Below are 72,089 nucleotides of genomic sequence, written 5' to 3'. Positions count from 1 at the left end.
GTTGGGTTACATGCAAATCCATTCCCAAGATACAACAGAGCATTGTGCGAGAACCTGCAACCAGCAAAGTTGAAGAATCTCTGAAGAAACCTTCTGCGAGACTGTAACAGACTGGACTGAGAGAGAGAGAGAGAGAGAGAAAGTGAATTTTGAAATTGTGTGTTTTTGAAATTTAATTCATGCTCCTTAAATAGTTTATGAAGAAGTATGAAGAAAAGGTAGGTGCTGATTTAGAGAAGGCACCTTGAACAGTCACAATTTTAAACATTGTGATTGTTTAAAAAGTAATTAATAGTTAATGACTGTTAACTTTGAATTGTGCCTCTTGATCACACCCAATCGAATCGTGATCGTTGATCTCATCAGTGGTGATTGATGTAGCGCAATCCGGTCACTCCTAGCTAGCACTCACGTGGCTCCTAAGAGGTACCTAAGACGAGAGGAAAGAGGAAGAACTCCCGGGGGGTTTCCCGGTGGGAACGCTCCAATGCTTAAGTTAGTATTGAGTGCAAGAAGCAAAAGGAAAACGAAGGCTAAGAGTGTAGGTTATGCAGGTGATTCGAAGATACCTTGTTCCTTGAGAATAAGCCCCTTATAACTGAATTCCATTGCTTCAGGCCCTCTGACCTCTGACAGGGCAGGTATAACCATCACTGTCAGTCTGCCACAGCCGTTACAGGCAAGGCTAAGGTGGCACGCGCGGGGCCGTTGTGCAGGGTACGTGTCTGTCAGGTGTGGGACGCCTTTCTAAAGGTGGCAGGTGTGGCGAGGGGGACATGCCTGCTGTCCACAGGATTGTCGGGTACGACGGTCAGGCAGAAAGCCCTCCTATGGTATACCGAACTGTTCTCCTGCGAATTACCCTGAACTGGGTTGTCCTTTGAGTGACGGGCTGCCTGTAGCCGGTTATGCCGAGCTAGCCGTTCCGAGGTCTTTGTGCCTCGGGGCGTCCGGAGAAGAATCGGTGCGTTCTTGCTTGGGAGTGGCCCGAGGTCCATTGGGAGGAGCACGGGCCTCAAAAGGGGTCAGGGTGCCCCGAACTCGGGACCCCCCGAAGTGCCTTAACCCTAGGGAGGAGGTGCGGGCAAGGCGGCTTTCAGCGAGTAGTTTGCCCTCCGAGTTGCCGTGCTGATCTCAGCGGGATTTTCCCTCCGAGTTGTGCTCACGTCCGTTGCGCTGTCATGCTGAGTCACTGTTTGAGTAAGGTCACACCCACGTGTACTTGAACTACAAGGTCGGGCCAAATCACCCTCCATCAATTGCCCCCCACTCCCTACGTTGGCGACGGTGACCCAGTGCGGGGAGGTCATGACACACTGGGTGGATTTGGCGTCGGTATTTAAGCTGCGTTGTCGCGCATTCCGTCTAGTTGTACCCGTCTAGCGCCCGACTCGACCGAAAAGAGATTCGAGTCGCATCCAGATTACACGCGGATTTCACGCGACTTGGACTTCGTGGACATAAAAAATGCGCTAAATCATTTTCACCTCGAAGGACCCGCGGTCGCGGCTATAAATAGGGGGTCCCTTGGCCATTTTCTTCACCACAAAGCTTTCATCGTTAGTGTTTGAGCTCGCACCAGGGGTCTCATAGCTCGGGTCCTCCAGTTCGTTTTGTTCTTCCAGTCCAGTTGCGTTTCTTTGGTGAGTCCTCCCAAGCTTCCTTTTCCCTTCTAGTTTGTTTCTTTCTTTTAGTTCAGTATGTCGTCTAGTGTGGAAAGTCTCATCAACGAGCCCGAGGTAGGTACCTCTACTTGAGGTGTCTCCCCTGCTGCCCAGCCATTCGAAGTGCGGGTGGCTTCAGATCATCTAGCATCCACCTCCCACCGAGGTCGGGAACCAGATCAGTTTGGGCCTTCCATAATGACCTCGGAGAGGCTTCAAGACCTCATACAGAGGTTCCGCCTCCCTAACGAGTACTCGTATAGTCTTCCCACCGACAACTTCCCATGGGAGCAAGGTCCCAACGAGATCGTGATCTTCAGGGAGCAACTGATAGTCGGGCTCAGATTTCCACTTCACCCTTTGATCGTTGAGGTGTTGGTACACTTTAACATCACCTTGGACCAACTCCACCCGAACTCCATACGAAATGTGGTGGGGTCCATTTCTCTTTGCTTTGACCGTTCCCTCTCCATAGATTTAGATGTTCTCATTACAATTTTGGCTAAAAAGAAGAGTGCTTCGGGCGCTCTCCCCGGGCATAGGCGGTCCTACTACCTGTCCCCTCGCCCGGGTTTCAAACTCATGCACAAGCTCCCGAGCAAAGTCTCAGCTTGGAAGTGGGACTACTTCGTAGTCCGGAGCAATACGGGGTGGCCCTTCCACATCGATTGGAGGATAGACGTTCAAGACCCTGGTGTCATCCTAGACGGGAAGAACAAGAAGGAGCTCCAGTCACTGGCTTAGCTCGGGTTGCATTATAAAGACTTCACTTCGGAGGAGAAGCTTGTCTGAGTGGTCTTGAGTCCGGGTAGGTTTTCCCCACTTCGGCTTTCCGCTCATATATTTTCTTCGGGTTGTCAATGTCGTGTTTCACTACAAGTCCCATGGAGGCGGAGAAAATAGACAATCAGAAGCTCTTCCACCAGATGAAGAGGAAGAAACGCATGGCAAAGAAGGCGCGCGTTGGGTCCCCGCAAGCTTCAGTCGAGCCTCGACTTCCGTAGACTTCTGCCTCGGGGCCCGAGGTGGCAGCCGCGCCCGTCATTGACTTGGAAGAGGGGGTTGTGCCTAAGGGGCCCGAGGTGATGGCGGAACCTACCATTAAGACCCCCGAGCCTACTGTCGAGCCCACCAGACTTGCCGAAGAAAGCGTTGTCGAGGCCAACGCTGCTGCTGTCTGGGCTCATCATGTCAAAGTTGCTGCCGAGGTCTCCGAGAGCTCTACTAATGATGTGGAGATGACGACTTCCAGCTCGGAGGGTCAGGGGAGCCAAACCGTCCTGAACCCCAAGTGCAGCTTGAAGAAAAGTACGCTGGCTGCATACCTGGGGGAGGTCAGCGAGTGGGCCGAACTCACTCCTGGTCAGCTCGGCATCCGAGCTGCCACTCATACTATGGTGGTGAGTCTCTCTTCTTTTTCTCTTTTTCTTCCCCCCCCCCCTTTTTTGACTGGTTTCCCTTTCGCAGGTGAACACCGCCATTCGCACCTTGACCCTCCAATCAGATCGGCACTTAAGACGGTCTCTAGAGGCTGAGAAATGGTCTCGCGCAGCCCATACTGAGTTGAGGGCAGCTCGCTGTTAGGTTCACCGCCTGGAGAGTGATGCCTCGACTCAAAAGAGCTTCATTGGGGTGTTAATGGCAGAGAAGGGGGAGCTGGCCCGCAACAAGGACAAGTTGAGGGCCGAGGTGAACCACCTTAAGGTCGGTCAGGAGGCCTTAGGGCTCGAGGTAAGTAGCCTCAAGGTTGAGTGGGATGCCTTGAAACTCGAGGTGCAAGGCCTCAAGGAGGCGAAGGGGAAGCTGGAGCATGAAGTGGGGTACCTCTAGGAGGACATAAGGGAGAAGACTGCAATCTTCGAGGGTGCTCTTGAGGAGGCCAAGACTCAGGCCGTCATTGACTACGTCAACTCTTCCAAATTCGACGACGTGATGACGGAGGCCTGCCATAAGGGCTTCAAGCTTAGTCGGTGGCTGATCAGGTACCTCTACCCCGAGCTGGACACGAGCGCCATCACTACTTCGCAGATTACTGACGACATCATGCGTCAGTCAAAAGATGACCCCGATTCTGAAGATGAGGGCGTCGAAGATGAAGTAGAGGATGCTGGTCCAGATACTATCCCCGAGGGGGTCCCTGATAGAGGCGGCGAGCCCCCAAAGTAGTTTGCTCTTTATATTTGTAACTTAGTCTTTTCCCTTTCTGAACTGTGAATGTACTTATCCTGAGCCTTTGAGCTCGGGTAAAAATTCTTGTACCTGAACTCTCTTTTTAATGAAATATAGTTTCTTTCGAGTATCTCTTAGTGCAAAAATACTTCTAAGCGTGAGTGGACTCCGGGCTGGTCAATTTAATGTATAGGTTACCTGAGTTGCGTGAGAGCAGCAGGGGTGTAGACGCCGTAGGGTTCATACCCGAGCTATTAGAGCTGCATACCTGAAGTGAGTGACAAAGTAGAGTACATGCCTGACCTGTTTACGCTTGAGTTAAGTTGACATCGGTTGTCCTTAACGGGTTTGACTCGTTGCATGCCAGGGCGGGCTATTCGTTACAAGGTTCGTGCCCGAACTGCTTGCACCTTGGATGTTGTAAGTACTTAGTTCATGCTGATGAGGCCACTAAGTCCTGTACGCTGCCGAGGTCTTTTCATTAGCTCGGCGTTTTAGCCTTTAGGCTGGAGGAGTGGCTCGTGGCCCACTCTTGGGGTCTGCCCATGCCATAGAGGTGATTGGGTCCTATTGTGCCGAGGTCACGTTAGCTCGGTATTCTGACCCTAAGGCTTGGGGAGTGACTCGTGGCCTACTCAATTCTTACAGATAATATTGCCTTAGGTTGACAATATTCCATGCTCGAGGTACTTGTTTTCCTTCGAGGGTCTCGAGCTTGTATGTTACTTCCCCGAGCACTTGTTTCACTCGGTAAGGACCTTCCCAGTTGGACCCGAGCTTGCCAGCGCCGGGCTCAGGTACCATAACTTTACGAAGGGCCAGGTCGCCAATGCGGAGATTCCGCTTCTTGACCCTAGCGTTATAGTACCTAGCTACTCTCTGCTGGTAGGCTACGGTCCTAATGTATGCGAGGTCCCATACTTCGTCGAGCAGATTGAGGTTTAGTTCATCTTCGTTTGTCTGATCACTGTATGTTTCTACCCGCAATGTAGGTACTTCAATCTTTGCAGGGATCACTGCTTTGGTGACGTAGGTGAGATTGAAGGGTGTTTCTCCCGTGGCGGTCTTCTCCGTGGTCCGGTAGGCCCATAGGACACTGGGTAGTTCATCTGCCCACAGTCCTTTAGCTCGGTCCAGCCGTGCCTTTAGTCCACGGAGGATGGCTCTGTTCATGACTTCTGCCTGACCGTTTGCTTGAGGGTGCGTGACTGAAGTAAAATTCTGTTGGATCCCCATGTCTCGGCACCAGTCTTGAAATTTGTTGTCCTCGAACTGCTTGCCGTTGTCAGAGATCAATACCCTAGGTAATCCGAAGCGGCACACTGCCCTGTTGGTTTGAGGAGCCATCTACGTGAAGGATCCATGGCTCCTCATCCCAACTCGCGATTGGCCGAGCTAGGAGAGATGCCACACTGGCTGCTACTTCATAGGGTTCCGACTGGATCGGCCTGGGAGCTTCGGGCTCATCCGAGCTGGGAGCCTCGTGCTCAACCGACCTGGGAACTTCGGATCTGAATGTACATTCGGCTATAAAATCTGCTAAAGCTTGGGTCTTAATGGCAGTTCACCACTTGTACTAGAGGTCGTACTCGCTGAGCTCAACGGCCCACTTCATCAACTGACCAGAGACCTTGGGTTTAAGCAACACTTGCCTCAGAGGTTTGTTAGTGAGGACGATAATAGTATAAGCTTGGAAGTACGGGCAGAGCTTCCGAGCTACAATTATCAGTGCATATGCTAGCTTTTCCATCTCTGAGTATCCCATTTCTACTCCCTGCAATACTTTACTAACATAATAGATGGGCCGTTGGACCCGACCTACTTCCTTTATTAGTACTGAATTGACCATTTTGTCGCTCGTCGAGAGGTACAGTTCTAAAACATCACCCTCCTCAGGCCGGGTTAAGGTCGACACACAAGCGAGGTATTTCTTTACCTCGTCGAATGCGAGCAGGCAGTCTTGGGTCCATTCGAACCCTTTGCTCTTAATTGCCTTAAAGAACGATAGACAGCGGTCCACCGATTTAGACATAAAGCGGCTCAGGGCGGCTATGCGGCCATTCAACCTCTGAACCTCCTTTAGCTTTCGGGGTGGTCTCATATCTATAATGGCCTTAATCTTATCTGGGTTGGCTTCGATGTCGTGCCGGTTAACGATGTATCCTAGGAACTTGCCCGAGGTCACACCAAACACACACTTATTTGGGTTCAGTCTCATATTAAACTTACGCAGAATTTCAAAAACAGAATGCAAATCTTGTATTAATTCATGTGAGAACTGAGTTTTGACGACCATGTCGTCTACATAGCATTCTACTTTTCTACCGATCAATGGTGCAAACAACTTATTTACAAGCCTTTGAAAGGTTTCCCCTGCATTTTTCAACCCGAAGGGCATAACCTTGTAACAGTATAGGCCGAATTCCGTGATGAAGGCAGCCTTTTCTTCGTCCGCCGGGTCAATCTTGATTTGGTTATAGCTCGAATAGGCGTCCAAGAAACTTAGCAACTCATGCACCGAGGTTGCATTCACCAAGCGGTCGATTCTAGGGAGCGGGAAGCAGTCTTTTGGGCAAGCCCGATTCAGGTCGGTGTAGTCGACGCACATTCGCCACTTGCTGTTGGCCTTCTTTACTAGGACGGGGTTGGCTACCCAGCTTGGGTAGTGGACTTCTCTTATGAAGTCAGCTGTGAGGAGCTTTTCGACCTCCTCGTTGACCGCTTTCCACCGCTCCAGGGCTAGGTTGCGTTTCTTCTGTCTAACAGGCCTAACTACAAGATCAGTGTTCAACTTGTGAGTTATGAGTTCGGGGTCTATACTAGGCATCTTTGCCGCAGACCATGCAAAAATATCTAAATTTTGAAGTAAGAAACTTATCAGTTATGATCGTAAAGGTTCCTGGATGGAAGCGCCGATCTGAAGCGTTCGAGCTGGGTCCGCTGCTGAGGTTAGAACTGTGACTGTTTCTTCTATTGGCGCGGCTTGTTCTTCGCCTTGCTCCATAGGCCACTCCAGATCGAGGTCATCGGCTACCTTGGTTTTTCCCTTTAGGGCGGCGACATAGCACTTATGGGACTCGAGCTGGTCGCCTCGCGCTACTCCCACATCGAAGTCGGTTGGGAACTTCATAGCCAAATGGTAAGTGGAGGCCACCGCCCATAGGACATGGGTGATCGGTCGACCTACTATGGCATTGTAGGGGGAGGGGGTCACGACCACCAAGAAGTCGTGCTTGAATCTGACCACACAAGGCCACGTGCCAACTTCCACAGGTACTATTATTTTCCCAAGGGGCCAAACTTCTTCTCCGTTGAAGCCTACCAAAGGAGTGTCTGTGGGCTTCAGGTCGCTTCTCTACAACTGGAGCTGGTCAAATGCAGCTTTGAAGAGGATGTCGGCTGAGCTGCCTGAGTCGACGAGTACATGCCTGACCTCGAAGTCGTTGATTCTTAGCTTTATTACGAGCATGTCGTCGTGGGGGTAGTGGACTCCTCACGCATCATCTTCTGTGAAGAAAATTGACTCTTCTGTCCTTGGCTGCTTTGGGGGGTTCTGCTCCTCCCGGGTGGCTTCACGAACCGAAGTCTAAACTGTTGCTGAAGTGCAACCCGCGACGATAGAACCTCCCACTGTCATGTGGATGGTTCCCCGGACTGGCCTCTCCTCCGGAGGCTGCCTCTGTGGCTGTTCGGCCGGCCTGCTGCTGGACTCGGGAGCATCCTTACCGTGCTCCCCTTGCCGACCTGTTTTATTACTATTATTATTATTATTCTGCACAAAGTTTCTTAGATATCTGTGACAGATGAGCTCCTCTATCTCGTCGCAGAGGTTCTTACAACTTTCGATACTATAACCGTGATCTTTGTGAAAAATGCAATACAAATTCTTATTCCTATCATTGGGATTCCCCCTCAGACGGGGTGGCCACTTCACGTACGGGGCGTCCTTGATTGCCATCAAGATTTCAGCCCACTTTACGTTCGGTGGTGTTTAATTGGCTCGATCCGCTACAAGAGGTTAGAATAATTGACCTGGCCTTGCCCCCCGAGCTGTGTCCTTTTTCTTTCGGCTGTCTCCTTGACTGGAGAGCTCTCATTCCCTCTTTCTTTTTTCGGGCGCGCCCTTGCCCTTTTGGTTGATCTCCTCTTCGGTGGCTATGAACCTGTCTGTAAGCCTCAAGAACTCGGTTATGGTCACTGGTTGGTTGACAACCATGTGCCATTTAAACTCTTTATGCGCCACGCCCTTCTTAGCTACTGCAAGGCGTACGACAGGGTCCAGGCGTGATATCTGACAGGGCAGGTATAACCGGTCACTCCTAGTTGGCGCTTGCGTGGCTCCTGAAAGCTACCTAAGATGAGAGGAAAGAGAAAGAACTCTCGGGGGGTTTCCCGGTGGGAACGCTCCGATGCTTAAGTTAGTATTGAGTGCAAGAAGTGAAAGGAGAATGAAGGCTAAGAGTGCAGGTTACGCAGGTGATTCGAAGATACCTTGTTCCTTGAGAATAAGCCCCTTATAACTGAATTCCATTGCTTCAGGCCCTCTGACCTCTGATAGGGAAGGTATAACCGCCACTGTCAGTTTGCCATAGCCGTTACAAGCAGGGTTGAGGTGGCACGCATGGGGCCGTCGTGCAGGGTATGTGTCTGTCAGGTGTGGGACGCCTTTCTAAAGGTGGTAGGTGCGGTGAGGGGGACATGCCTGTTGTCCACAGGTTTGTCGGGTACGGCGGTCGGGCAGGAAGCCCTCCTATGGTATACCAAATTGTTCTCCTGCGAATTACCCTAAACTGGGCTGTCCTTTGAGTGACGGGCTGCCTGTAGCCGGTTATGCCGAGCTAGCCATCCCGAGGTCTTTGTGCCCTGGGCCGTCCAAAGAAGAATCGGTGCGTTCTTGCTTGGGAGTGGCCCGAGGTCCATTGGGAGGAGCTCGGGCCTCAAAAGGGGTCAGGGTGCCCCGAACTCGGGACCCCTCGAAGTGCCTTAACCCCGGGGAGGAGGTGCGGGCAAGGCAGCTTTCGATGAGTAGTTTGCCTGCCGAGTTGCCGTGCTCATCTCGGTGGGATTTTCCCTCCGAGTTGTGCTCACGTCCGTTGCGCTGTCATGCTGAGTCACTGTTTGAGTAAGGTCGGGCCAAATCACCCTCCATCAGTGATCAACAGTCAGCATCACACCAAAACCAAAGCCGCCCTTCGCGAACCACGTAAGTGCGAGCAAAGTGCGCCTCTAAAGCGCCTGATTGCGCCGCACACACTCGTGCACGCGCATTGCGCGGTATCAAACCCCCATACTCTCTACCATTTTTAAGGAGTATAAATTAGCTCTTACTAAAAACAAAGCTTATAATTTTCTAATGTGGGAGAAGTTGTGATGGAGGGTGATTTGGCCCGACCTCGCAGCACGGGTACACGTGGGCGTGACCTTGCTCAAACAGTGACTCAGCATGACAGTGCAACGAGCGTGAGCACAACTCGGAGAGAAAGTCCCACCGAGTTTAGCTCGGAAACTCGATAGGTAAACTACTCGCCGGAAGCCGCCTTACCCGCACCTGCTCCCTGGGGTTAAGGCACTTCGAGGCATCTCGAGTTTGGGGCGCCCTGACCTCTCTTAAGGCCAGAGCTCTTCCCTATGGACCTCGGGCCACTCCCAGGCAAGAATGCACCAATCCATCTCTGGACACCCCGAGGCATAGACACCTCGTGTCAGCTAGCTCGGATAACTGGCTACAAGCAGCCCGTCACTCAAAGGACAGCCCGGCTCAGGGTAACTCGCGGGAGGGTAGTTTGGTATACCACAGGAGGGCTTCCTGCTCGACTGCCGTACCCGGCAAATCTGTGGATAGCAGACATGTCCCTCATCAGATTGCGCCGCATCTGCCACCTTTAGTAAGGTGTCCCGCACCTGACAGGCACGTACCCTGCAACGACGACTCCGCGCATACCACCTCAGCCTCGCCTGTAACGGCTGTGGCAGACTGACAGTGGCGGTTATACCTGCCCTATCAGAATTCAGAGGGCCTGAAGCAACGGAATTCAGTTTTAAGGGGCTTATTCTCAAGGAACAAGGTATCTTCGAATCACCTGCGCAATCTGCACTCTTAGCCTCCGTTTTCCCTTTGCTTCTTGTACACAATGCTGACTTAAGCATCGGAGCGTTCCCACCAGGAAACCCGTCAGGAGTTCCTCCTCTTTCCTCTCGTCTCAGGTACCATTCAGGAGCCACGCGAGTGCCAGCTAGGAGTGACCGGATCGCGCTACATCATTTGGTGTCATCTATGGGAAACGCTTCAAAAGGCCTTTCTTTCTAAACTTTCGCAGTTCCTCTCTTCCTTGAAACAATCCAACGTTCATGGCTTCCTCTAGAAACATCAGACGAAGCACGGAAATGGATAACTCCAGGGAGCATCCCCAGCTTCTTACTGTCTGTATCGGACAGTTCACCGTCCCCTTCTCAGGGGACGAAATCCCTAGCTTGAAGGTGCCTCTCACAGTAGCACCTATCATTGCCCCACTCCCTGCTACAGTCGGAGCGACGTTCAACGAACCTTCGATCATGCCCTCAGTGGCTAGCCCGAACCAACTAGAGGAATTGATGCAGTGCATGCGGGCCATGCAGGCCCAAATGCAGCAGTTCCAGCAATTTCAGCTCTATCAACAACACGTACTGCACCAGGTCTCCTAGTATCAGTATCAATAGCAGTTCCCCCAACTGCCTCAATCTCAACTTCAACAGCCGCAATTCCGGCCTCAGCACCCAGCCTCGCAGCAAGCTAAGTCTCGCCACCAGGACGAACGCCCTTCTGGCCAAGGAGAGGCCTCCCAAAACGTCCCAAAAAACCAGGCCTCCCCCGTGGCAAACGGGAGAGACCGGCTACCCCGATCTCGCCACAGGCGGACAGGTCGGGAGGACCCCAGCTCGCTAGGTCTACATCACCTCGGCAGTCGAAGTTTGAAACCCCGCTCCTTGAGAACCGGTTCGAGATCCTGGCAATAGACTCCAAACAGGATCCCTTTGTCCGCAGCCATCGCCAGCAGACCGGGCTACTTCCTGCAAAAACCATTCTGGACAGCACAGAGGTGAGCAGCACGAACACCAAGCCCACCAGGAAGCAGAGACGCCGCCGCCGAGCTCGCCGATCTATCACCTGCAATTTTCCCGAGCTCATGGGCAAAGAAGAGGTAAGCTCGGCCGAAGTCAAAGCTCCCCTCCTCTTGGTTCCATCGCCCTGTCTTCTGAACTCCTGGCAGTCCCAATGCCCAAAGACTTCTAGCTCCCCCCTCTTGACAAGTATGACGGGTCGTTTGACCCAAATGATCACGTAGATGCCTTCTAGTCACAAATGCACCTGGTGAGAGCCAGTGAGTCGTGCATGTGCGTGGCCTTCTCCACTACTTTTAGGGGAGCAGCCTGCACGTGGTACCAGAACTTGGCACCTAGGTCGATAAGAAGTTGGGCGCAGTTCGCACAAGCCTTCACGTCCCACTTCGTCACCAGCAAACGGTGCCCACGAACTGAAGAAAGCCTCCTCAGCATAGTGCAAAGAGAGGGAGAGTCCATCTAGGGCTATATCAAGTGGTTCAACGATGCTTATATGCAGATACCGTGCCTACACCCCACCGTATGCTTTGCAGTAGCCAAGAAAGGCGTGACACACAAAGAGTTCAAATGGCACATGGTCGTCAACCAGCCAGTGACCATAATCGAGTTTCTGAAGCTCGCGGACAGGTTCATAGCCACCGAAGAGGAGATCAACCAAAAGGGCGAGGGCGCACCCGAAAAAAGAAAGAGGGAAGGAGAGCTTTCTGGTCAAGGGGACAATCAAAAGAAAAATGATATAGTTCGAGGGCAAAGCCGGGTCAATTGTTCCGAGCTCCTGTAGCGGACCGAGCTGACTACACCCCACTAAACGCGAAGCGGGCCGAAATCCTGATGGTGATCAAGGACGCCCCGTACGTGAAGTGGCCACCCTGTCTGAGGGGGAATTCTAATGAAAGAAATAAGAATCTGTATTGCAGTTTCCACAAAGATCACGGTCACAGTACCGAGAGTTGTAAGAACCTCCGCGACGAGATAGAGGAGCTCATCTGTCGTGGATATTTGAGAAACTTTATACAAAACAATAATAACAGTAGTTATAAAACAGGTCGGCAAGGGGAGCACGGTAGGGATGCTTTCGAGTCTAGCACCAGGCTGGCCGAACAACCGCAGAGGCCACCCCTAGAGGAGAGGCCAGTTCGGGGGACCATCCACATGATAGTGGGAGGTTCGATCATTGCGGGTTGCACGTCAACAACAGCTCGATCGTCAGTTCATGAGGCTACCCGGGAGGAGCAGAACCCCCCAAAGCGGTCGAGGATAGAAGAGTCAATCTTCTTCACAGAAGATGATGCGCGAGGGGTCCACAATCCCCATGATGATGCGCTTGTAATAAAGCTAAGAATCAACGACTTTGAGGTCAAGCGCGTACTCGTCGACTCAGGCAGCTCAGCCGACATCTTCTTCAAAGTTGCGTTTGACCAGCTTCAATTGCAGAGAGGCGACCTGAAGCCTACAGACACTCCTTTGGTGGGCTTCAGCGGAGAAGAAGCCCGACCCCTTGGGAAAGTAACAGTACCTATGGAAGTCGGCACATGGCCTTGTGTGGTCAGATTCAAACACGACTTCCTGGTGGTTGCGACCCCCTCCCCCTACAATGCCATAATAGGTCGACCGATCACCCATGTCCTGCAGGCGATGGTCTCCACCTACCATTTGGATATGAAGTTCCCTACAGACTTCAATGTGGGGGTAGCGCGGGGCGACCAGCTCGAGCCTCGCAAGTGCTATGTCACCGCGCCCATAGAAGAAACTGTCACAATCCCGACCTCAGCGACAGACCCAGCTCGGACGCTTCAAATCGGCGCTTCCGTCTAGGAACCTTTACGATCCGAACTGGTAAGCTTCTTACTTTAAAATTTAGATATTTTTGCATGGTCCGCGGCAGAGATGCCCGGTATAGACCCCAAACTCATAACTCACAAGTTGAATACTGATATTGTAGTTAGGCCCGTTAGACAAAAGTAATGCAACCTAGCCCCAGAGCGATGGAAAGCGATCGACGAAGAGGTCGAGAAGCTCCTCGCAACTGACTTCATAAGAGAAGTCCATTACCTGAGCTGGGTAGCCAACCCTATTCTGGTAAAGAAGGCTAACGGCAAGTGGCGCATGTGCGTCGACTACACCGACCTAAACCGAGCCTGCCCGTAAAACTGCTTCCCCCTCCCCAGAATTGACCTTTGGTGGATGTGACCTCAGGGCACAAGTTGCTGAGTTTCTTAGACGCCTATTCGGGATATAACCAAATCAAGATGGACCCGACGGACGAAGAAAAGACTGCCTTCATCACAGAGTTCGGTCTGTACTATTACAAGGTTATCCCTTCGGGTTGAAAAACGTAGGGGCAACCTTTCAAAGACTTGTAAATAAGTTGTTTGCGCCATTAATTGGCAGAAAAGTAGAATGCTATGTAGACGACATGGTCGTTAAAAATACAAGATTTGCATTATGTTTTTGAAATTTTGTGTAAGTTTAATATGAGACTGAACCCAAACAAGTGTGTGTTCGGGGTGACCTCAGGCAAGTTCCTAGGATACATTGTTTACCGGTGCGGCATCGAGGCCAACCCGGATAAGATTAAGGCCATTTTAGATATGAGACCATCCTGGAAGTTGCAGGAGGTTTAGAGGTTGAATGGCCATGTAGACGCCCTAAGCCGCTTCATGTCTAAATCGACGAACCACTGTCTTCCATTCTTTAAGGCAATTAAGAGCAAAGGGTTCAAATGGACCCAAGACTGCCAGCTCACGTTCGACGAGCTCAAGAAATACCTCGCTAGTGTGCCAACCTTAACCCGACCCGAAGAGGGCGATGTTTTGGAATTGTACCTCTCGGCGAGCGACGAAGTGGTCAGTTCGGTGCTAATAAAGGAAGTAGATCAGGTCCAACAAATCCATCTATTATGTTAGTAAAGTATTGCAAGGAGCAGAGACGAGATACCCAAAGATCGAAAAGCTAACATACGCACTGGTAATTGCAGCTCGGAAGTTCCGCCCGTACTTCCAAGCTCATACTGTTATCGTCCTCACCGACAAACCTCTGAGGCAAGTATTACTTAAGCCTGAGGTCTCTGGTCGGTTGACGAAGTGGGCCATTAAACTCAGTGAGTACGACCTCCAGTACAAGTCGTGAACTGCCATCAAGGCCCAAGCCTTGGCAGATTTTATAGCCGAATGCACATTCAGCTCCAAAGTCCCCAGGCCGGTTGAGCACAAGGCTCCTAGCTCGGGTGAGCCTGAAGCACCCAGGCCGATTGAGTCCAAACCCTGTGAGGTACTAACCAGTGTGGCATCTCTCCTAGCTTGGCCAACCGCGAGCTGGGATGAGGAGCCTTGGATCCTTCACGTAGATGGCTCCTCAAACCAACAAGGCAGCGGAGCTGGAATAGTTCTACACGGTCCAAGCGGCACGAAACTGGAGTATACGCTACGCTTCGAGTTCACGACGTCTAACAATGAAGCAGAGTACGAGGCATTGATAGCTGGATTAGCCCTAGCCAGAGAAGTAAAAGCAAAGCACATTGTTATCTGCAGCAATTCCCAGCTCGTGGTCAACAAGGTCACCGGCGAGTACGAAGCTCGCAAGCCAACCATGATTGCCTACTTGACCAAAGTCAGAGAGGCCCTTCTCAAATTCCAGTCACACTTCATCAGGCAGATACCAAGGTCAGAGAATGATAAGGCCGATGCCCTATCCAGTCTAGCCAGCGCCAGTGACATCACTATGAGGACTGTGTACATAGAGGACTTGCTCTAGCCTAGCATTCTCAGGGGGGGGGGAGCAGAAGAGGTCACTCCCGTCCAAGTACAGCCAAGCTGGATTGACCCTCTCACGAGCTTCCTGCTGCACAGGACCCTCCCTACAGATCGCAATGCAGCTAGAAGGGTGCAGTGCCAGGCAGCCAAATACGTCATGATAGACGAACGATTGTACAAGAGATCCTACACGCTCCCCTATCTGTGTTGCTTGCGGCCTATCGAAGCCGAGCTCGTACTCCGTGACAATCACGAGGGAATATGCGGTGGACACTTGGGGGGCAGGGCCCTCGCCCAGAAGGCACTTCGATAGGGGTATTATTGGCCAACAATGAAAGAAGACGCTATTGAGTTCGTCAAAAAATGTGACAAATGCTAGAGACATGCTAATATTCACCGTCAACCCGTTGCCGACCTCAAGTATCTTACCAGCTCGTGGCCCTTTACATAATGGAGCATCGATCTACTCGGGCCATTCCCACCAACAATGGATGGAAGGAAGTTCTTAGTAGTGGTAGTGGACTACTTTACCAAGTGGGTAGAGGTTGAACCCCTTGTAACGATCACAACCCGAAATGTCCAAAACTTCTTTTGGAAGAACATCGTGTGCCGCTTTGGATTACCTCGGGTATTGATTTCTGACAACGGCAAGCAATTTGAAAATATCAAATTCCAAGACTAGAGCCAGGACATGGAAATCCGACAGAATTTTACTTCAGTTGCACACCCTCAAGCAAATGGCCAAGCAGAAGTTACGAACAGAGCTTTCCTCCGTGGACTCAAAGCACGACTGGACCGAACTAAAGGATTATGGGCAGATGAACTACCCAGTGTTCTATTGGCCTACCGGACCACGGAGAAGACCGCCACGGGAGAAACACCCTTCAATCTCACCTACGGCACCGAAGTGGTGATCCTCGCAGAGATCGAAGTACCTACGCTACGATTAGAAGCATACAATGATCAGACAAACGAAGATGAGCTACGTACCAACCTCGATCTACTCAATGAAGTAAGGGACCTTGCGTACATCAGGACCGCAGCCTACGAGCAAAGAGTAGCTCGGTACTTTGATTGAGTCTTCCATCAGCTATGCTAAGAAGACGATCCGATCTCGTCTCAGTAAATCAGGCTTCTTGGCCGTCACTACATGAGTCCCCCACTCAGTAAATCAACTGCAGGTACGTTGCAGGTCCCTTTGTCCTCAACTTTTTCCAGGAAAACCCAGATATAGTTAACAGAATTGTGAAGGTCGATAGCTGAGATGGTGGTAGTTGTTTGTCTTTCTTTTATAGGCCAGAAATGCATTCCTTCATCCTTGCGATATTAGCTTGACTCATCTAGAACATGGCTTTGATCTGAGATTGAAAGATTAGAGATTAAAATAACCCGTTCCCTTATTGTCGAAGGGTTGTCCTTGGCAGGGTCATTTCAACTTGACTCATCGAGGAAGAGAGAAAATTACCTATGGATATTTCCATCCATTCCATTACATTTAATGGCCATGGTAATTGTTTGAAACAGTAAAGTAGCATAAGACAACAGTTAAATAGTAGGGGTATTTGAAATAGTAAGGGTAGCGTAAGACAATAGTTAAATAGTAGGGGTAATTTAAGGAAATTTCCCTTTTTTATTTTGAATAATTTTTCAAGATCTTATATGTCCCAAGGGCATTATGTGTCTTGCCTTATTATTTTTATAAAAAAAAAACCTTTTTTGGCCCCAAATTGTAATTTTCAATATTTTTATAAAAAAAATTAAATAGAATTAAAAAACATAGATAAATGTAATATAATACCTTTATTACATAATATATATAAAACATAATTATACTATTAATTGATAAAAAATGTATTTTTACACACAACACATAGTATTGACACAAAGCGGTTTGACTCATTTGACTTTGATAGTTGAACTGGTGACTTGTGACCCGAAGGCAAAAGCGGGTTGCTTTTAAAAGATTGTTTATCATACTTTTAATGTTTAATATGTCAAATATATGATGTTAAAAGCGTTCTCACTTTTTTAATTTCTATATTTTTTTGTCTTTTTATATTTTTGAATTTCATTATTTAATTGTGGCAATATGGATTGGCCCATTTGTCCCAAATGGTTTAATTTCTTACCACCACCTAGATGAAAACACTATTTTTTCAAGATAGATTTTAAAAGTATAATCTTTTATGTTATTGAAATTATTAATTTATTATGTTTGTATCTAATTATAAAATCTAATGATGAGAAGAAATAAATAAGCCTTAAATATATGATTCAATGAAAGTGAATGCAAATTAATTACCTTAAATGTTGAATTTAATGAGAGAGAAAATTGAATGCATTGAGTATCTTCAAATTAAATATTTTCAACTCATTTAATATCAAGAACTAATTACTCCATTTGCCCTCATTTTTTATCAATAAATTTAAATAGAAAGGGATAAATTTTGTCATCACAAAATTCTAGAAATATCCTTGAGACTATTTGTACTTTTTAAAGTAGCATAGATGTTTTAGACAAACATATGGATATGGTGTAATAAGTAAGATAAACATGAATACATTAGAGAAACTCATATAAATATGCAATGTATCTGTCACACAAAATTTAAGGCTTAAATGAACATAAAGAAAGTATGAACACATAATAATTTGTTTTTATAAAGTTTTGAAGATATTTTTTTGGAAATATTGATAATTAATTTTGGTAATTTTGATAATTATATGGTAAATTGTTTTTTTGTAATTTTTATAATTTTAAATTAAACATTAATTAAAATGTCATAAAGTATCACTTTTTTATAGTTGTTTGATTAGTAAAATTAATTGAAAATTATTCTTTGGGGTTTTGGAAAATTATAAATTTTGGGGTGGGGACAGGGAAAATATTTTTGCCCCAAATTGGGGATGGGGTTTGCTTATAATTCCCTAAACCCGATGGTAAATTAGTAAAACATTTGTAGATTTAATATTGGTTTTTAAAATATCTATAAGTTTTCCTCATATTCTTATAATCCTAAGATCCCATAATTTCATTTATAAAATACTCCCAAATTCTCATAATCCAATTTCTAAAATACCCCAAATTCCTACAGTCCAATTTGTAAAATATCCATAAATTAAATTGTTTTAGGTGATTGCCTCATGGTGGGGAAAATTTGGGGATTTCCCATCCTCGATGGGGAATGGGTGTTTCACCCCAAACCCACCCCGCCAATGGGATCAAGGTGGGGATGGAGTAGAGTGTCTTTACTTACGGGGGACAAGGGACAAGGTGGGTGCTCCATCCCGTGCATCGCATGGGGGCGCCATTAGTTAATTAATACAAGTAGAACCATTTACAAGCATTAATACAGAATTACAAATATTAATAACATGTACCTACCTATAATAGAAACAATATTGGCAATAGTCAGTTACATTTCAGTTTAAAATATTAATAAAAACTATCATATTTTAAATTTATTCAATAGATAATTTAAAAGTATCATATTTTAAAGTTATCCATTTCATATAAAAACATTCAAATTTTAAAATTATTCAAAAAAAGTTTAAAAGTATTAATAACTTGAAACCGTCTATAATTTGTAACTGCCAAAACCCATTTACACTTACATTCCATTTTAAAAGTTTTAATAAAAATATTCTCATATTAAAATCAATCGATAGAACATGTGAAAGTATTAATGACTTGTAACTGCCAAAGATTTTATAATTAATAAGCTTTCTTCCAGTCCAATATAAAACTAGGACTTCTACTACTTGCCTGTGACAAGATTTCTTTTTAGTTCTCTGTTCCTAGATAGAAATGCTATCCTCCAAGCTTCTGTTTGTAGCATTTTCTTGCCTGGTTTTCTCTGCTCATTGTTTGAGGTCCATTGGTTAGTAATAAGCAATCTCATTAGAGTTTTATCTCTCTCTCTCTCTCTCTCTCACACACACACACACGCACACACACACACAAGTATAATCTATAGCAATTTTATCATTTAATCTATCAATAATTAGAACCTACACCGGTATGGCACATTTTTAATCTTATAGACCATTCTTGTGTTGTTAAGTAATGTTGGATACTTGGATTATTAGGCTAATCATGACCCGTATGGGCATGGGCATGGTAGGTTATTAGGCTAATCACGACCCTCTCTAACTTGCATATTGTTTGAAAGCATATAAACTTTATGTATTAGGTGTTTAATTTAATAATACTTTGAATTTTATGTGAAGTATAATTGATAGTGTGTGATTTTTACATGTCTTAATCAAATAATTAAAAATTTTATTGTTTATTTGTTTATTCGGGTTCTAAACCCAACTTGCCCATATCCTTGAATGTGAGGAGGGTTTTGCATTTTCATGTGTGGGGAGGGTTTTGATTTTCAAAATCCAACCCACTACAAGATTTTGGAAGTAGGTTGGATTAAGCATTTGTGGACTTCGCATAGGTATTACCTAAACACGACAAATTTCTCTGCCTCTAAATTTAAAATTGTTGCCATGCAGGAACTCATGACAATGTGAATATGGTGGAGTCTGAGGATCAAATTGAGTACCCAGACTACTCAGGACCATCCACCTCTCCTCGATGTAACTTCTTAGGGGGATGCAGCAGTACATCGCAGTGCAAAGCCAATTGTAACCAAGCGGGTTATACAGGTGGTCAATGCTTGAGAAATCGTTGTTGTTGTACTGAATGAAGATGATTGTGTTGACCTTGTAGGATATTCCTATCAATAATAAAGAGCCTCTTCTTGTTTTTTCTTCATCGTTATTGTTGATAATGAAATCCATGTTGCAAAATGTGTAATAAGTATATATTTGGTTTGATAGAAATTAAAGAGAGAAACAAGAAGTTTGGGGAAATTTCTTAACAAATTTTGTAAGTTTTCTTAAAAGTGTACCCTCAACTTTTGTTTCTCTCTTATTTTCTATCAAACCAAATACCACTTAAGGGGTCATTTGATAAGAGCTAAAGATGCTAAACTGAAAAGCTTATCACTCTGACTTTTAGCGAATAAGATTTTAAGAAAATTGTGGGCTCTTTAATGGTAGAAGTTGAGAAATTGGGTAGAAAAACTTTAATAAAATACAAAGCAAGAAGCTTTCAGCTTTAGCAGTTATTAAACAGCCCCAAAGTGTCTCTACCTGGCATATGGTAGTCGTGATGAAAAATCAGCCAAAACCTTTGCATACTATGCTTGAAATGTAGCCCCAATCCATCCCTACATGGGCGTGGGGTCGTTGGCTGGACTCCAATGATTCCTGGGCCCGACCAAGCTTGGGAAAAAACATGCCTAGCAATGACAACCAAACCGGCAAGCATGAACAACACCAAAAAAAGACTCCGCATCTCCTACCCATAAGAATCCTTCCCATGAAGATGCTCCTATTGTACAGCTATAATGTCATGTGGGTAGACGTGGGTCGGATTCTTGTGGGCAGGAGACCCGAGCTAGGCAGATCACTCAAGGAAAGAAGATCATAGGAAGGCATAGCAAAGCCATACGAAGTGCTAAATGGCACAAATCCCTAATCAAATGACTAACACAACCCTATATAAGGGCCTCACCTCCAACATCATAATGTACACATGCGATTTAACACTCAATCTCTCTAGCTCTCTCTTGTTTTTTTGCTCTAAAAAAACTCTAGTTCGCTTACTTAAGCATAAGAGTGTCCGTGCCAGGTACAATAGCATGAATAGTCTAATCATCTCTCTTTCTTTATAGCTCGACCAAGCAACCTGCATAGTCTGGCATCCGAGCTATCCTCCAACAGAGATTTTAGATCACACACCATCAAAAAGTATTAATAAAAAAATAGTCACATTTTAAGATTATCTAATAGAAAATTTAAAATTTATCTATGTATATAGCAAAACAGTCCAGCCCCAACCCTACTTTCTACTTGATTCTCTCTCCCTCTCCCTTCTCAACCTACCATTGAATCAATTCATACATTATAAACCACTTGCAATAGGCCACATCATCAATACAAATATGATGTTCTTTCGAAAAATGAAAATCACATTGCTATCCAATAGCCATGTACAAGTTCGTGTAAATGAGGACTTTCAAAAAATCCTTATCATGTTTCCTTCTAAATAATTGAAGATTATATTTCCTTCCAAACATAGGTATGTGTTTCAAGAGGAAACTTAGGCCTCATTTAATATGTCAAATATATGATGTTAAAAGCATTCTCCTTTTTTCAATTTTTATATTTTTTGCATGTTATATATTTTGAATTTTATTTTTTAGTTGTGACAATATGGATTGGCCCATTTGTCCCAAATGGTTTAATTTATTACCACCACCTAGATGAAAACACTATTTTTTCCAGATAGATTTTAAAAGTATAAGTTTTTATGTTATTGAAATTATTAATTTATTATGTTTGTATTTAATTATAAAATTTAATGATGAGAAGAAACAAAGAAGCCTTAAATATATGATTCAATGAAAGTGAATTCAAATTAATTACCTTAAAGTTAGATTTAATGAGAGATAATTGAATGCATCAAATATCTTAAAATTAACTCTTTTCAACTCATTTAATATCAATAACTAATTATCCTATTTGCCATCATTTTTTATCAATAAATTTAAATATAAAGGGGTAAATTTTGTCATCACAAAATTGAAGAAATATTCTTGAGGCTATTCGTACTTTTTAAAGTAGCATAGTTGTTTTGGACATACATATGGATATGCTGTAATAAGATAAACATGAATACATTAGAGAAGCTCATATAAATATGCAAATGCATCTGTAACACAAAATTTAAGACTTAAATGAACTTAAAGAAAGTATGAACACATAATAATTTGTTTTTATAAATTTTTGAAGATATTTTTTTTGGAAATATTGATATTAATTTTGGAAATTTTGATAATTATATGGTAAATTGGTTTTTTGTAATTTTTATAATTTTCAATTTAAACATTAATTAAAATGATAGAAAGTATTACTTTTTATTGTTGTTTGATTGTTAAAATTAATTGAAAAATATTCTTCGGGTTTGGGAAAATTATAAATTTTGGGGTGGGGACAAGGAAAGTATGTTTGCTCCAAATTGGGGATGAGGTTTGCTTATAATTCTTGAACCCGATGATAAATTAGTAAAACATTTGTAGATTTAATATTGATTTTTAAAATATCTCTAAGTTTTCCTCATATTCTTATAATTCTACGATCCCATAACTTCATTTATAAATACTCCAAAATTGTCATAATCTAATTTTTAAAATACTCTAAATTCACATTGTCCTATTTGTAAAATATCCATAAATTAGATTTTTTAGGTGATTGCCTCATGGTGGGGAAAATTTGGGGATTTCCCATACTCGAAGGGGAATGGGTGCCTCGCCCAGAACCCACCTCGCCAATGGGGTCAGGGTGGGGATGGAGTAGAGTGTCTTTACTTACAGAGGGCGAGGGACAAGGGGGGTGCTCCATCCCGTGCATCGCACAGGAACCCACTAGTTAATTAATAGAAGTAGTACCATCTATAAGCATTAATACCGAATTACAGATATTAATAACAAGTACCTACCTATAATAGAAACATTGGCAGTAGGCAATTACATTTTCAATTTAAAATATTAATAAAAATTATCATATTTTAAATTTATTCAATAGATAATTTAAAAGTATTATATTTCAAAATTGTTCATTTTCTTATAAAAATATTCAAATTTTAAAATTATTCAATAAAAAATTTTAAAGTATTAATTACTTGAAACTGTCTACAATTTGTAACTGCCAAAACCCATTTTCATTTACATTCCATTTTAAAAGTTTTAATAAAAATATACTCATTTTAAAATCATTCAATAGAACATGTGAAACCATTAATAACTTGTAACTACCAAAGATTTTATAATTAATAAGCTTTCCTCAAGTCCAATATAAAACTCAAGACTTCTACTACTTGCCTATGAGAGGATTTTTTTTTTTTAGTTCTCTGTTCCCAGATAGAATTGCTATCCTCCTAGCTTCTATTTGTAACATTTTCTTGCCTGGTTTTCCCTGCTCATTGTTTGAGGTCCTTTGGTTAGTAATAAGCAATCTCATTAGAACTCTCTCTCTCTCTCTCTCTCTCTCTCTCTCTCTCTCTCTCTCTCTCTCTCTCGCTCGTACACACACACACAAACAAGTATAATCTATAGAAGTTTTATCATCTATTCTATCAATAATTAAAACCTACACTCATATGGCACATGTTTACTCTTATAGACCATTCCTATGTTGTTAACCAAGCTTGGATACTTGGATTAGGGATGACAATTTCTATCCTACCTAGTGGGTACCCACTCATACCCACCCCAATGGGGCGTTTTTTTTTTTTTTACTTGAAGAGTGGGCTTTGGGGCAAGGTGGGTTTTGGGATTCTACAACCCATATGGGTATGGGTATGGTATGGTATTAGGCTAATCGCGACCCTCTCTTATTTTCTATCAAAACAAACATAACCTAAGGGGTCATTTGATAAGAGTTGAATATGCTAAACTGAAAAGCTTATCACTTTGACTTTTTGTGAATAAGATTTCAAGCATTTTGTGGGCTCTTTAATGGCTGAAGTTGAGTAGTTGGATAGAAAAATTTTACTAAAATACAAAGCAAGAAGCTTTCAACTTCAGCATTTATTAAACAGCCCTATAAGTGTCTCTACCTGGCATATGGTAGTCGTGATGAAAACTCAACCAAAACCTTTAAATAGTGGGCTTGAAATGTAAGTCCAATTCCAGCCCTACATGGACGTGGGTTCGTTGGCTGGACACCAATGATTCCTAGGCCAGGCTAGGCTAGGGAAAAAACATGCCTAGCAATGTCAACCAAACCGACAAGCATGAACCATACAAAAAAAAAAAAAGACTCTAGATCTCCTGTCCACAAGAATCCTTCCCACGAGGATGTTCCCAATGTACAACTATAATGTCATATGGGTAGGCGTGGGTAGGATTCTTGTGGGTAGGAGACCCGAGCTAGGCAGATCACCCAAGGAAAGAACATAGGAAGGCATAGAAACAACCATACGGAGTGCTAAATTGCACAAAGCCCTAATCAAATGAAAAACACAACCCTATATAAGGGCTTCACCTCCAACCTCATAAGGTACACACACGATTTAACACTCAATCTCTCTAGCTCTCTCTTGTTTTTTTGCTCTCAAAAAACTCTAGTTCGCTGACTTAAGCATTAGAGTGCCCATGCCAGGTAAATAGCCCAGGTACTCTAATTCTCTCTCTTTTTTTATAGCTCGACCAAGCGACTTACATAGTCCGGAATCCGAGCTATCCTCCAACAGGGAGTTTCCAGATCGTGCACCATAAAAAAGTATTAATAAAAAATAGTCACATTTTAAGATTATTCAATAGAAAATTTAAAATTTATTTGTGTATATATAGCAAAATAGTCCAGTTCACCATGCCTCTCCTTGCTTAGTTACCCCAACCCTACTCTCTACTTGACTCTCTCTTTCCCTCCCTTCTTAGCTTACCATTAAACCAATTCATACATTGTCAGCCACTTGCAATAGGCCACACCATCAATACAAATATGATGTTCTTTCCCAAATCGAAAATCATGTTACTATCCAATAACCACGTACAAGTTCATGTAAATGAGGACTTTCAAAAATCCTTATCACGTTTCCTTCCAAACATAGGTATGTGTTTCAAGAGGAAACTTAGGCCTCATTTAATATGTCAAATATATGATGTTAAAAGTGTTCTCATTTTTTTAATTTCTATATTTTTTGCATTTTATATATTTTTGAATTTTATTATTTAATTGTGGCAACATGGATTGACCCATTTGACCCAATTGGTTTAATTTTTTAGCACCACTTAGATGAAAACACTATTTTTTTTCAGGTAGATTTTAAAAGTATAAGTTTTTATGTTATTGAAATTATTAACTTAGTATGTTGGTATTTAATTATAAAATTTAATGATGAGAAGAAACAAAGAAGCCTTAAATATATTATTTAATGAAAGTGAATGCAAATTAATTACCTTAAATGTTGGATTTAATGAAAGATGATTGAATGCATTGAATACTTTAACTCTGTTCAACTCATTTAATATCAATAACTAATTACCCTATTTGCCCTCATTTTTATCAATAAATTTAAATATAAAGGGGTAAATTTTGTTATCACAAAATTGAAAAAATATTCTTGAGGCTATTCGTACTTTTTAAAGTAGCATAGATGTTTTGGACACACATATGGATATGGTGTAATAAGTAAGATAAACATGAATACATTAAAGAAGCTCATATCAATATGCAAATGTATCTGTAACACAAACCTTAAGACTTAAATGAACATAAAGAAACTATGAACATATTAAAAACACATAATTTAATTGTTTATTTGGAGTATGAACTATAGGAATACACTTAAGAAATGCTAGGAAATAAAAGAAAGACAATGCATATATTATCCCCTAGGGAACCAATATATGCTTCAAGAAGGGAATTGATCTTTTATGTTGTAATTCAACAAATACGTTTCTTTCTGAAATTTCTTGTCTTTTATTGGTTAAAAATATAGAATTTCTCAAGTAGGAAATCAGTTTTAAGGCACTTTCCATTCTTTCTCATGATTAACTACTACTAACTCTCTTTGCTCTTTTAGATGAACTCCCCTGATTATCTCTCATCATTAATTATGCCGCTCTCCTCCAACAATTCATGCCAATGTCTCTCTCCCATCTTCCTTACTCCATTAAATTGCATAACGTTTCTTAATAGCATCTATATCCATTTCAATATAATTATAGTTGTATATTCAATCTATATACTTTCATTTAATTATAATTATTATTAAAAATAAAAAGTGATGAGAGGTAATTTGATCCTCTAATGATATTGTGATATGTGGCATTGTAGAACAGTAGAATGACACCTTGGCACCACACAAGCAAACCCTAAGAGCACTTCGGGCACTTTACAACTGCATCAGTGACCTCAACACCACCCCGACAGGTTGAACTACGAACAGCTAGGCAAGACCTCAAGTTGGCGTAAGAGATGCCCTGCTTTCACCAATCTAACCTATTTCCGGTTAGTGACCTACCTAATGTGCCAAGCAACCTCTCCATTAAGCGGGGCTATAGCATCTGAATTCCATGGGATCACAATGTCACATAGGAAGAGCGGGTTATCATCCCGCCTGCTTCGGGCAGGATTAGATAGCAATTACTTGCTTAAATAGAGTCCACTTCCAAGTGTGAAACCACCTACGAACCAGATGGGCCGAAGATCCTGGACGCATTTCGTAAGGCTCATGGCAGCTCACATATATAAGGGCCTCATCTCCAACCTTATAAGGTATACATGAGATTTAACACTCAAGCTCTCTAGCTCTCAAAGAAAACTCCACTTCCTTGAATTAAGCATTGGAGTGCCCACGTTGGGTAAAGTAGCTCGGGTACTCTGATCCTCTTTCTTTCATTTTTGCTCGACCAAGCGACCTACATAGTCTGGCGTCCGAGCTGTCCTCTAGCATGGACTTCTAGATCATGCACCATCGAAAAGTATTAATAAAAAATAATCAAATTTTAAGATTATTCAATAGAAAATTTAAAATCTATCTATGTATATATAGCAAAACAGTCTAACTCACCATGCCTCTCCTTGCTCAGTTACCCCAACCCTGCTCTCTCCTTGACTCTCTCTCTCCCTCTCCCTTCTCAACCTACCACTGAACCAACTCATAAATTGTCAGCCACTTGCAATCACATCATCAATACAAATATGATCTTTCCAAAAACGGAAATCACGTTGCTATCCAATAGCCACATACGAGTTCGTGTAAATGAGGACTTTCAAAAAATCCTTAATCAGGGTTCCTTCTAAATAACTGAAGATTATATTTCCTTTCAAACATAGGTACGTCTTTCAAGAGTAAACTTAGGCCCCATTTGGTGTGTTTTTCCGTGCAGTCTGTCAGCTATTTACAAGCTTAACAGACCGTGATTCGGCTTTTTCTCGTTTGGTTTATGGTAGATCTATCTGCCAAAAGCCGACATATCGAAAAGACATGAGAAGCCCAAAATGTGCTATTGTACTATGAACAGACATCAGAGTCCAAAACTTCTTGTACTTGAGTGCCTAACTACCAACCTCAATTCTGAAGATTTATTTTATGAAATTCAGGATAGTGACTTCAAAGTTAGAAGCTCATTCACCTAACTTCAAGTTTATCTCATGAACAAAGATAAAAAATAAATAAAGAGAATCTCATCTCTCTTATTTTATTATTTGATTATGACATCATTTCATTTTTAGATTGATTTTAATTTTTGGCATTCCATTTTCATCATTTACAAAAAATACTTCTTTTGTTTCATACTTATTTTTGTTTACTATAATGAATATACAATATTAATGACATGCCAATTCTTTTTATATTTTTGTATTATATATTTTTTAATTTTATTATTTAATTGTGGAAACAAGGATTGACCCATTTGACCCAAATGGTTTAATTTCATACCACCACCTAGATGAAAATACTATTTTTCCAGGTAGATTTTAAAAGTATAAGTTTTTATATTATTGAAAATATTAATTTATTATGTATGTATTTAATTATAGAATTTAATGATCAGAAAAAACAAAGAAGACTTAAATATATGATTCAATGAAGGTAAATGCAAATCAATACCTTAAATATTTGATTTAATAAGAGATAATTGAATGCATTAAATATCTTAAAGTTAACTCTTTTCAGCTTCTTTACTATCAATAACTAATTACCCTATTTGCCTTCATATTTTATCAATAAGTTTAAATATAGAGGGGTAAATTTTGTCATCACAAAATTCCAGAAATATTCTTAAGGCTATTCGTACTTTTAAAGTAGTATAGACTAATACAGAATTACAGATATTAATAACATGTACCTGCCTATAATAGAAACATTGGCACTAGTCAGTTACATTTCAGTTTAAAAATATTAATAAAAATTATCATATTTTATATTTATTCAATAGGTAATTTAAAAGTACCATATTTTAAAATTATTCATTTCATATAAAAAATATTCAAATTTTAAAATTATTCAACAAAAATTGAAAAGTATTAATTACTTGAAACTGTCTGCAATTTGTAACTGACAAAACCCGTTTACATTTGCATTCCATTTTAAAAGTTTTAATAAAAATATTCACATTTTAAAATCATTCAACAGAACATGTGAAAGTTGTAATAACTTGTAACTGCCAAGATTCTATTATTAATAAGCTTTCTCTGCTCATTAGAATTCTCTCTCTCTCTCTCTCTCTCTCTCTCTCTCTCTCTCTCTCTCACAAACACACACACACACACACAAAAGTATAATCCATAGTAGTTTTATCTTATCTGATATGCATACATCCCTATCCAGCTTTGTATTATCTATTCTATCAATAATTAAAACCTACACTGGTATGACTCATTTTTACTCCTATAGACCATTCCTGTGTTGTTAAGCAAGGTTGGATATTTGGATTAGGGATGGCAATTTCTATCCTACTTAGTGGGTAACCACCCATACCCACCCTAATGGGGCATTTTTTTTTTTTTTCGTTTTTGCTTGAGGAGTGGGTTTTGGGGCAGGGGTGGGCTTTGGGATTCTACAACACGTACGGGTATGAGTATGGTATGGTATTAGGCTAATCCTGACCCTCCCCGACCTACATATTGTTTGAAAGCATATAAACTTTATGTATTAAGTGTTTAATTTAATAATATTTTGAATTTTATATGAAGGATAATTGATAGTTTGTGATTTTTATATGTCTTAATCAAATAATTGAAAATTTTGTTTATTTGTTTATTCGGCTTATAAACCCAATTTAACCATACCAATGAATGTTGGGAGGGTTTTGCATTTTCATGTGCGGGGAGAGTTTGGATTCTCAAAATCCACCACTATAGGTTTTGGGGCGGGTATGGATTGAGAGTTTTTTTGGAGACAAGTAAGATCTACAATTTACAAAACCATCCTCAAACCTGCCCCATTGTCATCCCTAGGTTGGATTAGGCATTTATGGACTTGACATAGGTATTACCTAAACCAGACTCATTTCTCTGCTTCTAAATTTAAAATTGTTGTCATACAGGAACTCATGACAATGTGAATATGGTGGAGTCTGAGGATCAAATTGAATATCCAGACTACTCAGGACCATCCACCTCTCCTCAATGCAACTTCTTAGGGGGATGCAGTAGTACACCGCAGTGCAAAGCCAATTGTAACCAAGCGGGTTATCCTTCGGGTGGTCACTGCTTGAGAAATCGTTGTTGTTGTACTGAATGAAGATGGGTGTGTTGACCTTGTAGGATCTTCCTATTAATGATAAAGAGCCTCTTCTTGTTTTTTCTTCGTTGTTATTGTTGATAATGAAATCCAGGTTGTAGACTGTATAATAAGTTTATGTTTGGTTTGGTAGAAATTAAAGAGAAAAACAAGAAGTTTGGGGATGTTTCTTAACCAATTTTTTAAGTTTTCTTAAAAATGTTCCCTCAACTTTTTGTTTCTCTTATATTTTCTATCAAACCAAATACAACCTAAGGGGTCATTTGATAAGAATTGAATATGCTAAACTGAAAAGCTTATTACTTTGACTTTCAGTGAACAAAATATTGAGGAGTTTGCTCTTTGATGGCTGAAGTTGAGAAGTTGGGTAGAAAAATTTTACTAAAATACAAAGCAAGAAGCTTTCAACTTCAACAGTAATTAAACAGCCCCAAAGTGTCGCTACCTGGCATACGATAGTCGTGATGAAAACTCAGCCAAAATCTTGCTTGCATACTAGGCTTGAAATGTAGGCCCAATTCCAGCTCTACATGGGCCTAGGGTCGTTAGCTGGACACCAATGATTCCGAGGCTAGGCCAGGTTAAGGCAAAAACATGTCTAGCAATGAGAACCACGCCAGCAAACATGAACAACACCAAAAAGAAAAGATTCTAGATCTTTTGCTCACAACAATCCTTCTTATGAAGATGTTCTCAATGTACAACTGTAATGTCATGTGGATAGGTTTCTTGTGGGCAGGAGACCCGTGAACTAGGAATATCACCCAAGGAAATAAGACCATAGGAAGGAATAACAGCAGCCATACGAAGTGCTAAATAACACATAGCCCTAATCAAATGACCAACACAACCCTAAGAAAACCTTAAACGAAACCCTAGCATGCCACGTTCCCAAACCACGACACTAAAACACCTCAAATAATCCTGTGCGTCACATGCCCAAACACAAATCTTTACAAAAAGGCGCACCACTTCTCTGTTGCAAACACCATAAGGGTAGGGCTGTTAGCGGGTCGGGTCTGGGCTGAGACCAGCTAGAACCGGATCCGAACCAGACCCGATAGGATATGTATTTTTCAGACCATCTTAATAGCTTAATACATTTAAGTCTTAGATGAATCTCTGAAGTTATCCAATCTACTGCCCACAAGCCTTCCCGATGTGTGACTGTAGTGTCTTATTGGTACGTGTGGTAGTGTCCTCGTGCGTACCACATCCTTTCTTCCAACCGACTATAAAAAAAAAAATACAATATCTTGCTCTCATTTTCAACACTTGCCCCTCTCCTGTTCTTGTTCAACTTATATAAGGTTGCAAAGAGTATTGATTGTCTGAATTCAAATTTCAAATTCGATAGTAAAAATGTAATTTTGCTTTTTCATTTAATGCTTTTCACTTATATTAAAAATGACAGTTTCACTCTTTAGGTTTACTTAATGATTCAATTTTACCTTTTCACTCTTTACCCCCCCCCCTCTAATTTATTCTTCCTTATTCCATATCTATATACTTATCAACATACCTATACCTATATTGAAAATGACAATTTCATCCATTCCATGTGTGTTTTCATCCATCATTTTCAATTTGATTCCTATCTTCTTTCATTTTTTAAGTAACCACTACTGTTTCATTAATCTACTACTAATAATGTAAGTGATCATTGGCCAATGAGTGGGATCTACACAACTTAGCGAGCATTCTTTTTTTTTTTTTTTTGAATTTTGAGAGGGGAGAAGTTGATCAATGAGATTTTAGTTCCCATTGACCAAAAATCTCATATTCTTTTTTCAGATTTATGTAGGGATTAGGGAAAGTTTATTTTCCTGTGTATCACTCACCTGAGTAAATGATACCCATCTCCTAGGTGGATAAATAACTTTCCCACCTGAGGGGAAAGTTGCTAACACTTGAATGGGACAAAAAAAAACCTTTTTAATAATTAATTTTTATGGCTAAAATGGCCATTGCCTTATTTACATAGAAAATTTAAGAACATGGGTAAATGCACTTACCCACGTAGGAAACACTTGCCCGGGTAAGTGCATTTACCCGGATAGATAACTTACCAAAAAGTGAATGGGGCCCTAGTGTGGCTGCTCAAAAATGGGCCAGATTTGTACTATGAACCTCAATTTTGAAGATTTGTTTTATGAAATTCAGGATAGTGACTTTGAAGTAAGAAGCTCAATCACCTTACTTCAAGTTTATCTCATGAATAAAGATAAAAAATAAATATATAGAACACACTCAACACCAACTCTTATCATCATTAGTCGTCAAAACCAACTTTAACACAAGTTTCGGCATAGATAATATTAATTGTTGGATGGAGAAGAACAAGAAAGGCCATTACCCCACCCAACGTTCCTTGGTTATCTGGTTGAAGATCAATTTAGGATACATTTAGGCTTCGTCCAATCCAAGGTTAAGTCCGGATTTGTCAATCCAAGCTCAAATCAAGCTTAATCCAATACATCTCTAATCAGGAATATATTTGAGTTTGAATTGGGTTGAATCGGACTTAGTTGAGCTTAAACAGATTGGTTAAGTTTATAAAAAAAATTATGAATATATTTTTGTATAGCCATCTTTTGTTGACCTTTATAGTTCAGTTTAGGAATTCAATTGATTAAAAATATGCACAAAGTCCAACCCAAATTTAGATCAGACCCAAGTTTCCTGGCCTAGATATAACCTGCAGCCTAAAAACTCAGCCCCGACCCATGCAAAAATTAGGATTGGGTGAGGTTAGGTCCGCCCAAGTTGCAGAACTAATCGGGACAAAATATAGTTTGATTTGAGTTGAATCAATTAAGTAGAGTGTCTTGACTTACGGGGACGAGGGACAAGGAGAGGTGCTACATCCCATGGATGGCATAAAACCCCACTAGCTAATCAATACAAGTAGAACCATTTACAAGCATTAATACAGAATTACAGATACTAATAACATGTACCTACCTACAATAGAAACATTGGCAGTAGGCAGTTACATTTCAGTGTAAAAATATTAATAAAAATTATCATATTTTATACTTATTCAATAGATAATTTAAAAGTATCATATTTTAAAATTATTCATTTCATATAAAAATATATTCAAATTTAAAATTATTCAATAAAAAATTTAAAAGTATTAATAACTTGAAACCATCTACTATTTGTAACTGCCAAAACGCATTTACATTTGCATTCAATTTTAAAAGTTTTAATAAAAATATTCACATTTAACTGCCAAGGTTCTATAATTAATAAGCTTTCTTTCAAGTCCACTATAAAACTCATGACTTCTACTACTTGCCTATGAGAGGATTTCTTCTAATTTCTCTGTTCCCAGATAGAAATGCTATCTCCAAGCTTATGTTTGTAGCATTTTCTTCCTAGTTTTCTCTGCTCATTGTTTGAGGTCCATTGGTTAGTAATACGCAATCTCATTAAAATCATTTTGTTTGTTGTTAATGTTAAACAGTTATTAGAGTACTGATCGGTTATTCATATCCCATTTCCCATAATTAAAAAGTCATAGTAATTACAAAAACTAATAATTACAAAATTATTGAAGAATTGAAGATTTAATGATGATTAAGAATTGTTGAATAATTAAAAAGGTCCAATTTACTTTAATATAAACCACTGAATGACGTTAATGAATTAGTCGTGTTTATTAAATATTTACAGATTACGTTAATGATTATATTTAATATTTACTGATTTTTATAATTGATAATATTAAATATTATTTTCAGTAATTAAATATTATAATATTATAACTGAAAATTATAATTGTGTTTTAATGTTTTCAGTCATTCAATAATTTTAATGTTTTATATTCAATTTTAATGCTTTTTAAGTCTTAGCTATTAAATTTAGTTGTTTCAGACATTAGTATCTTTGGTAATTATAATACTGAGAATTATAATATTACTGAGTTCTCAAAACAAAAAACAATTATAATTCTGAAATTTCTGATAATTACTAAATTCAACTAAAATTTTCAATTATTATTTTGAAATCTGAAAATTGTGAAAATGATGAAATTAAAACAATTATTGAAAAGAAACAAAATCTAAAAATTCAAAATAGTTATTGAAAATTGGGAGAATTAGTGAGAATAATTAGTAAAATTAATTACTTACGTTAAGTCTGAAAATTAGTGAAATTTCTGAATTAGCGAGTTTTTGTATCCATTTGATATTATTGTTAGATTTTAAAATTCCATTTTATTTATATAATTTACTGAAAATACCATTTGATATTATTTTTAGATTTAGAAATTCTGTTCTATTTATGTAATTAAGTAAAATATCCATTTGTTCTTATTGTTCGATTTTGAAATTCCTTTTTTATTTATGTAATTCAGTGAAATTTCTTTTTGTTTGATTTTGAAATTCCATTTTATTTATATATTTTCTTGCTTATTTTGCTTATTGATATTTAGTGCTTAAATTATGGTCCAATATTATAATTTGTTGGTATTTAGTGTTTCAATTTTTGTTGATAATCTACCTAAAATTAGTGGCTCTATGCGATTACTCGCTTATGACTATAATGGGTCGGGTCTAACTCAAAGTAAACCCTGACCCATCCAGAATTCAAATGCTTTATTCAATTAACCGGGTTAGTGTAGTTTATTGTTATTTAATTAATATATATTCTTATTTACTTTGCTTTTTTCAATTAATATAAATTATTGTTATTTTCATTTGTAGTAATTATTAATTTAGTAGATTTTATTAATTTTATTTTGTTAAATTATCTAATTATAAAAGCTAATTATTTACCAAAAGTTCATTTACAAATAATTAATTTAAGTAAAATTTTTAGGGAAAATAATAATTTGTTTTTATAAAATTTTGAAGATATTGTTTTTTGGAAATATTTATAATTAATTTTGGTAATTTTGATCATTATATGGTAAATTGGTTTTTTGTAACTTTTATAATTTATAAATTAAACATTAATTAAAATGTTAGAAAGTATCACTTTTTTATTGTTATTTGATTGTTAAATTAATTGGAAAATATTTTTTTGGGGTTTTTGAAAATTATAAATTTTGGAGTGGGGACAGGGAAAATATTTTTGCCCCAAATTGGGGATGGGATTTGCATATAATTCCCTAAACCCGGTGGTAAATTATTAAAATATCTATAGATTTAATGTTGATTATTAAAATATCTCTAAGTTTTCCTCATATCCTTATAATCCTAGGATCCCATAATTTCATTTATAAAATACTCCCAAATTGTCATAATTCAATTTCTGAAATACCCACAAATTCCCATAGTCCTATTTGTAAAATATTCATAAATTATATTTTTTTAGGTGGTTGCCTCATGGTAGGGAAATTTTGGGATTTCCCATCCCCAATGGGGAATGGGTACCTCGCCTTGAACCCACCCTGCCACTAAGGTCAAGACGGGGATGGAGTAGAGTGTCTTGACTTACGAGATTGATGAATAAGGCGGGGTGCTCTGTCCCGTGCATTGCACGGGGCCCCACTAGTTAATTTATTCAAGTAGAACCATTTACAAGCATTAATATAGAATTACAGATATTAATAACATGTACCTACCTATAATAGAAAAGTTGGCATTAGGCAGTTATGTTTCTGTTTCAAAATATTAATAAAAGTTATCATATTTTATATTTATTCAATAGATAATTTAAATGTATCATATTTTAAAATTATTCATTTCATATAAAAAATATTCAAATTTTAAAGTTATTCAATGAAAATTTTAAAAGTATTAATTACTTGAAACTGTCTACAATTTGTAACTGCCAAAACCCATTTACATTTATATTCCTTTTTGAAAGTTTTAACAAAAATATTCACATTGTTTTCTCTGCTTCTCTTTCTAGCATTTTCTTGCCTAGTTTTCTCTGCTCATTGTTTGAGGTCCATTGGTTAGTAATAAGCAAGTTTATTAGAATTCTCTCTCTCTCTCTCTCTCTCACTCACACAGACACACAAAAGCATAATCCGTAGTAGTTTTATCTTATCTGATATGCATTCATCCCCATCCAATTTTGTATTATCTATTCTATCAATAATTAAAACCTACACTAGTATGGCACATTTTTACTCCTATAAACCATTCCTGTGTTGTTAAGCAAGATTGGATACATGGATTAGGGATAAAAATCTCTATCTTACTCAGTAGGTACCCACCCTAATGGGCATTTTTTTTTTCTTTTTTGCTTGAAGAGTGGGTTTTGGGGCAGGGTGGGTTTTGAGATTCTACAAGTTGTATGGGTATGGGTGTGGTACAGTATTAGGCTAATTCCAACCCTCCATAACTTGCATATTATATTGTTTGAAAGTATATAAAGTTTATGTATTACGTTTTTAATTTAATAATATTTTGAATTTTATGTGAAGGATAATTGATAGTTTGTGAGTTTTACATGTCTTAATCAAATAATTAAAATTTTTGTTGTTTATTTGTTTATTTGGGTTCTAAACCCAACATGTCCATACCCTTGAATGTGAGGAGGGTTTTGAATTTTGGGGCGGGCATGAATTGAGAGATTTTAGGAAACAGGTAGAATCTGCAATTTGCAATACCGTCCCCAAACCTGCTCCATTGTCATCCCTAGGTTGGATTAGGCATTTGTGGACTTTGACATAGGTCTTACCTAAATCAGACTCATTTCCCTGCTTCTAAATTTAAAATTGTTGTTATGCAGGAATTCATGACAATGTGAATATGGTGGAGTCTAAGGATCAAGTTTAGTACCCAGACTACTCAGGACCATCCACCTTTCTTCAATGTAACTACTTTGTGGGATGCAGCAGTTCACCGCAGTGCAACGCCAATTGTAACCAAGCGGGTTATACTGGTGGTCAATGCTTGGGAAATCGTTGTTGTTGTAATGAATGAAGATAGCAGTGATGACCTTGTAGGATCTTCCTATTAATAATAAGGAGTCTCTTCTTGTTCTTTCTTAATCATTATTGTTGATAATAAAATCCAGGTTGCAGACTGTGTGATAAGTATATGTTTGGTTTGATAGAAATTAAACAGAGAAACAAGATGTTTGGGGAAATTTCTTAACAAATTTTGTAAGTTTCCTTAAAAATGTTCCCTCAACTTTTTGTTTCTCTCCTATTTTCCATCATACCAAATACAATCTAAAAGGCCATTTGATAAGAGTTGAGAAGATGCTAAACTAAAAAGCTTATCACTTTAACTTTTAGTGAATAAGAATTTAAGGAATTTGTGGGCTCTTTAATGTCTGAAATTGAGAAGTTGGATAAAAAAACTCAGCTAAAACTTTGCTTGCATACTGGGCTTGAAATGTAGGTCCAATTCCAGCCCGAAATGGGCCTGGGGTCATTGGCTGGACACCAATGATTCCTGGGCCAAGTCAGGCTAGGGCAATAACATGCCTAGCAATGACAATCAAACTGGCAAGAATGAACAACACACAAGAAAAAAAAAAAAGACTCTAGATCTCCTGCCCACAAGAATCCTTCCCATGAACATGTTCCCAATGTACCGCTGTAATGTCATGTGGGTAGATGTGGATAGGATTCTTGTGGGCTATGTAGATCACCCAAGGAAAGAAGACCATAGGAAGGCATAGCAACAGCCATACGGAGTGCTAAGTGACACAAAGCCCTAATCAAATGACTAACACAACCCTAAGAAATCTTAAAAGAAACCTTAGCATGCACATTCCCAAACCATACATTAAGGCCTCGTTCGTTTTTTGATAAATTATTTATCCATGTAAATGTAATTACCCTTATAAGTTTTTATTGATGTATTTATCCATATTCTTTTATTTTTCATGTAAAAAAGAAAAAATCCATTTTAACCATAATAATCAATATCAATATCAATACAAATCTATTAAGCTGAAACGAGTACAATAGAATGCTTGAGAATGCAAGGAATCTAACAGTGAATTTTACCTTTTTTTCTTTAAAATTACATAAATACCACATTCGGACAAATCTTCCGACTTCCTCCACTCTCTCTCTCTCTCCTTTTCACCAATCTTTCAACCGGTAGCTGGGGTAATTCGGGCTCTTTTCACCAATCTTTTAACCGGTGGTTGGATAGCTCAGCTTAATCTTTTAACCGGTTAATGGCGTTCTCCACACTCTCTCCTTTTCTTTTCTTGTTCCTTGCGTTAAACTTTTAACCGGTTAGTGGCGTTCTCCGCTCTATCTCTCTCCTTACGCATGAAACTAATGTAGAGACTGATGGTTCGCGGGGAGTTCCCACGAAAAGCTCTATTCATTGTCGTTCCATCTCCACTTCTTTCTCCGGCGTCGGTGTTTTGATAAGCCCAGAAGGTCCATTCGAACCCCCAAGCCCAACCCAAAGTATATGTGATAGCAATCAGTGCATAATTGTGTCCGTTGGGTGTCTAGTTTGCTTTTGTGTAGTTGTGTATTTATATGTTTAAGTTACAGTAGTATGTGTTTATGTATAGTGGGAAATTGGGTCATCTAAAGACTGGTCGTTTATTTGATGTAGTGTCTCGATGTAGTGGGTGACTGGGTCTCCTAAAGACTTGGCCATTAGCTTTGTTCAGTTTTTCAATTGTTGGTACCGGTTGTTTAAAAAGGGGTGAGCAGACATAAATGAATCAGAGAAGTATTATCCCTATTCTTGTGGTTTGTTCTCACCCAAAGAAGAACTGTGTTGATTTTTCTTACTACTTACTGGGACCTATCATTGGTATCAGAGCAATGTTTGAATGGCAACTAACAAAGAGAGAATTGAAATTTTGGAGAAAGGATTTGGAGGAGTTCAAGAGGGAATGCAAAAGTTGGAAGTGGGAATAACAGATAAAATTCAATGCTTGGAAGGCACCATCGTTTGGCTATCTGAGGCTTTGCTTTCGAGCCACGGTTCACCAAGTCACAACAATGATAATCAGGAAGCGCAGAGTCAAACACGTAGAGATACCAACGACAACAAGAGACCCTTCTCCTCTAAGATCGCAAAGCTTGAATTTCCCAAATTTTCTAGAGATGACCCGACGGAATGGCTCAACCGTGTGAATCAATTTTTTGAGTTTTAAGAGATTGTCGAAGACTAGAAAATTCACTTAGCCTCCTTTCACCTCGAAGGAGAAGCAAATCAGTGGTGGCAATGGCATGAGGAGGCCGAGACAGCTTTCATTGCATTAAAGCAAGCCATGACTACCACAACCACATTAACTATGCCCAACTTTGCAGAACCTTTTACCATAGAAACAGATGCATCAGGTGATGGGATTGGCGCGGTTCTGACTCAAAACAACAAGCCTATAGCTTACATGAGGAGGGCATTGGGAGTGACAAAGCAATCATGGTCCACCTATGCTAAGAAGATATTGGCCATAGTGGAAGCTATTCGATTATGGAGGCCATATTTATTGGGGCGGAAATTCTACATCAAGACTGATCAATGAAGCCTAAGATTCTTCTTGGACCAGCGGGTTGCAACTCTAGAACAACAAAAATGGGTGGCTAAATTACTGGGTTATGACTATGAAATCACCTATCGTCCTGGACATGAGAATTCAACATCAGATGCATTGTTAAGGAAGAGTGACAGTCCATTGTTAAATGCCATTCATTTCTCAGTTGTGAATACATGGGATAACATTCGGCAAGCTTCTAAAGTTGACAACTACATACAAACAATGGGAAAAAGGGAAAGTGATAGTCCACACAGCTCTTTTATACGGCGTGACGGGTTACCTTTATACCAGGGAAGAATTGTGGTTCCTGCCGATCCAACATTAAGAGCTCGATTATTATATGAAGTCCACGACTCCAGGATTGTGGGGCATTCAGGGGTCTTAAGAACATATAGGAGACTGCACCAATAATTCTATTGGCCACAAATGTACAAGGCTGTGCATGATTATGTTCAAAGCAGACACTGCAACACCAGCTGGACTTTTGCAACCTCTACCCATCCCTAGCCAAGTATGGGATGATATCACTCTTGATTTCATTGAAGGACTACCAAGCTCAAATGGAAAAGACACCATCTTAGTGGTTGTTGATAGGCTCAGTAAGTTTGCTCATTTTATTCCCTTAACACATCCATTTACAGCAAGTGGTGGCAGAAAAATTTGTTGAGAACATTGTCAAGCTTCATGGGATGCCTCGATCCATCATCAGTGATCGAGACCCAATTTTCATCAATACTTTTTGGCAGGAATTTTTCAAGTTATCGGGTTCCAAATTGATGCTTAGTTCATCTTACCATCCACAAATGGATGGTCAATCCGAGGTCATTAACCATTGTGTTGAGCAATATCTCTGTTGCTTTGTTCATCAATGGCCGCACAAGTGGAGCACATTTTTAGCTTGGGCTGAATACTGGTACAATACTACATACCATGCATCTACAAAAATGACTCCATTCCAGGCACTTTATGGCCGTTTACCACCTTCAATTCCAGCATATGACAATAGCTCTTCCCCCATACATGAAGTTGACCAAAGCCTCATCACCCGTGATGAGTTACTCTGCCAACTCAAGACCATCCTGGAAACCTCCATTAATCGGATGAAGCAAATAGCAAACTCAAAACATCGAGAGGTTTCTTTTGAAGTAGGTGATATGGTCCTCCTTAAGTTGCACCCTTACCGTCAGCAAATGGTCTTCAAGCGAGCTCATCAAAAGTTATCAAGTCGTTTTTATGGCCTTTTTCCCATTCTGCAAAAGATAGGACCAATGGCGTACAAATTGTAGTCGCCAGCAACAACAAGAATTCACCCAGTGTTCCATGTGTCTTTGCTCAAGTGATATGTTGGAGGCCAAGCCAATCAGCCCCTCAACTTGCCTCCAGTGAATGATGATGGATTTATCATTTTAAAACCTTAGCAAGTTCTTGATCAATTGGGTCAAACATGGTGATAATTTTGTTGAATAATGTTTAGTTCGTTGGAAGCATTTGCCTGTTGAAGATGCCACTTGAGAAGCTACAAAACAGTTGCGTCAACAGTTTCCTGACTTGGAGCTTGAGGACAAGCTCCCTCTCGAAGGGGTGGGCATTGATAAGCCCACAAGGTCCACTCGAACCCCCAAGCCCAACTCAAAGTATATGTGATGGCAACAACCACTGCATAATTGTGTCCGGTTTACTTAAGTTGTATAGTTATGAATTTACGTGTTTAAGTTATAGTGGCATGTGTTTACGTGGTAGTTGAAAAGTGGATGTCGTAAATACTCGTCGTTTATTTGATGTAGTGTGTCGATGCAGTGGGTGATTGGGTCTCCTAAAGACCTCTCCAATAGATTTGTTCAGATAATTATTATTTGTTCTCACCCAAAAAAGAACTGTTTCTTGCTACCGGGACCTATCATGTCCATTCCACATCATTCGATGCCTCCACTTCTTTCTCCGGCACCGGTGTTCGTTCCGGCGATCATATCGTAGTTCCCAGTCTGAACGAGCCTCTGCAACTGCGCAAGTTCCCACAAAAAGCTATGTTCACTGTTGTTCCGTCTCCACTTCTTTCTCCAGCGCCGGTGTTCGTTCGAAGGTTAGCTCTGTTCACTGTCGTACTTCTTTCTCCGGCGCCGGTGTTCGTTCTGGCGACCATATGGTTGTTCCCAGTCTGAGCGTGCCGCTGCAACTGCGCAAGTTCCCACAAAAAATTCTGTTCATTGTCATTTCGTCTCCACTTCTCTCTCCGGCGCCGGTGTTCATTCGAATACTCTGTTCACTGTCGTTCCGTCTCCACTTCTTTCTCCGGCGCCGGTGTTCATTACGGCGCAAGTAGGTGAGAGAACTTGTAGTTGGCTGGTGGTCCGTGACCCGCTCTCCCTCTCTTTATTAATTAATTAGTAGTTCAAAGGAGATTGCAATGGTGCCGGTGGGAGGGCTGGATTGAAGATTTGGAAGGAGAGAGCTTGCAGTTGGCTGGTGGTCCGGTGACAATGTAAGTAGCTGGCTGGTGATCCGGTGACCCGCTCTCCCTCTCTTTCTTCGTTTCCGTTCTTCTTCAACCTCTGTTCGGTGACGGTGTAATTAGCTGGCTGGTGGTCAGGTGACCCGCTCTCTCTCTCTTTCTTCACTTTCGTTCTTCAACCTCATTATTTAATTAGTAGTTCAAATTGCAGGGTGGCGGTGGGAGGGTTGGATTGCAGAAAGGAGAGAGAAGAAGGGCCGTTCTTCTTCAACCTCATTAATTAATTAGTCCCTTTCTTTATTCGCTTCAGTAATTAGTAGGTCAAATTGCAGGATGCCGGTGGGAGGGTTGGATTGCAGAAGGGAGAGAGAATAAGGGAGAAAACTTGTAGTTGGCTGGTGGTATGATAAAAATTGAACATTGGGATCATTTGAACAAAGTGACTAGACGGTTGAAATAGGTGAGATTAAAGGGTTGTAAGGAGAGAACCTAAGTTAAGAAATTCAGACCGGATGCGTTATTAGAAAGGTGACGGTCCCTATGCGTTATCACGGTTAGACTGGATGCGTTATCATAGGGACTGATAAAGGTCTGAACTTGCACCCCTACCGAAAAGTAGACGATAACTTATTTATTGTGGTTTTCTAAGTAATAACTTAGGAGGTGAAAAAACCAATTTGGAGCTCAAAAGAAATTCCCAAATTCCTCTCCCTAGCCTCTATGTGTGAAAACCACTACTACAAGGTGGAAGATAAGGACGACACATATACTCTAGGATGAGTTGTGATGAATCTATTGAGTCCCCCAAATCGATAGACCATCTAAAGCCTAACTTTGACTAAAATTGTCTCAACAGTCTTCATTTAAAGCACTCTAATCAGACCATCCTAATTAAGTCTTAGATGAATCTCTGAAGTTATCCAATCTACGACCCACAAGCATTTGCATTTTGCAGCCCTAGAAAAGAGGGACCATCACTTGACCATTCTTACATGGATATACAAACAATCCCCAATGGAAGGTCAATTAAGTAAAACTGTTGCAAAGTAGAAGGGGGTGTTTAGTAGTATGCAAACTTAATGGTAGGTCTTAATAAATACATGAGACTAGAGGGTGCCTTAATAAACCACCCTAAGTATTAATTCAACCGGTACTCATTGTAACTGCAATGAGGGACCTTTCCTTTATTTGTCACATATACAAAGGAATTCAGACCCGCCATCAAAAAAATTCTTATTTTTTTAATCAAAACTCCAGGTGGAGGAGTGGCCGCATAAAGTTTTTATTATTCAGCCAACATCAAAAGGAAAATCATTTAGATCCAAAATACAACTATATCTCTTTGCCCATTCAATATTAGACCTGGCAAAAAGTTGATCCAATCCGTAAATCCAACCCAATCCAACCTGAAAAAACAGAGTTAAGTTCTCATATTTAGTTACCTGAATGTAAAAATGACTTGACCTGACCTAATCCAAAAAAATGGGTTGGGTCATGGATCAACCTGTTGACTCGATTATAAAGTCTAATTGGAATTATTTATGCATTGTTAGAAGTTTCCACTCTTTAATTTTTTCTATTTAGTCTTTACTTTTTATTGTTTACTCTTTAATTTGTTAAATGTTCAAGTTTTTTATTTTATATTTGGAATTTTAAGGTTAATTCTTTTAATTTTGATATTTTTCATGTAATTTTTCTTTATTTTTTTTAATTTCAATTATTTTTTGGGATAACCCGAATTGACCCATGGGTCAACCCTAACCCGAGCATTTAGGGTTAGAGTCTAGCATTTGACAACCCGACCCAAAATCAACCCGAAGTACCTTGATCCAACCCAAACCCGACCCACTCAACCCAATTGTCAGGTCTATTCAACATAGAAGAAAACAAGTAAAAGACCATAAACATCTCATTAGCATGAAACCATTTCACCATCTATGCCACGAGATCAGCTTTAGTGCTCACACCATTCTTATAGCCTTTTATATTGCATATGGGGAATATCTCCATAATTGTATGTTATTTTTTATGGGAAGATATTCTTAATACAATGTTGTAAGGGACTGTGCCAACGGTGTGAATATGGTCTTTCGATTACTGAAGCTGATTTCCTATGTCACGCGCCCATGCCTTCAGAGTTCAGATGTCGATACAATAGTATACAATACACCCTAGAAAATAAATTGCAGTTTCATCTGGAAGTGCTTGAAGTGTGTTCAATTGAGCAATTTGATTTTGGATATGGTGGGAATAGGATTATTCATAGAATCCAATAGTGAAACCAAACTTTCGAGAGAAAATCAAGTTCCAGATTGTTGGAGATTATTCAGTTTAAACAATAAAACTATATTATAAATCAAGTACCAAATATCCAAGAAGTTACAATAGTAACCAATATCCAGATGCAATTGAGTAGAAACAAGGACAAATCAAGTACCTGCATCAATAATACAATTTTTTAATCAAGATGAATAAGAAAATGTTTTGGTTTGTGGATGGAAGCGCGTTGTAACAATGTTGGCTGTTAGTGTTAGGGTTATGGCATCCAAACTCTAAAGATACAATGATCTCCTTAGTTGGGTCTCACTAATAGTATGTTTGGTTTGAAGGGAAAAGTAGGGAAAGGAAATGAAAGGTAGAGAAACCTTTACGGATCTTGTATGGATTTCCCCACCTTTTCTTATTTTTTCCTTCAAACACAGCCTAAGAATAGTTGAACATCCAATATGTGAATCCCATAGAGTAGTATAAATAGTTAAAGATTTTATTAATGAGTAATCAAAGGATACACTGAGAGTACTCCCCACAAGGAGGCGTGACGAGGTATAGCCTTAAAACAACCCAAAAATATTACTATTGAGCACAAAATAACTGATTCCTATATATCCTTGTTTGGCTAAAAATCTTCCAACCCATTTGTCGATCTTCTTTCCCATTGAACACCGACTGTTATATATCTATACAGTGCACTATCTACTTACATCTGCAAAGAAATCCCAAACCCATAATTGCTAAAACCCAAATTTATTTGTTACTCAATAGAGTAATAGTTTACAAACAAGCAAAGAAAAAATAAGGTTGTATTTGAAAACGATGCAAATGGAGTGTAAATCCCAATTCAGAGTAAATTTGCACTCTGTTTCACTTTTCCCTGTGTTTGGCAACACTACATTTTTGGATTGACAAATGACAGACCAACGCATATTTACATTGATAATAAGATGTAAAGGTACACCAATAAAAAAGAAGCAAATTTTCATTCAAGTGGGCTTTTGATAAAAAAAAAAAGCATATGCTTTATTAGAATTCGTGTTTGCATCCATTATAGCTAAAAGTCTGTTTGGTAACAAGGTAAATTTGTCATTGCAACAAGGTTTTAAAAACCGACCCGGAAACAGAATCGTTCTAACTATCGAGTTCTAGGTCAACGGTTCAACTGTCTGGGTCGAACAGTTTGGATGGTTTGCATATTAGGGCAAATTTATATGAGATTTCAGATTTGAGGAAGGAGAAAGAAAAAAGATATGTCAACTGAGAAAGCCAAAGGCTGAGAAAGAAAAAAAAAAGAAAGAAGAAGAAGGAAGGAGAGAAGGAGGGAAGAAAAAGGAAGAGGAGGAAGAGGATAGCGACGACGACAACGACAAGGCGGTGGCAACAAATGCAGATCTGAGACTTGAGTTTTTGGATCTCAGATCTGAAATCTGAGTTATCGGATCTTAGATCTAAGATCGATTTCTCTAAAACACATGTAGTCTTCTTCTTCTTCTTCTTTTTCTTCTCCTCTTTGTGCTAGATCCCAGATCTGAGTTCGTGTTTGACTGGATCTTTGATCTGAGTTCTCCTCTCTGCAACTTTATATTGTGAACCGTTGGCCAAGTCAAACGAGTCGACAGTTTGATTGCTCGAGTCATCAGTTTTCTGATGAAGTCATAGGTTTTTGACGCAAAAATGGGTTAGGGGTGAAACGGAACTGGTTGCTTGGACGGTTTTCAAGCCAAACGGTCCAACTATCCGGATCAACAATAGTTCGAAAACATTGCAATGCAAAACTAACCCAATTTTACAATTTATATGAACAGTTTTACACTCTACATATTTGCATTCACACATATTTGCATCATTTCCAAACACAACCAAAAGGTAGCCCAAGAAGGGATTGCCAAGACACATGTGCCCCCATTGCACAAGCCCAAGAGAAATACTAACTCCATATAGTAACATATTATAGCTTTGAAAATATTGTGAGTTTTCCCCGCAATTTGGGATCAAAAGTTTCTCTCTTCTTAAACAAGAGAGACGAAACAGAGGCAAAGAGGTAAATCCACAAGAAAAGATTAAAAGATTTTAACAAAGAGTGGTACTCTGTATTAGATAAAGAAAAAGTCAAACAAATAAATTTATTAAATATTTGAATTTAATGCAACTTAATAAAACACTTACATTTCTTAACAGAAACAATATATGCATTTATTGGAAATAAAATCTGATATCTCATAATCAATAAGCTTGAATATTTTAAATCTTAATCCTATGATAAGAAAGGGATGTCTGCACACTTACCCATTGTTTTGTTGTTGGGTTGCTTGTAGGTTGAAATGGCCTCCTCCTCCTCCAAATTTCCATTCTTCTAATTATTCTTTATCTGGTTTTCTGTACTCATTGACTGAGTTATACAGGTTAGTAGCAAAGAAAAGTTTAGAAATAATTATTATCAGGAATTAAGAGGATGATTCTAAACTTGTATTGTTGTCAATGTAGGATCTCATACTGCGGAGTCGTCTGAACCACTCACCAAAGTAAATTGTCAATCCATAAGAAAATGCGAAGGTCCTGGGCTGTGTAAATTTGCATGCGAGAGGGCGGGTTTCAGTGGCTATATATGTAGGCCACTAAGGCCATATTTGGTGGGTAATACTGAGTGTTGTTGTACCAACGGAGATTGAAGTTGAGATTGCTGTGTTGAGGTCATTGGTTCTCCAATTCTACATCATCTTAATAATAAAAAGGAGATTTCCTCCAATCTTGTTCTTCTTCTGAACCTTTATTGGTCAAACCCGAATAAGATCAAATGCATGGTTCAACCAATGAAATAGTGAGTTTTGGGTCTTCGTCTTTTAGACCCTATTTGGCAACGTTCCACAAGAACGTTTAGTGCATTCCCGGTGTTCTGCATAAATGCATTTGATACAAGAAAAAAAAAAAAAAAAGGTGTTTCCATGTGAGAAGAGTACCCAAAGAACGTGTTCTTTGAGAGTGAAAAATTGATGCTCCCAAAGAATGTATTCCCAGAGAACGTGTGGTTCCCACGACGTTAACCCCTATTAATGAACACGTGTTAACGATTCCCACATGAGAGAATGGGTATTTTGGGTATTTCACACTAAATGATGGAAATAATCCCTACGAAACATTTTCATTCGATAGTGAACTCCTCTGACTTGCCGTTGGAAATCTCTAAGGAGGGACTCCCTTGGCTCCAACCAGACGGCGAGCAAATGGTAAAAAGTACCAGCGACATTTCTGGCTAGGAATGCGTCAATAGGTATGTTGCCTCGTCACCGTACCTGGTTTTGTATTATGTGCTCTGCTTTAAACTCACATTTTCTTCAATCAGATTCACCTGAATTCGCTTTTGCTCCCACCACAAAGATGGGTTTTAAACAATATCTAACCGATATGATCTGAAATCGTTTTTCTTATATTCTTTTGTTTGCATTTGTTATATGTTATGCCAAATGGGTGTGGTTTTTTCTCTAATCCCATCGATGGTTATATGTTATGCCGAATGAGTGGAGTTTCTTCTCTAATCCCATCATTTTGTTTTGTTATGTCTTTTGTTATATGTTGAATATCATGAAGATTGTCCCTTGTTATATGTTATGAACCTTTGCAAAATTGATGTTATAAAATAGTTTCATTATCCAAACGCTATTTCTATTCCTATAGAACAAAAATTCATTCATGAAGAACAATTTGTCAAACATATGATTACTCCTGACATGCAAGAAATAAAATTCTTGTTCTAGAATAGGAATTTCTAAAAGAACAGAAATAGGTGGAAACATTGCCAAACAGGGCCTTAATGATTTTCATGGGTTGATGATTTCTTGCCCATTAAACCTGGTAACCTAATAAACTCTACCTCTTAGCTAGGTCTAACGACAATGGGTTTACAATTTAGTGGAATAAAAATGAGAGAAAAACAAGGCTAATTTCCTAGTAGGGCAGGTAGATGATCCATTGATGTGAGCTCGGGTTTGCTACCCACCCACAAGACACTACAGCTACACATATGTTGTCTTTGATGGGTTGTATGTGAGGTGTGCAGCTATAGAGTGTTCATTGAACCATTGGGGATGCCCATCATTTGGCATCGATGATGGATAATTAGCAGTGTTTGGCATCGATGTCTTTACTCCAGAAAACAATGGCACATCAGCGCCATATTGGAAAAATCAGTTCTCCAGAAAACGTAACATGTTTGGAACTGTTTTTCTATAAAAAATAGTGCCCCAAACCATGCCTTGAAAATCGAGGTGTGATTTAGGGAAGCGCCAAATTTAATGTTTTCTCAATTTAGAACTCATTGTTGCCAATGGGGATATGATGTGATAGTGACATGGACTTTCTATAATAGATACCCGTGCTGAAAACAAATATGAAGCACAAGTACCAAACAGAAAATGTTGTTGCCCCAGGAAACATCCTACCTAACAGCAATGTTTCTAAACAAAAAAAGACACTATTTTCTCAAAAAACGGTGTTATATATACAGCATGGATGCCAAACACATACTTTAGGGATCATGCACCAATAAGTGCTACTTTATTTATTAAAGCAAAAGCAAGTACCACCCCAGTCAAAGAGGGTCATGATTCTCAAAAGAGAAATCCGAGGCTGAAATTCAGTGCAACACGCCCTGTATCGAGAATATCACATCATATGATGGCCTCACCAAATTTCAGAAACTTGTGTTTTCAATTGTTTGATAACCATTAAAACAAAACAAGGTTTGGCCGAACATGATGGCTGTTTAGCAGGCTGTGAAACTAATGATAAGGTTCCACGGTAGTAATAAAATTCATGAGACCCCCACACTTTTTAGTGGGGCCCATGAATTTATTATTGACTGCAACTGGTTCTACAGCCAGCCCAACAGGTTCAGCTAATCAAAAAAGTCTCATGTTCAATTACATTTCTTCTATTGTTACCATATAAATGTCTGTTTTATCACCGCTATCCTTTAAAAATCTTGAAAAATGTAATTAATACCTTTTTATTAATTTATTAAATTGAACTTAGTTTGTAACACCATAATGCCACATGCACCAAAACTATTGATAATTTTTCACCCAATTATATATTTTCAACTTTCAACTTAAATGATTTCAATTTTGTCCATTACAGAGATACCTATGAGAGTTGTGTTCTAGATTTCTAGTTCTTTGTTGAATTAAAAATCACGAGGCCTCTTGACAATCATCGCAGCATTACCACGGGAACATGTAAGGTTCTTAAGGCTGCATTTGGCATTCCTTATTTTAAGGACTTATATCCTTTTTGGAGTTAAAAAACTCAGTGTTCATAGGGACATTTTTTATCGGCAGTGTTCATAGGGGAATTTTAGCTGTGAAAAGGAGATTAGTCCGGAATGCCAATTGTAGCCTAAGAAAACTACATATTGACCCATCCAAATCTAAGAACGACACATCTATGCAAAACAATCAGGAGGTTGGATGCAGATCAAATGAATGAGTTGATGAAAGACTTTTGCTGAAAACTATTTTAAGTGATGCTACAAATTACAAATTATCACAAGCACTCACTATACAGTGTACCTGATATCAAATTTGGCATGATTTGGTATCACAATCCCCACCAGGTAAGTGCCAGAAAATGCATCTTAAGTTGCATGAAGACACTGCTTCCTCTAAGCCTCCAGATGTCCCTGATCACCAGTTCTTAAAGGAAATTGTGTATGTTGACTTCATCCTATCCATTCATTGGTACCAACCACGGGCCATTTGGATGGTTGTCATCTTTATGACATTGGCTCAATAATAAGGCATCCACAAATAGAATATTAGAGCCCCATCTTCCATTCATGGTTGCAATAACTTCAGTTCCAGGACAATAATCTGCATGCTTATGCAGGAAGGGCAAACAAACGCCAGAAATCTGCCATCAGCAAAGGAAATTTAGTTACAAGTTGTTCTGGATATTTCCAGGACCCCTTATTTGGTCAGTGTGAGTGCTATCCTATGTCCTAACAGAAGAGGAATTTGAATTCCCAATTTTTCTTCCTTGAAGTCTAAGGTTGTTGCGGACAAACAAGAGATCTGCAGCTATATCTGCCTCCAAACTATTAGCTGCTTCTCGACAAGAACTATTATCATACCAGCTCACTTGAAATGTTGAAATACTTGAAATCTGACTCAGAATCTTAATTGCCAATGTCTGCAATTGAGGTGTTTCAGAGCCAAAATTCTCCCACCATGCAACTGCATCCATCTTATCTCTACAATCTAAAGCATCTTCCTCCCCCAAGGAGCCCTCAAGCCGCCAGTAAGAGCTAATCTGCTCTCTAAGAACCCGTCTGTCTGTCCCATCACACTCATATCTTTCAAGAGTGGCCTTCCAACCCCGCATTATAGATTTATCCTTGCACTGGCCTTTCCCAAAGTATCTTGGGTTCAGTATGTAACCAGTGGCATGGAGAGGGGAAAACAATGTTTCCCACCTGTTTTCTATCAGCAATTCTAGCTGCTTCAGAATTATTTCATCAATTCCTTTACTTCTCACTGCTTCAAGTGCCTGAACACGCCAATTATATACATCACCTATGATACATTCATCTATATTCAGTAAACGGAGCAATCTTACAAAAGGCTCAAACAACTGCAACACCATATGAGCCCCACTCCAGAATTCATTGCCCAAAATGGCAGCTTCAATGCTTAGAAAATCTTCTGGAAAGGTGAGTTTCCATTGTCTCCATTCCTCACTGAGGGCCAATTCTTGTAAAGCTTGCTTAAGCTCAACAATCCTCTGGACCAAATGGTAGGAGGGGGAAAGCTTGACAGAAGTAGGACCAAAGCTCTCTTTCAAATTTTGACTGAAAACAGACAAAGAAGAATGTTGAGTTAGTACATATTGCTCAATACCTTTGGCACACAAGACAATCGGCTTCACCCAATCAAGTTCAGCTATATCCTCCATCAACATATGGATGGAGTATGATGTACAGGGTGACCAAAATATTTGTGGGAACTTGGACTGAATAAGAGATTCAGAGGATTTGGATGAATGCCTGGGATGCATTATTATCTGAACCACATTTCTAGGCCCCACTTCCATGATTACATTATTAAGAACCCCAGCCAAGACATTGTCTGCTCTGTTACCTTCATTTATCTCCAGAGTTTGCAAGAATATGAATCCCCTTGGACTAGACACAAAAACATTGCTACTGAAGGAGCCAAGTGCACAATCTAATCGATTAAGACAAAGTATTGTGCAGCCTGTGTAAAGCCATGATTCCCTGATAGGACCCATAGCTTTGTCTATTCTTGTTTTTTCTTTATGCAAGAAAGAACTTGACAATTTCTCCACTGGTGGAGGTTCATATCCAGGACCGAAGGCTGCAATTGCTTTGGCCATGTCATGGAAATAAGGGGAATTGAGAATATTGAAATTCAATCCATTTGCATAAAAAAATCTGGCTACTGAATCATCTATGTCTTCTCTAGGAGATGCTTTCCAGACAGAAGAAAGACTTGGTTGTGAGTTCCGAATGCGCTTGCTCGACTTTCCACTTCCAGAAATTCTTTTCTTTTTGCGAGCAAGGCGCTCTTCTTCAAGGATCTGAAGTGCATCCCTCAAAGACCTATCTATTGCAGGGCAGCTTTTGACCCCAACACCAGTGGAACCGAGAAGGTGGGCCCTCACACGGGAATAAGATCCATTATATTGTAGGTTACAGTAGTTACATTTCCATCTCTTGGTACCACTTCCTTTGTCAAACCCACCAAATACACTTACATGTTTCCATCCCCACTTATCAGATTCTGATGGCATACTTTCAGGCTCAAACAATCTGTTTGGCACACAAAGCTACACAAAATGAGTGCATGTAAAAGAGAACAACACTAACATGTTATGCTTTGACATTATCAAGAAAAATTGTAATTTCTTAATGACATGTTTCAGTACTAACACTTATATTTGTTAAAGAAATATAATGAGCTTTTCTCCCCCCTCTTTATAGGCAAGAAGAATGAATAATAGGTTAGGAAATTAAGATGGCTATGGAACCAAGTAACTGGGATCAAAGACATGCATTGGTAAGCTGATCTCTTCCATATATGGAACTCATTGTAAATTGAGAGTGCATAATAGCAATGATGTTGTATTACTGAGAACCAAATATGGTCCATATACATATCTTAGGGTGAGGTGACACCATCTAACCAAGTGTACCTAAAATAAAGTCAACTGGCACCATGGCATGTATGTGACAGTCACCAAATAATGATTAGATTGTAAAGTTATTATCTTTCAACCAAGTTTGCTTTTCACCATGAACATATCTCGAATAAGACCTACAAGGTCAGAACCCTTCTACATTCCCATATTAGAAATATCTTGGAAGATAGGAACTCCCAAGAATACTCCAGATTTTCTCAAATATAAGAAATTAGAGAACAAACTAAAAGTAAAAGATTTAAGGATGAATGAAAGAAAAGGATGAGAAAAATGTAATGGACTTGGCCTATCAAAGAAACAATATGAAAGGAAATAAGTTCAATACAATTTTTCAATGCTATATAAAGCAAACTGAAACCCTTCATTCCTCCACTTATAGATTATATCAATGTATCAGAATCGCCTTGGGTCCAAATGGAACTCAGACGTTATATATTATTAGTAGCATAAACCAAAAAATTAACCTGAATATTATATTATTATATATTATGAAATAGAAATATCTTTGATATTATACATCATTAATAAGATGAGTTAAAAATAAAAAATAAATCCTACTCAATGCTGCACAAGAATTAAAAAAAGATATGTTTATTTGATACTTGAGATCCATATCCGGATTAGTTAAATTTGATTTCAGACTTGACCCAGTGTTTTAAAAGCGCAAGGCACAAGGGGCAACTGGCGCCCATGGCATGTGCCTTTGTGAAGCAAGGCACAAAAATACAAAAAAAAATAAATAAAAAGCTAAAAAATAAAAAAGTCAGAAATTTAAAAAATGCCAAAAATGCAAAAGTAAAAAGTATTAAACATAATATTAATAAAAAAACATAAACTTAAATTTTAAAATAAATGTTTTTAAAAACCTATTATCTAAAATTAAAATACATAAACATAACATGTAAAGTGTATTCAAATGAAAATTTAAAAATAAAATCAAACATATAAAACATTTTCAAGCATGTAAAACCCACAATCTCTTTTTTTCCTCAATTGCATTACTTCAAGTAGCTAATGTGATTTAAAACATATTAAATACCTAATTCTACAAGCCGTCTTTGTGCCATGCCCCTCAAGGCAAGTCCAAACAAGTCCATGTTATGGTATTAAATTCTTAATTCTCACACAAAAATAATGATTTTATAATTTTAATTGGCTTTTAAGAAGATAGTTTATTAGGATGAATGAATGAACAGTATTAGCAAATAGGGGGTTCTTGGAGCTTCGGTGAGAGAGCGAACAACATTAAGAATTTAAGACCATAACATGGACTTGTTTGGGCTTGCCTCGAGGGGCGTGGTACGGGGGTTCAGGGGCAGAGCCCCCAACCCATCCACTAGGTTCAAAGAAAGCAAAAAAGCGTAAAATTTTAAAAAAGTGCATGCCTAGGATGAGCCGCAAGGCACACCAGGCACACACCCTGGTGCGCCTTTTGAAAGGGCTGCACCTAGTACCTAGGCGAGGCGCATACCCTAAAAATGCGCCTCGACTGTACGCCTAGGCACACCTTTTAAATGAATACAATTGACAGCCCTAGAGCATAGACCTATCCATAAGAAGAAAAAAAAAAGAATAAATTAAGAAAAAAGGGGGGTACTATTGATAAGAAAATGAACATGTACTCACAAATTTATTGATGATTGACAGAACAAAAAATATATCCTATTTGGATGAAACCAGAAATAGGAATTTAATGGGATTAAATGTTGGGAGTCATGTGAAATCAAAAAGTAAAAGGCAACTCCATACAATCAGTTTCATAAAAGGACTTGAGGTGTAGGCCTCAGGGAGAGGCAAAGACAAATCGCACTGCCTCAATGACCTCATCTAATTTCCTGAAGGCCTAGGCTTCAAAATACATGAAATGTACACCAATAGCCTTCAGGTGCAATTTTGTAGAGGCATGTCTCAGTTTTTAACCTACAAAACAAATAAAAGCCATAAGGACAGGTGCAAAAACAGGGAATTGATACAACAGTAGGATTTCAGGCCAATTAAGCATAATAACACAGGTTTAAGTTTGAGAGTGACCATATCATGCCAAAAAAAAATGTCAGAGGTTAGTTTTTGTATCCAGTTCACAGCTCCCAAGGTCATAAATAGCCAGGACTGGCATTGGTTAATGGTCTAATATTAGATCAGGTCCAGAACATAACTGAAGTAGTAAGAAAATGGCAATGGGGCAAAAGTAGAAAGGTACACATTTGAGATTTAACCCTACGGTTTAGACATTTTGCTCAAGAGAGTAGGTAGTAGAGTCTGTCAGCCAAAGAAGTTTGGTGGTATAGGCATTCAGTATTGAAGATTGTGAAGCGTGAACCAAGCCCTTTTATCCAAACAGATTAAGCGTTTTGACACAGAAAGAAATGGAGTGGCAAAGAGTGATTTGCTGTGAATATGGGAAAGCAAGCCTTGACTGGGAAACAAACCAAATTAATAGCCCTTATGGTACAGGGATGTGGAAAGGAATCATGCAGAACAGAGATATGTTTTTCACGTTTATATCTTTTAAACCAGGTAATGGCAAGGATATTTATTTCTGGAGAGGCTTATAGTGTGGTGAGTCCCCACTATGCATCTTTGGCTCAAAGATAAGTTTGCCAAAGTTAAAGATTGTTATGAGTTGTTGGCATTCATATTGTTTGGAATTGTGGAGTTGAGGGTTCAACCATTGTCAAATGACAGGTTATAGTGGTAAGTGTTAATGACTTTTTATTTTTATCAGTGAATTGTAAGATTTACTGATCAAAAAAAAATGCAGAGATTTAAGTCACAAGGCGTTTCACTACCTGGAGGCATGAGGCATAATTCAGAATGAAGAGGAAGTGTAAGCCTCAAGGGAGGAAGAGGAGGGAGAAGTAGAAAAAGAGGAAGGAGGATCTCATCTTGTTTTTCTTGTTTTTTTTCTTATAAAAGATTTTTTGTTTCACTAGCTGAAAGGGGGGAGTCCTTTTTCCTTTCCTTTTCTTTTCTTTCTTTTCTCTTTTTCTTCTCTTCTCTTTCTTTCTTTCCTTTTATCTCCCTTCCCTTTCTTTTCCTTTCCTTTGTTTTCTTTCTTTTTGTATGAGGTGTATGCTTCAAGGCATTTTAGGGGCACCTCACCTGGAAGCACGCCTCCATGCATACACCTCCCACACCTTTTGAAACAGTCTGTTCATTCACCTTTTGTAATTTGGCTTTTATTATTAAAAAATTACTTTACCTTACTCTCAAAAAAAAAATCACTAGTTTTGAAGCTGACTTCATCAGAGAGTGGAAAGGTTCCATGCAGCGGGATTTGGAGTCAAAAGGCCCCACCTAAGGTCATTTTCTTTTAGTGGACAGCAATTAAGACAGAACATTGACAATTGACAACCTGAGATCAAAAGGGATGATCATTACTGATTGTTTCTGTCTATGTGGAGCTGCTGAGGAGACTACTCAACATCTGTTTTGCAACTTCACTTATCGAGTTTGGTGTCACGTGCTGGGTTTGTTTGGCTGTCAATGGGTCACCCGCCAGATATTCTCATTTTGATCTCTTCCTGGTGCCTAAATATGTTCAGTAAACGTGGCAGAATCCTATGGCACATGGCCCCTCTTGCTCTTTTGCTGATGTGTCTGGAGAGAGCATGATGGCAAATCTTTTCAAAACCAATCTGATTCTGTTGAAGAGGTTTGCAGAAGTTTTGAGAGGCTTTTGTCTAAATGCGTCTCCATCATTGGGTGCTTCTCGTGTTTCGGACTAAGTCATTTCTGTAACCATTGGGGAAGGATTATCTGGGATGACAGCTTTGCTTTGTAACTGTTAATTTCCCCAGGATTTTTTTTTCTTTATATCTTTGGTGGGGGAGGGAATCTCTCCCTCCCCCTCCCATTATTTGCTATCTTAATATAATCTCATCTTTTTTCTTAAAAAAACTATTTATGTACCAACATGGTGAATTATTTTATAAAGAATCATTTGAATCGCTTTATTTATTTATTTATTTTATCAGCATCATTTGAATCTCTTTGTCATATATCAATTATCAAAAAAGCAATAATATGCCAACTTGACAAGAAGTTGTGCATGGTCAACGAGTTAGAAGCGTGATTTCCATATATAGTATGCATGTTAACTGTCAAAAAAAGGTTTAGGAAATATTTTCCCATTGGGTCCTGAGACCCTCAAAACCCTTTAGGATCAGAACCCAGCCACCAGCAGCCTTTCGATCTTCCCTTTAATGAGATTAACCCTGCTCAAAAAAAAAAAAATGAAGCAGTTTTATGACGTTCTATAATGGTTTTCAGTTGGTTTAGTGCAGGAAAATTGTAGAGAAAGTATTTTCTGTCTGTGAATGATGTAGAAGTGTTATATATTAAATGCAATACCCAACCAATAGATGTTGGTTTATGTAACATTTTTTTCTGTTAGAGAATTATTTTTGCATGTGTAGATTTTGGAAGAATAATCTTGGCAGATTCAAAACTATTACTGATAGTCATCCAATTACTAGTCTACCAGAATGAGTTCAGGATTATATAGGAATTTTAGTTAAATATATTTTTCATGCCTTTATTGTTTAAAAACCGTGTGTATAATTTTTCTTTTCTTTTCTAGGCTTATGCTTAAAAAGGCCTTAAAGCCAGAGTTTTCAAGGTGCCAAGGAGCGGCTAGGCAACAGGGGAGCGCATTGTCGCCTAGTCACCTAGCCAATGGATTTTTTAAGTGAAAAATATGGGGGTTGAACCCCTATTTTGTTATAGGAAAAGAAGAAGAAAATACAACATTTAGCAATGTTTGTGTTGATTAAACCCTGACAAATAAGAAAATAATAAAAGAAAATATATGAAAAGATTTAAGTGGTTGGTCAGGGATATGACAATTTCAGTCCAATGGGAAAGGAGGTCGGCTAACGGGATGGCTGATTTCTTTGCAAAACAGGGGGTGCATAATTCTGAATTATTCTGGGCTCAGTTGTAATCTGTTTATATAGCTAGGGCTGCATCTCGTGCCTCTGCTGGTTGTACTCTGTAATCTTGTGATACTTGATTATGCTCTAATAAAGTTTATATCATTTATCAAAAAAACACAAAATGAATATTTAAGTTTAACAAAATTTATTTTATAATCATAATCTCAAAAAATTAAGAATAAAAAAGTATTTTATAACACAAAGTACAAAACTGCTCAGTGATCAGGCAAGGTGAGCCTCCAAGGGCGCCTTGTCATCTAGGTGCCTGCCTAGGCATCGCCTTGACAACTATGCTTAAGGCCTAAACCTAGACTCTCCAATGCTAACCACTTCACCTCCACCTTTAGCTGACCTGGATCATAACTCATAATGATGAAATGTAGGGCACCACCTAATAGTTATGTGGTTCTTGATGTCTGATAAATGTTTATATGTTTGAGTTTGTGCATATTATAAGCCAGAAAATTTTTTCTTTTCTCTTTTTAACGTTTTAGTTAATATTTTTCTCTAATTGAAGGTCTGACTCTGAGTCTGACCTTAGTCAATCTACTTAGGACCTTGCAAAAACAGTAGGATTTCATCTACGCAAGCTAACAACCTCTTTATTTAGAGAGGCATTTGTAATGTATGACACAAGCTCTTGCTTAAACCACTTTTGCCCGCACTCTTTGAGATTTTTTATTCTTCGCAATTAGATCTTAATTATCTTAACGATAAATTGAAGACCTGGCCTTACACAATCTACTTGGGACCATACAGAAGCAGTTGAGTTCCATTTCTGCAAGCTACCAATTTCTTTATGCAAAGGGGTTTGTGAGGAAGTATAAAACATACTCTTGCTTAAAGCACTTTTATCCACACTCCTTGAGATTGTTCAACATTTGTTTATGCTCTACAACTAGTTCTTAATGATGTGCAAGATAATATGCTCTCTTAGTTCCAAACTTCCAAGTCCAAAGTGAGATTAAACTTTTTTCCCCATTCTCTTGTAGGTATATCTGCATTCACAATCATGTCTAAAATATTAAAATATCAAAAGACTGATAACAACACCATGTTCACGCTTGGTCTCCAACCTCACAACTGGTGGCAACAAGCTTCTAAAGGTCACTCAATACCCCCTCCACCCATAGTTTCAAAATAATATCATACAATAATCTTCAACAGCTCAAGCAAAGGGGCTATTACCCAATGTCAATCCTAACTATCTGTGATGATGGGCGTTGTGTGGGTAATCCTGGTCCCCTCCAACAGAGGGTTGGATGAAGCTGAATTTCGATGGGAATTGTGTGGGTAATCCAGGTCCTTCAGGTATTGGGGGGGCCATTAGAAATGAAAATGGCTCCATTATTGCTTTGTTCTCCAGTCCTGTGGAGGAGGGTGATGTAGCTAGGGCAGAGTTTCTAGCTGCAGTATATGGGGTTGAGAAGGCCAAAGAGCTGGGGGATTAGTAGACTAATCATCGAGGGAGACTCAAAAACTGTGATAAAATGGTTGCAAAAAGAGGAAGGAGTGACCTGGCAGCTGAAGAATGATTTCAGAAGGTTCAAATGGATGTCTAGAAATATGTCTATTCAGGTGGGTTGGGTTAGGAGATCGGCCAACAGCTTGGCTGATAGCTTAGCAAAGCAAGGGGTTCAAAGAACAGAGATGAACAGAGATGTTTTGGGCACTTTTGTAATTCTGTCTTGGGTCAGCTTCTATGCTGATTTCTTTCTAACTTCTTGTTGTATATTAAAGCTTCTTAATTAATGAAAATTTTCAGTTATTGATCAAAAAAAAAACTATCTGTGATGATGGGTAGACTGCATATGAACCTAATCTTTAGTATTTTTTTTCACAAAGTGGCCACTCTCAACTTGAGCCCACACTCTCATGCTCGTCAGCCTGAAGTTTTACCGCTCCTCCAAAATGCTCAAACCATGAATTTCAAATTTGTAGTCATTCTCCTGTCAGCATTACCAAATATCCTCTTTTTCTCCTTAACAAGGTTTCTCCAATAGTGGTTTATAGTATACACTCTGAATGCTGTTGCGTTGCACCTTGAATTCCTGGTTACAGCCCGCTCCATGACCCAACCTGCATTGTGGAGAAAAACCTAAAGGGGAAATTCACTGAGGTCTGTAGTGGACGTAGAGGGCTTGGGCCATCAACCCCCACAGTACGTTCACCAACCCATTCTCAATTATTTGGGTCTAGTATGTATTGTATCTTGTTCCCTAAGTATTAGAAACAGATCGAGTGATCCAGTGAGGGTTTTGGGTGTAAAAGGCGCTAGGGTTTGAGAGCAGCTGTTTAGATTTGTACTCCATCGTTGATTATAGTGGACTTCTGCTTCTCCTTCTCCCATGGACGTAGGCAACAAGGCCGAACCACGATAAATCTCTATTTTCTTTGAGTTCTCTGCTTTTGCGTTTTCTATTTCTCTGTTTTCCAATCGTTTTTCAGATCTTGGGTTTGCCATTCCGCAACAATACAAATAAAGGCAAATTTCTTAAACTACCCCCATGGTTTAGCTAATTGACTAAGTCTACCCTTACAGTTTAACTATTGTCTTGCACCACCCCTATTGTTTCTGACAATTGCCTAAAACCTCCCTTACCGTTAACGTTCCGTCATAAACCATTCACATGTGACATCACATGACTGTTATACTTTTTAAAAAATCCCTAATTTACCCTTTTATGGTCAAAAATCCCCTTTCAGTTTGGGCAAGATGATTCTCGTCTTTCTATCTCTTCCTTTTTTTTATTTATTCTGTGACTGTTTTAATCTTCCACTGTGAAACTGCCACTCCCTCTCTCTATTCTTCCATCTCTCTCTCCGCCCTTTCTTCCATTGTTTGATTTTTCTTTTCCCCTTCGTTATCTCCCTCTTTCCCTTTCCCTGTTTCAATCACTGCCACTTGTGGCAGCAGAATGTCACTCTTAACACACAGTAGCAGCAACAACCGGGAAGGATCAGCAACATCACCAATATCTACTTCGGTAGATCGTTCTCTCTCATTTCATTACTCTTCACTCTACATCACTCTCTCTACCTCTCTACATCATTCCCAACCGCACCAGGCTCATCTTCCACCATCAGATTTAAACCCAACTGGTCAGCCATTTTCTTTTTCACATTTTTTATGAAAGATTTTCTTTTTCGCATCTTCCTCCTACATTTTCATCATCCCTCTCCACTTCCTCATTCTTGCCAGTTGCCATTTCCAGCATCACCAATCAAGTACCAATCATCCATTTTATCCCTTTGGTTGTCGGCTGAGCAGAATTAGACGTGCTAGAGCCTCCCTATTACAGCATCACACAGTCGGTCAGAATATAACTCAGGTAAGTTCCATTGTTGCCTAGTTTCGTTTTTTTTTTTTCTTTCATTTGTTTTTCTTAGCTTAGCTTCTCCACATCATTGTTGTGATTGGGATTTGAGGTTGGGGAAGAAAACTGATGGGTGTAGTTCTGTCAATCCGAACCCTGTAGGCTTTTGATCCCAACCCAATCCATCTATTGCTTCCCATTAGGTTTCAATAGCATGTAGATTTAACTCATATCTGTTAGTCTCAAAAGATTGGATCATTGTCGACTCTGTTTTTCTTCCCAAAACCAATTTCATACTCTGATGAATGTTGTTGATAATACTGTCTTTAGTTTTCTCCCCAAAACCTATTTCATGCTTGGACACCGCCGGTAATGATGTCTTTATTTTTTCTATAAAATCAATCTTATGCTCAGATGGACATTGCTGGTAGTGCTGCCATTTGTTTAATGTCATTTTAGTCTGCTTCAGATATGGCTTTTTAGTTTGGTTTCAATTTAGGTGTATTGTTTGAATCTGAATTTTGTATGCCCGTTTTCAGTTTTATTTGAGTTAGATTCAGAAAGTGTTATCAGCTTGTCGGCAAGTGAAATCCATTTCTTGTTTAGTGGTTAGAGGTAGCAAAAATGAATAAATATTACGTTAATGAGAAGAATACAAAAGAGGAAGGATTCATGAAATTTTTCATCAGTTGGGTTTTATTTTGAAAAATTGAGGAATAATGGAGGGCAAATTTGACATTTCATTTTTTCCATTAGCACTTAATGACGATGTCAACAGTAGGGGTACTTTAAGACAATATGTAAACAATAAGGGTAGAGTTAGTCAATTAGCTAAACCATAAGGGTAGTTTAAGAAATTTGCCCAACAAATAAATAGAGAACAAAATTGTGAACCTCAAGATCTCCCTTGGAACCTAAATATGCATTCTTGAAGAGGAGGAGGAGCAAAGAAACAGAAACAAAAATACAAGCTATTTCAGTTTGCTTATCATCATCAATACATAAGACTATTTTTCCTAAACCCAGAAATACTGCTAACCTATATAAACGCAGTGATGGAAAATGACAATGGTAGTTGGTCCTTGCAAGTTGGACAAACATTAGAAGCTGGAGCCAGAATGAAACTTAGGTTCCAAAGGCAAACCAGAAGGTAGGGTATTCTAGTATTGCAACCAAACATTACTAGAGAATGCACATGAATTACAAACACCAATTGGATGCAAGTCATATCGGACACTCCAACCACATAATCCCACATAGAACGGAGGAAGCAAGCAACAAAGTAAATATTTCTTCCTTATTTCTCGAGAAAACAACACTCATTAATTTCCCATACATAGCATAGAAATAGACCAGAAAATTAGCAAAATAAAAAAAAAATAAAAAAAAAATCAGTCTTCAGAAGGCTGAAGAGGCAAAACTGAAAAAACAAAACGAAAACACACCGAAAATTACAGAGTTCAAAATCTTGTCAAAGAGAGCTCAAATTAAAGGACCAGTTAAAGGGTTTCAGAAGATTTCTCAAACACATACGAGAGAGAGAGAGAGAGTCGTTTCTTTTACCTGAGAATGATCAAAAGGTCGAGGAAAAGCAAACCAGGCGACTGTTGCTACATTCGTTTCGTTTCCTGGCAGATTCTATTCATCCCTGGAATTTTTAGAGAAAAAAATGGGGAGAGGAGAGGCAGATCCTCCGTTTCTCGATTCTCATGAAGGAAAAAGAGAATGGAGTCTGCTGAAGAATGAGAGATCGAGAAATGGCGAAGACTTGAAAACAGGGGAAGATCCGACTTCCAGTCTTCCATTACTTAGCGCACGTGTTCTTGGCACGTGCTGTATGTACACCTTGTCATGTGATTCACATCATTCATGGATTCACGAGAACAAATTCTGAGAAATCCGGATCTGGATTATGGACAGGTGTCATACAGCAATAACTTATGCAGATTCTTCTGCAATTGTACGTATAATTAGGCATGACTCCCGTACTCAGTACGGAGCCATTAATATGAATTATTATAAATTTTTTATTTTTTAAAATTATTTATATTAAAATTTTAAGTTAGATTGTTTTTTTAGTTTTGATAGATTTTTATATGATTTTAGAGACTTACCATATTTTATCTAGTATGTGATCTCATTAGTCACACGTATGTATCATTTTGGTTTTTACTTTTTTTGTTTTTTATAATAATATTATTTAGTTTGTTGTTTTAGAAGATTTTATTTGAGTTTCACTATTTGTCTAATAATTATATTTATATTTGAAATTCAAATAAAACTAATTATTGGAATTGTAGACTATAGATTTAAATGGTTGTGAATAACTACTTTTACATTTCCTACATTTTTTTAGGAATGGATGAGAATGAGAGTTTTCCACTTCCCATGTATTTCTAAAGAAGTATTATTGAATGTATGACACCTATTTTAGAGTATCACATGTTCAAGTTAAAAATTTTAAATGTGGTTAAAAGCAATTTATGTATATGAGGAATGGGTTTCTCTTTGAAAATGCGAACAATCAACTTCTGAGATACTTTTTCCAAGAAGTTGAGTTTGCCACGTGTATAAATGTGGGGGCTATGGCATGAAGACTTTCCTTTTAATATATATATATATATATATATCGGAACTCAAACACAATGGACTGCTAGGCTATGTTTGGTTTGAAGGAAAAAATAGGGAAAGGAAGGGAAAGGTAAGATTAGGGGCGGCAAATGGGTGGGATGGGTTGGGTTGGGTAAGGGTTGCATATCAACCCACCCATATTGGCCCACTTGACCCATCCATATTGACTTTTAACCACCCACACCCATACTAACCCATCTACCCTCACTTATAAATACAAAAAGAGTCAGGACGACCCGTATATGCAAAATAATAAATTTTGAGAGAATAATCTCTCTCAAGACTGCCACGTGATGAAAATGAGTCAGGTAAACCCGTATACCAAAAAATGCAAAAATTGTAGATAAATACAAAAAAGTTGAAGAAAATTTACAAAAAATGCAAAAAACAAACCAAAATATTGTAGAAAATTACGAATAATACTAAAAATATATAGAAAATTCAGAACTTTTGCATAAAAGATCAGAAAACATGCAAAAAAATACCAAAAATTTTTAGGAAATGCATGAAAACACAAAAGAATGCAAAAAAGCACCAAAAAATTATAGAATATGTAGAAAAATACCAGAAAATTTTAGAAAATAAAGAAAATACCAAAAAATTGCAAAAATGATAAAAAATACAAATATGCAAAAAATAACAGGAAAATTGCAGAAATACAAAAAAATGCATAACTTTTATAAAAGTGCTTTCGCAAAAGTACTTCTACAAAAGTAGTTCTATAAAAGTGCTTTGATAAAATTACTTTCATAAAATCACTTTTATAAATGTGCTTTTATGAATTTATAAAAGTGCTTTCATAAAAGTACTTTTATAAAAGTGCTTTTGTGTAAAAGTACTTTCGTAAAAGTACTTTAATAAAACTGATTTAATGTAAAAGTACTTTCGTAAAAGTGCTTTTGTGTAAAAGTACTTTCATAAAAGTGTTTTCGTAAAAGTACTTTAATAAAAGTGATTTCATGTATTTTCATAAAAGTACATTTATAAATGTGCTTTATGCTTTCATAAAAGTGTTTTCATAAAAGTACTTTAATAAAAGTGCTTTAATGCAAAAGTACTTTTACAAAAGTACTTTCATGTAGAAGTGCTTTCATAAAAGTATTTTCGTAAAAGTACTTTAATAAAAGTGCTTTCATGTAAAAGTACTTTTGTAAAAGTGCTTTCATAAAAGTACATTTATAAAAGTGCTTTATGCTTTCATAAAAGTGTTTTCGTAAAAGTACTTTCATAAAGTGTTGTTGTAAACACGAAAGTTAATAAAATCCATTTTATTTCACTTTTATTGTCAAAATCAAATGTGGCATAATGGTTTGGAAGTGTAATGAGATGTTGGTGCAATAGGAGGCTTGAGTTTGAATCACTACAACTTCTAGTTTTTGTGATTTGGCGAGTATAAGTAAAGTTGACTTTGACCCAACCATCTTGACCCGCATGACCCAACCCATCCTGACCCTATGAGTACCCTCGATCCAACCCACCTTAACTCTTTTCCATTGACCCTAATGGGTTGCTCGACCCATATTGACCCACCAATAGATTGAGTGGGTATGGGTGGGTGGGTCAAATGGGTTGGGGTCAAGATTACCAGCCCTAGGTAAGATAGCATTTACAAATCTTGTATAGGTGTTCTTACCTTTCCCTTCCTTTCCTTACCTTTTCTTTCAAACCAAACATAGCCTTAGGGAATAGGGATTCTGCTACACCACGGTGATAGCAATTTCTCCCCACACTAGGAGCACAACATCCAACCGTACATCAAGAATATCTCTCTATGAATTTAGCAAATCTCAAGGTGTGGATGGATCCGATGTTGTCTGGATGTTGTTGAGCTAATTGCTAAGCTCAAGCTTGACTAAAAAACACCAAGCTTGAAATTTGATTCAAGCTCAATCGAGTTTCATATATTTCGCTCAAATAGGATTCAAGTCAATTATAAATAAATTAATATTATAAATACTATAAATAAAAATATATTATGGAAACCAATTATAAATATATTTATTTATATTATAAATAAGTTAATGTAAAAAAAAACTAATGTTTATTTATATTACAAATCCAAATATATTAAAAAATAGTATTTGATTATGAATTCAATTAGGCTTGTGAACCACTTAAGCTAGATACTATGAAGCTCGAACTTGACTTGACCAACTACTTGACTCGAACTCAATTACTACAACCCGAGTTTGAGTATTTAGCAAGTTGAGCCCAAATAGCTCGCAAGTAAGCTCGACTTGCTTACACCCCCACTCACACTTTTTGCTTTCAAGAAATCTAAGCTTGCAATTTCTTGTGATCATCAATAAATCCATATTAATCGCCAATAAAAATGTGCTAACTCAATGATAGTACACAAGTATGCTATCATTCATGGTAAATGTTCTAAATGCATGACTGGATTCTCATGCTATTGGTGTAACAACACACTTTTTGATGGCAGTAGATCCTCACACGATGCCAGAAAAACATGATACCAAAAAAAATCTCTCATATAGGCAAGTGGCTAAATCGAATTAGTCATTGTTTTGTATATTAAAGTATTTAGGGATATGATCAAGGTTCAAAGCATCAAGCAAAATCTCTCATTGATGGTAGGGGAGGATCAAATTTCTTTGCAAGGGTATAAGGGTTTGAGAGGAGGGCTACGCCCATGTGTGAGCCAATTTTACTTTTGTAGTTTTAATGATAATAATAATAATAATAATAATAATAATAATAATAATAATAATAATAATAATAATAATTAATAATGCACTACTACTTTCAACTAATTTTTATTAGTTTTCTTAAATTTTATTACTTTTTATTAACAAATATAATTTTATTAACTATGTTATTCATAAGTTAATTAATTACTTATATAAATTAGTTATTAAGGGAGATCAAATCTCTCATTCAATTGGGTTTGGACTTTGGAGGTGTATAAAGGTTTGGGGGAGGTCTACCCCTCATGTATCAGCCATTTGCCTATTTCCTATAAAAAAGGAGTATCAAAGAAGCAATTTTAAGATATTGATACACTTTTGGGTATACTTGAATTGGATGAAACTGCTATAAGAAGTGCATAAATCTCACAAATGCATTTATAACACTAGATCTATTGTTCAAATGATTATAAATAAGTTATTAACACTAAGGAAAACAATATTTAGTAGTTTATGTGACTATAAGCAATACAATGTAAATACACTTAAAAAATATTGGAAAGTAAAAGAAAAAATATGTGAATATACAATACTAATTTTGAAGTTCATAATTAAAATTAAAATTCATCCTATTTTGGCATAATTTTTGGTAGACAAATAGGCTACACAACAAACGTAGCCCTCCCCCAAATCCCAAGACCCTTAACCTAGGTGAAGACAATACTATAATTAGCTAGAGATTTTACTAGCTAGCACCTTAAATTTATGCTATTTTAATTAGGAGTGCAAGTAGAGGTGTAAAGTGGGTTGTGTTGGACTAGCATGGCATGACCTACGGGCAACCCATGCAAAGTGCGGGATGTGCTGTGTCGTGCTGGCTCGCGGGCCATCACGGGCCATGCTGCCCTCACTAGTGAAAATTTGGGTGGTCAGCCTGGCATGGCCCATGGCCCAGGCCCGTGCATGCAGGTCCGTGTCGTGCTGCAAGCTTGGATCGAGCTGGATTGTAGGTTGTGTCGTGGGCTAGGCCACAGGGCAGGCCTTGGGCCTAGGCCGAACTAGGCTAGACTAAATGGATTATGATTACCCAAAAATTAAATAAATAAAAAATTCAAATAGGAATTTTATTTCATTTAAATTTGAATGATACAAATTACAAAGCATGCAAATGTTGAAATATACAATGGTTGGATACTTTATACTTTGATGAATGAAATATGAAAATGGAATAAATTAATAAAATATAAAAAATACATTATAGTTATAAATTGAAAATACAAAATTACATTAATAGCAAATAAATTAAATAAAAGTAAACCAAATTTACAATAATTTGAAAAAAAAATAAAAAAAGTTATACAACTAGTCAACTATTATTCATGAATCATGACTTTCATCATCTGCTTTAGGTGAAATATCCGGTGTATGTAATAGTATCATGCCCTCCTTTGTCTTGTAAAGTTGTAATCTATCTTTTGCATGACTTCATCTAGCCAACCCTAGTATAATGGTACCTGCACTAAAACAAGATTCCGATGGAACTTTAGCCTATAGACACTAGAGGGGTTAGTAGATCACGTGCCATGGTGGCAAGAACTTGATAATTTTTTGAATGTTCAGTCCACCAAGCTAAAATATCAAAATTATTTATTCCCTTAGGACCCTCACCTAAACTAGAAAATTTTGATTGTAAATAAATTAAGTCTAGTAAATGAACCTATTGTAGACGTTAGCAGATTTCTGACTTCTACTTATCATTTCCTATTGTTTCAGATAATCAGATTCATATAAAATGTACATTTCAAATAATAAATTATTAATTTATTCTTTTTTTATTTCCAATTTCAATATTCATATTTAAACAATATGTTTCAAGTGAAATATCAAAACCATCTTTCCTAATCTTAGAATCTAATATTGTAGCTGAGCAATAAAGGGGAGAAATGTTCTCCCAATATTTTTAAAACTTATTTTCCATTATTTCAACAATTCATTTAAATTGTGGGTTATTTCTTCTTCCTTCTCATGTGTGAGAAAACGTCGGTTCAAATGGCCAGTACCACCCTTGCTACAACAGCTAAAGTCTTTTCTACATTTTTGGCAAACTACTCTTTTCCCCTTGTCTCAACATCCTCTGTTTTAAATATTTTCCTAATTAGGCTACTAAACTTGGGGTTTTGGGAAGAGCCAACCATTTTTTTTAATTATAAAAAAATAAAATTAATTTAATTGGACTTACCTCGGATTGCTAGTTCAGATCCTAACTTGATTTCAACGATTAAAGCCTTTCAATGTCCAAGGCTCCAAGCCTCCCAAATTGCTAACTTGGAGAATCAAACAATCAGCCAATTAGAGTTCACTCAGATTGCAAAGAATGTAGGAGAGAGAGGGAATAGATTAAGAGAATTGTTGAATGTTGATTGTTGAATTGGTGTGATGAGAAGAATGGTGGAGGATAGGGATATTTTATAGGAATTGAAAATATTTCAATTGCCCAAAATACCCTAAAAACTAACTATTTTTAGTTATTGGGTGGGGTATTTTGATCATTGTATAAATAACTTTACCCAAAAAGCCCCCCTAAATTATTTTTTATATAGTTGTTGGAGGCATTTGTTTCATTTCCTCCCCTCTATAAGCAAAATACATAAATACCCCCTATATAGTTATTTATAACTATTAGCCTATTAGGGGGTATTTATGTAACCCCCCCCCCAAAAAAAAAGCCAAAACTAGTCATTGGGGGGGCTAGGGAGTGGGGAGGCTTGGAAGGGGTGGGGGCCACTGGGCCAGACGGATAGCCTAGTTTTTAGACGGGCCTTGCGGACCATGCCATGCTGGCCCATGATGGTCGTACTACAGGTCCTGCCGGCATGTGGGTCGCGGGCGGCACGTCACAACTATGCATGCCGTGTCGTGCCGGTCCATGGACTACGAACCCCTAGCCCAACATGGCACAGATCATCATATCGGGCCTGGCATGACCTGCAGGCTATCGTGTCATGTCAGGCTGCGGGTGGCACAACCCGACTTACACCTCTAAGTGCAAGTTGGATACTTGATTTAAAAATTTTATACTATATTTGGAATGAATTTCTAGGTCATGCCTATTCAAATTTTAGCAAAATTCCAACCCAAGCTTGCCCAAATTATACCCCTAATTTTAACATAATTTAGAGTATAACATTGTGGTGAATTCCTTATCATATGTAAGATTTAGGGGATTTTTTCTAATAAGTATGAATTTGTTTTACAAGATAAAAGCAACTATCACATCAATAAGATCAATTTCCATAGTAGCTTATGCCATATAGGTCTCAAAGAAAATTACCATTAAATAATCTTTGCTTTCTAATTAACCATTAAATTACTTTAAATTAGAGAATTAGCAATAAATACAAGATTAGAGAGTTAAGATAGGAGAGAATAGTTCATTTAATAGGGATTGCATTAAATTAAGGTTGTTAATGGGTTAGGTTTGGTTTACGACAAGATATACTAATCCCATTCCAATTATTAACCAAAACAATGTGAAGAACCCAAAATTGAATCAAGTCTGACCCAATTATGCTTGGCACCTATAATTACCAATGATACTAACAATTTAGAACTTCATTTTGATAGTATAATCTTAATAAAATTGAAACTAAGATATTGAATTATTTATATGTTGATAAAATATGTGCTTTTAACCATAAGTAACTTATGTATTGTTTATAAAATGAACTTTAGTAAAAATTACAAAAAAATAGATCTTTATATATTATTAACTATATAATTGATTTTGGTTTGAATTAACCAATAATAAAAAAATTGGTCCTAAGTTAATCACTAATTAGGACAAGATCACATAACCATAACCAACATAATCAATTATAGACAAATGTCACAACAACCAAATTATATTTTTCTATTGATGTGATAATTGTTTTTGTTTTCAAAAACAAAACCATGTTATAATCCATCTATATGGTAAAAAAGAAAAAGAATTGGCTCAAGTAAGAAAAAAAGAAAACCCATATAAATCTCACAAATAGGTTAACAACACATTAATGACACTAACTTTAAGGTTGAAATAACCTTGAATAAAGCATAAATACATAAAAAATGTATGTTTTGATGGTACAAATAAAGAAATACATTATAATCAATGAAATAAAATACATAGATATCATACAATTTTATTGATAGTTCAATTAAAAGTCCAATGCATATACCATATAGATTTTACAAGTACTACATGAATGAAGGTATTCTTTATCTAAGTTAAATTATCAATTAATAATTGTAAAAATATATAATTAACCTAAAACACATATTAGATTCACGAGATTAATGTGAAAAATCTAAGACACAAATGATAGTATTATATTTTAATTATTAAATGAATTATTTTATGTTTTACTACTTTTACTTTTATATATTAAAAAGTCAACTTAAATTCATATGTGCTTTGTAAATGATGTTTTTATTTCTTTAAATAATAAATATGTCGTTATTTAATATAAATTACATATTAATTAATAATAAACAAGTATAATCTTAATTTAAAAATATATATCATATCTATTAGAATTTTTAATATGCATATCATATGCAAATTTATAAAATTTAAGAAGTAATATAATTATTTAATTATTGTTATTCTTATTTCTATAAATTTTAATAAAAACCTTTTTTTTTGTATAAATACGGATTAATGGCTTTGATATTTCATTCATGTTATTAACATTTATAAAATACTAATTTTGATGATCATCTTTTCAAGTTTTAGTTGAAAATTGGCCCTTGCCTTAGATAAAACTTTTGTTATTTTAAACTTCTTTTACTTATTAGTGTGATATGGGAAGATACTCAAATGCAAAATTTGGTAATTATGGTTCAAATATTGTTAAGTACAAGTTAAATTTTTAGATAAAATATAAATAACCATTTTATACTTGGGGTAGTGACATTTAATTCATTGAACTTCTATCTACAATAGAGAGATATATTTAAGTCATGTTTTTTTATTGGTATTCAGTGTAAGGTACTCAGATGCAAAATTTGGTAATTATGGTTCAAATATTGTTAATTACAAGTTAAATTTTTAGATAAAATATAAATAACCATTTTATACTTGGGGTAATGACATTTAATTCATTGAACTTCTATCTACAATAGAGAGATATATTTAAGTCATGTTTTTTTATTGGTATTCAGTGTAAGGTAAGTTAGTCAATCAGTAAATTAACCATGAACCCACATTCATTTGTCACTATATATATATTTTTTATAATTTCATTTGTTGCTAAATTGGGTTCCATGGTAATCGAGGATATTGAAGAGTAATAGCTACTTTGCAAGGTGAGTAAATAACTTATTCGCATGCCAATAACGCTTTTTACCCAAATAACTTGTAACATACAAGAAAATTGGAACCTCACTTATTCAAGCAAATTTTACCTAGAAGACACTTGCCTAGGTAAATGTACTTGCTTAGCTAAGGAAAAATAAATGAGACATTATATATCCTAAAACTTTAGTCCCACTTGTAACATTCATTTGGTTTTTGAACTTCTATTAGATTATTTTGTCATCTCCTTTATTGCATCTTCAAAACCCAAGTTTATTTTTTTTTTTATATTCTTATTTTTATGTTTTTAATTTAAAAATTTAGATACAAAAGAGAGTTGAAAAAGGTAGAGAATCTAAAATTGTTGGTTTTAATTAACTTAAAGAATTATAATACTATTCTATATACTTTCTTAACAATGGGTCTATAAGTACTGATCACTAATACAGATAGAGAAATAAAAGAAAATGTGTGAAAAAACAATTATAACTTATATTGAAGGTAGGATGGAAGTAACAATTATAAAAAAAATTAAAAAACAATCAACACAACGCCACTACATAATAAAATATAAATAATAATATGCGTGTTGTCGTGAGTGTATAACTACCTAGTGTATATAAGATGAATAAATTAATTAATAATAATTATTATTGTGTTGTACCAAACAAACACCATTCTCACCAAAGAACAAAAAGTGTACAACCATTTTCTAAACCTACTTAATCATTATACATATTTTGTAGGTTGTTTAGTAATTCGGATGATAACATTTAGATATGAAAATATCATTTTGAAAAGGATAATATTTAATAACTAAAATAGATTTTTTCCAAAAGTTAAGTTTCTAAATAACAAATTTATTATTCCTTTATTTTTTTATACTATCATTTATAGTATGCTTGAGATTTGGATACACATATTTGTAAATCTACATAAAACATCAATATACTTTTGCTTATCTTAAAATGGAGGTATTAAGGCTCAAATCTTGTTATTGTTATAAATATAACAGCAAATAATAGATTTTACAGAAAAGTATGAATACACCCAATGCATATTTTTTATTTCCATTGAACATCTATAAACATTAAAAACGTCCAAAAACCACACTCTATGCACCCATACCCACCCATGAATTGGCATCAATTCCGAACTGACACCTACCCCAAATGTATATTGAACCTACAAATTCTGACACTCGTGGTATTGATCATTATCCCTATATTTTATCATTTTAATGTGTTTTAAACCATTATAAATTATGAAAAATCACCTTCAATGTACAAAATACGCATATAAATTATGAAAATTACAAATTAGAGGTGCATAATAATTTGAAACGGATTGACTCATGCTATTGGGTCAATGCTCACTTAACAGTCATTCATAAACCACTTTACAAGTTGTTTTGATTAAAAATACAGAATTAGATTAATATATATATATATATATATATATATATATATATATATATAATTGTCATGTATTATTTCATTGAATTGTCTCTAACTTTTATTTATAAAGAATGTATGAACATATATATGAATACAAAAAAATGTCTTACTTCTAAACAAAGAAATAAGCACCTATATGAAAAGGCAAAAGAAAGATGTAATAATTTAAACATGAACTCATTTAAATAAAATAAATAACTGTTAAAAAACAATATAAAATTACAAAAAATATAGTATGACACATATATACTCCTATACCTACATGTGTGAAATGAAGTTTTAAATATCTAATTTTCTCTAATGAGTACACGCTCAACCCTTCATAATCATGTATAGCATATTTTTCTCTAACGGGTCCATACTATATGAATAAAATTTTAAACATCTGTTTTTTTTTTAGT

At 38.0% G+C, this 72,089-nt stretch overlaps 1 protein-coding gene and 2 long non-coding RNA genes across 4 annotated transcripts; 2 read left to right on the top strand and 1 right to left on the bottom strand.

Annotated features, from left to right (window-relative positions):
- Nucleotides 1-18,425: 18,425 nt before the first annotated feature.
- Nucleotides 18,426-19,451, top strand: LOC148871054 (uncharacterized). Its single transcript, XR_016107596.1, has 2 exons — nt 18,426-18,564; nt 19,190-19,451. It is a non-coding gene; the product is annotated as an uncharacterized LOC148871054 (long non-coding RNA).
- Nucleotides 19,452-34,851: 15,400 nt separating this feature from the next.
- Nucleotides 34,852-35,955, top strand: LOC148871053 (uncharacterized). Its single transcript, XR_016107595.1, has 2 exons — nt 34,852-34,910; nt 35,694-35,955. It is a non-coding gene; the product is annotated as an uncharacterized LOC148871053 (long non-coding RNA).
- A 12,660-nt stretch (nt 35,956-48,615) lies between these two features.
- Nucleotides 48,616-61,393, bottom strand: LOC148871052 (uncharacterized). 2 transcript variants are annotated; one of them, XM_088967294.1, is made up of 3 exons: nt 61,181-61,387; nt 53,113-53,283; nt 48,616-50,974 (listed from the first exon to the last, which is right to left on the bottom strand). In XM_088967294.1, the coding sequence occupies exon 3, from the start codon at nt 50,953-50,955 to the stop codon at nt 49,138-49,140; it is 1,818 nt and encodes a 605-aa protein (XP_088823420.1). In that variant the 5' UTR covers nt 50,956-50,974; nt 53,113-53,283; nt 61,181-61,387; the 3' UTR covers nt 48,616-49,137. The 2 variants fall into 2 exon arrangements, with proteins under 2 accessions (XP_088823420.1, XP_088823421.1); XM_088967295.1 differs by lacking the exon at nt 53,113-53,283 and having other exon boundaries at nt 61,181-61,393.
- Between the last annotated feature and the right edge of the window lie 10,696 nt (nt 61,394-72,089).

Source organism: Nelumbo lutea, chromosome 2 (genome assembly GCF_056320005.1).
Source record: "Nelumbo lutea isolate HS-2025 chromosome 2, American lotus-T2T, whole genome shotgun sequence".
In the NCBI taxonomy this organism is placed as follows: Eukaryota; Viridiplantae; Streptophyta; class Magnoliopsida; order Proteales; family Nelumbonaceae; genus Nelumbo; species Nelumbo lutea.
This window is presented reverse-complemented; position numbering and strand designations above follow the sequence as displayed.

Bases quoted from the DNA above. Each gene is read 5' to 3' on its own strand.
- LOC148871052 (XM_088967295.1), bottom strand. From the start codon at position 50,955: ATGCCATCAGAATCTGATAAGTGGGGATGGAAACATGTAAGTGTATTT.